The sequence below is a fragment of the Zeus faber genome, assembly GCF_960531495.2.
Source record: "Zeus faber genome assembly, chromosome: 17".
NCBI lineage: Eukaryota > Metazoa > Chordata > Actinopteri > Zeiformes > Zeidae > Zeus > Zeus faber.
This window is the reverse complement of record NC_137204.1, coordinates 9,596,137-9,667,023: the sequence shown is the minus strand read 5'-3', so window position 1 is coordinate 9,667,023 and position 70,887 is coordinate 9,596,137. Positions and strand designations below refer to the sequence as shown.

General features: G+C 41.6%; 5 protein-coding genes across 6 annotated transcripts; 4 read left to right on the top strand and 1 right to left on the bottom strand.

The window, feature by feature from the left end:
• The first annotated feature begins 1,372 nt into the window (after positions 1-1,372).
• On the top strand, positions 1,373-9,402 carry brap (BRCA1 associated protein). The gene is made up of 13 exons (XM_080017824.1): positions 1,373-1,726; positions 2,617-2,778; positions 2,919-3,129; positions 4,368-4,557; positions 4,648-4,761; positions 5,388-5,536; positions 5,822-5,897; positions 5,999-6,137; positions 6,261-6,370; positions 6,462-6,551; positions 6,689-6,792; positions 7,480-7,619; positions 8,394-9,402. The coding sequence occupies exons 1-13, from the start codon at positions 1,648-1,650 to the stop codon at positions 8,621-8,623; spliced, it is 1,794 nt and encodes a 597-aa protein (XP_079873950.1). The 5' UTR covers positions 1,373-1,647; the 3' UTR covers positions 8,624-9,402.
• Positions 9,403-10,823: 1,421 nt separating this feature from the next.
• On the top strand, positions 10,824-15,087 carry tor4aa (torsin family 4, member Aa). The gene is made up of 3 exons (XM_080017825.1): positions 10,824-10,929; positions 13,035-13,445; positions 13,553-15,087. Exons 2-3 carry the CDS (start codon positions 13,035-13,037, stop codon positions 14,408-14,410), a joined length of 1,269 nt encoding a protein of 422 aa, XP_079873951.1. The 5' UTR covers positions 10,824-10,929; the 3' UTR covers positions 14,411-15,087.
• A 44-nt stretch (positions 15,088-15,131) lies between these two features.
• On the bottom strand, positions 15,132-22,011 carry LOC307243164 (non-selective voltage-gated ion channel VDAC2). Its single transcript, XM_080017827.1, has 9 exons — positions 21,883-22,011; positions 20,548-20,618; positions 20,344-20,393; positions 19,219-19,371; positions 19,051-19,103; positions 18,067-18,288; positions 17,511-17,661; positions 17,336-17,393; positions 15,132-16,484 (listed from the first exon to the last, which is right to left on the bottom strand). The coding sequence occupies exons 2-9, from the start codon at positions 20,612-20,614 to the stop codon at positions 16,393-16,395; spliced, it is 846 nt and encodes a 281-aa protein (XP_079873953.1). The 5' UTR covers positions 20,615-20,618; positions 21,883-22,011; the 3' UTR covers positions 15,132-16,392.
• A 3,968-nt stretch (positions 22,012-25,979) lies between these two features.
• Positions 25,980-34,196, top strand: slc25a1b (slc25a1 solute carrier family 25 member 1b). Its single transcript, XM_080017386.1, has 9 exons — positions 25,980-26,141; positions 28,641-28,748; positions 29,679-29,778; positions 29,907-30,045; positions 30,414-30,498; positions 31,723-31,827; positions 31,909-32,024; positions 32,538-32,611; positions 32,714-34,196. The coding sequence occupies exons 1-9, from the start codon at positions 26,048-26,050 to the stop codon at positions 32,826-32,828; spliced, it is 936 nt and encodes a 311-aa protein (XP_079873512.1). The 5' UTR covers positions 25,980-26,047; the 3' UTR covers positions 32,829-34,196.
• Positions 34,197-34,470: 274 nt separating this feature from the next.
• Positions 34,471-68,688, top strand: pi4kaa (phosphatidylinositol 4-kinase, catalytic, alpha a; the record flags this gene model as incomplete). 2 transcript variants are annotated; one of them, XM_080017506.1, is made up of 54 exons in its annotated part: positions 34,471-34,569; positions 37,505-37,621; positions 37,745-37,838; positions 37,978-38,066; positions 38,181-38,253; positions 38,349-38,611; positions 39,365-39,431; positions 39,536-39,684; positions 39,780-39,845; positions 39,939-40,035; positions 41,417-41,608; positions 41,706-41,806; positions 42,925-43,054; positions 43,156-43,285; positions 43,387-43,482; positions 43,592-43,775; positions 43,867-43,967; positions 48,973-49,141; positions 49,239-49,289; positions 49,424-49,532; positions 50,037-50,173; positions 50,272-50,405; positions 50,488-50,570; positions 50,685-50,755; positions 50,840-50,964; positions 51,112-51,193; positions 51,322-51,405; positions 51,518-51,607; positions 51,732-51,851; positions 52,466-52,558; positions 52,641-52,797; positions 52,908-53,035; positions 53,139-53,297; positions 53,398-53,549; positions 53,935-54,042; positions 54,524-54,651; positions 58,068-58,223; positions 58,361-58,440; positions 58,536-58,735; positions 59,642-59,729; positions 59,820-59,987; positions 60,313-60,366; positions 60,468-60,588; positions 61,202-61,331; positions 62,022-62,092; positions 62,259-62,331; positions 62,817-62,997; positions 63,125-63,229; positions 63,317-63,442; positions 64,252-64,372; positions 64,494-64,653; positions 64,755-64,844; positions 65,910-65,993; positions 66,094-68,688. In XM_080017506.1, 54 exons carry the CDS (start codon positions 34,471-34,473, stop codon positions 66,143-66,145), a joined length of 6,288 nt encoding a protein of 2,095 aa, XP_079873632.1. In that variant the 3' UTR covers positions 66,146-68,688. The 2 variants fall into 2 exon arrangements, with proteins under 2 accessions (XP_079873632.1, XP_079873631.1); XM_080017505.1 differs by having other exon boundaries at positions 54,524-54,744.
• Between the last annotated feature and the right edge of the window lie 2,199 nt (positions 68,689-70,887).

Sequence of the window (70,887 nt, the reverse complement as noted above, 5' to 3'; positions counted from 1 at the left end):
GAGAGCAATTCAGGGGATTTCACCAACCCAGTTCCGTTAAAAAAAAAACAAAAAAAAAAACCTAAAAAATAATAATAATAATAATAATAGCAATAAAAAATTCTTCATTTCTACAGAGATGCAGTATAATAGAATAGTTTTTTCCACTTTTTGTGTTGGATCTTTGCTTTGGTCATGAAAGCTCACAGAAGTGTCACGAATATTTCAACATTGGACCTAATTGTAAATAAATGTTGAGCCAGCGTTTGTAAGTCACTGTGCAAGGACATCAGCTGAATATGTTTGACTGCCGCGGTTGATATTTGTGTTTTGTTGCGTGTCTGTTTGTTGCTCATTCCAACTCGTCGCACACCCCTTCCAAAAATATGAAAGGATTTCTTCCCTCTCCCCCATCATCTTATTTAGCATACAAGTAGGGCAGAGCTATCCAATATTTTTGAGAGCGTTCATCAATCGATGAGGTACTATGAGCAAGATACTGATTCAAATGCTGATTTTGTTTACATGGAGATAGTACCATTATTCGCTGATGATGTTCACAAAGCACTGAAAGCAGAACAGATAGTGTACATAGGGGTTTTTTTTTGTCTATTTCCCCAATTCTACTCTGACCTTAAAATGTGTTTGAAGAGTAAATATCTTTGTTTATGCATATAAACAAGCTTCTACAAATAATGCCTTTTTGAGACAGAGGGCCCCACCTTTTCTTGTACACCTTTGGCTGGGATGATTGTGTTCTGCGTGGATGTTTTGTTGAAGTTTAGAATGATGGTTGACAATCCGGGAGTGTCATCTCACTTTTTTTTTTTTCATTTATTTTATTTGTTTTAAAAAAAAAAAAAAAGGAAAACAAAAACAAAAACACTGGAATGTCAAAGCTTTTTTTTTTTTTTTTTTTTTTTAATAAACTTAGTAAATATTACATTTTTTTTCCCCATGTCAGCCGTAAATTGCACGTCTGTGATAATCAATTGGTGACACATGCTTTATTCATCCCCAAAAGGGGAATTAGGTGAATCGGCAGCAGTGGAGAATACTAGTGCAGATTATACAAAATATAATAGATATTAGGGGGGAAAAAAACAAACATATTATCCAGATAAAAAGAATGGCAAGAATGTAAGTGCTGTTGTTGTGACGGGCATCGTCTGCCAGTGAAGAACAGTGTAAACTGTGTGAACGTGTACGGAACATCGGGGGATAAGAGAGGGATTGCATTTATTCTCTGGGTTCAAATGGGGGGGGGGACTAAAAAGTGGAAAGCGCAACGAACGAGTGGGTTGAAACGCAGCCCCGGTGCCACCCTGCAGGGGGCAGCGCCGCGCCCCCGGAGTCACGTGGCCGGCGAAGAAGAAACGCACAGCAACGAACGGCGAAACGTCCGCAGCCGAGTTGAAGCGACGAGGCGAGAGTGGAACTGTCCCCCCGGCGGCGGCGGCGGCGGAATGGCGCTTGGGTCTCCGAAGCACACGTATTAAAGCCGGACCACCGGAGAGCCTGGCGACCGCCGTGACTCGGCCTGACGGACTTTGCTTCCCGCCCTCTAAGCCTTAGCTCGTGTGTTCCCTCCGGCGCGTCGCGAAGTTGAGCGGAGAGCCGGAGCCCGCGGTTCGTTTTCTCTGGAAGGCGCCATTCCTCCCGTAACTCATGAGTTTGTCGCTGGTTGTCATCCGGCTGGAACTAGCGGACCAGTGTCCTTCTCCTCAGGGTTTCCGATATTCTGCCGGTGAGTGGCCGCCTGCGTCACCGTGGGGTCCGGTGGCTGGTGTTAGCATCACTAGCTCACTTAGCGTTACAGGGTAAACAGTTGCTAGTGATGGCCAGGTTAGCACGCCTGCTTATCGCGAACTCAAATAGTAACACGACACTTAATGGATCCCTGGGCAGCAGATGGTGACAAAACATATTTATATATATATATATATATATATATATTTCAGTATATAATGAACAGTAAAATATATTTTTTACCTGTTTTCACAAATAGAATAAAGGTTTCAGAAATCAGATCTTTTTTTTTTTTTTTTGATAACAGATGACAGTGCGATTAAGATTGTATTTGAATTAATAAACTTCACGTTGAACATTGATTATATTTGTGTTGTGTGTGCTTGAAAATGGGGGGGTTGGGAAAAAAAACAAAACTATTCAAGTCCTAAATTTTAATTTTTTTTAATGCCAGAATGAACCCTGTTGTAATAATGATAAAATGACTACTACTGATAATGATGGATCATTTTAACTCCAGAATCCACTGTGCTCTCCGCATTCCCGAAAATCTGCCACCCGTTGTCATGGCAGTCGTTTTATTCTTACCATTTAAATTTAGCTGACGGGGAATCTAAAAAAAACAATTGATAACTGTCAAATTATCGGCATCCTCAGAATCAGAATAAGAAATACTTTAATAATCCCAGGGGGAAATCCTAATGAATTGTTGCCATTCTGAATGAATATCAACCATGCATGTGTTGGGGAACTAAGGCAGACAACGACATCATAATCAATATTGTCTGTTGGCAATGTGGAATATTAGTTCTATCCGAAGGCTGTCTTTAATCATCTTGAATGTAATCTAAGTGTGGCCTGTCTCTCGGTGTCTCTTGCCTCCCACAGTCGAGAGCATGTCAGAGGAGGAATTGCAAGAGAGAGCGCTAGGCTTAGCCAAACTCACTCTCAGTGGAAAGACAGATCTCGAACGGTCCGCCGTTCTGCACCAGCACATTGGGAGCAGAGCCATGGGGGACATGGTCATTGAAACCTTTGAGCCAAACCCAGGTAGGAATTCAGCCATTCTCTACCACATTAAAGCTATATTTGAAATCGGCAGCATCTAACTGGTAACCAATAAATGTTGTTTCAAAGCAATGTTGCTGCCGTATATCGCACCGCCAAGTTCCTTGTGGTCCCTACCCTAGATAGAGGCGGTGAAAACGGTGGCGATTCAGAGAAGAACAGTGAATCTCAAGCTGCAGGGACTGAAACGGACAGGAAGAACGCTACTGAGGCATCGCAGGCTGACATGACACCGGACTCTCCGTCAAAGCAGCTTCCTGACCAGATATCCTTCTTCAGTGGCAACCCCTCGGTGGAGATAGTACATGGAATAATGCACCTATACAAGACCAAGTGAGTGACTTCTAAGATACATACACCGATCAGCCTAGACATTAAAACCACCTGCCTAATATTGTGTAGCCCTCCCTCTTGCCGCCAAAACGGCTCTGAGTGATTGAGGCATGCACTCCACAAGACCTCTGAAGGTGCCCTGCGGTATCTGGCACCAAGACGAAAGCAGCAGATCCTTTAAGTCCTGGAAGGTAGGGTCCTCATGGATCGGGCTTGTTGTTCCAGCACATCCCACAGATGTTTGATCGGACTGAGATCTGGGGAATTTGGAGGCCACGTCAACACCTTGAACTCTTTATGTTCCTCAAACCATTCCTGAACAATTTCTGCAGTGTGGCAGGATGCACTATCCTGCTGAAAGAGGCCACTGTCATCAGGGAATACTGTTGCCATGAAGGGGTGTACTTGATCTGCAACAATGTTTAGGTATGTGGTACTTGTTAAAGTAACAACCACCTGAATGCCAGGACCCAACGTTTCCCAGCAGACCATTGCCCGGAGCATCACGCCGGCTTGCCTTCTTCCCATAATGCATCCTGGTGCCATCTCTGCCATCTACACATGATGTAAAAGAGAACGTGATTCATCAGACCAGGCCACCGTCTTCCATTGCTCCATGGTCCAGTTCTGATGCTCACGTGCCCATTTAGGCACTTTCGGTGGTGGACAGGGGTCAGCATGGACACTCTGGCCAGTCTGCAGCTAGGCAGCCCCATACACAGCAAGTTGTGATGCACTGTGTGTTCTGACACCTTTCTATCACAGCAGCATTATCTTCATCAATTTGTGCTGCAGTAGCTCTTCTGTGGGGTTGAACCAGCCGGGCTGGACTTCGATCCCCCCACGCATCAATGAGCCTTGGGCACCCATGACCCTGTCGCCAATTCACCGGTTGTCTTTCTTCGGACCGCTTTTATTCGGCACTAACCACAGCATACCAGGAACACCCCACAAGACCTGCCGTTTTGTGGATGCTCTGACCCAGTCGTCTAGCCATCACTATTTGGTCCTTGTCAAAGTCGCTGAGATCCTTATGCGTATTTTTCCTGCTTCCAACACATCAACTTCAAGAACTGACTGTTCACTTGCTGCCTAATTCATCGTGTGTGTGTGTGTGTGTGTGTGTGTGTGTGTGTGTGTGTGTGTGTGTGTGTGTGTGTGTGTGTGTGTGTGTGTGTGTGTGTGTGTGTGTGTGTGTGCAGTGAACTTATCTTGTGTTAATTCTTCTAACATGACAGTAAAATGACATCTCTGACCGAAGACGCCAGACGCAGTGCGATGCTGTGCATCCTCACCGTCCCAGCCACCATGACCAGCCATGATCTCATGAAGCTTGTGGCACCGTTTAACGACGTCATGGAGCACATGAAGATCATTCGGGACTCTACCCCTAACCAGTACATGGTACTGATAAAGTTCAGTACGCAGGTATGGTGTCATCATGGTTTAGCATGGATTAAAAAGAAAAGTTGACAGGTTTATTCATTTTCATCACTGTTGTTTTTCCGCTCTTAACAGGCAGATGCAGACAGCTTTTACACCTCATGTAATGGCCGCCAGTTCAACTCGATAGAAGACGCAGTTTGCCAACTGGTTTATGTGGAGCGGGCAGAGGTCATAAAGTCAGAACAGGTATATGGGTAATGGCTAATTAGGTAACTTCTGACCCCAACAGCCCACACAAACCTATGTGTGGCCTTGTTCACAATGACAAAATGTATTTCCTTATTGAGAAGGATATGGGGAAAAATTATGAAATAAAATAAAATAAACAAGAGTTGAGTTATGAACTATCTTTGAAGGCACTAATAATAATGGTAAATTAAAAACCTTTTATTAATGTTTATATCTGTTAACTGTATATATGCCGCTGCTTTATTTTAATTAATTTTGTATTTTGTCTTAATGTTTGATGGAAGTTGTTGTTTTGGAATGTGTTGGAAAGTGTTGTGATCGTTAATTTTTCTATAAATGAAAATCCAATAAATAAAAAAAATGTTGGTCATACAAACATTTTTTATTTGTTTTAACCCCTTTTTATTTTCACATGGCTAGACCAAGATGAATAAAAACAAAACACCAACTCAGCTCAAGGCAATCAATAGATTCCCTTATTGATTCTCCATAGATACAATATTAAGTCTTGATCGCCTTACTGACCACAGTGTTGTACCGACACTTCTCTCGCTGTTTGTTTGTGTGTGTGTGTGTTTTCTCTCTACCTGTTGCCTCCCTTCCTGTTTTCCCCCCTTGGTCAGGGAGCCAGTCTGCCGGTGATGGAGCTGACTGAGCTGCCGAAGTGCACCGTGTGCCTGGAGAGGATGGACGAGTCTGTCAACGGCGTGCTCACCACGCTCTGCAACCACAGCTTCCACAGCCAGTGTCTGCAGCGTTGGGAGGACGCCTCGTGAGTGGCGCGCACCCTACTGAAAGAGTGAACATGGTTCATAATGTAATGTACGGGTGTGGCTGTAAAACCATCGGGTGGGGAAGCGTGTTGTGGATTGATCCGAGCTCTGTTTTCTCCTCGGTGGTTATTTCTCCGTGTTTCTCTCTCCGTGCTATTTTGACATGCATTCTTCGCGGAGACAAAGGGAAGGCCGTCGCGCACAATACACATTAGCGCTTCTAGTCGCTGCCAGCAGGGATGGTGCGCGGTTGCCGTTGAATATCCGCTCTTGTTTTTTTTTAGGTGCCCTGTGTGTCGGTACTGCCAAACTCCAGAACCTGTGGAAGAGAATAAGTGCTTTGAATGCGGCGTGCAGGAGGTAACTCCCGACATCCTCTTGCCTCTTACCCTTCTGCAAACTTATCTTTACTTATCCCACTTTTATTTTTTCATTCTATTTTTTTTTTTATTTTTTGGTAGAATTTATGGATTTGCTTAATCTGCGGGCACATCGGTTGCGGTCGGTACGTCAGTCGCCATGCCTACAAGCATTTTGAGGAAACCCAGCACACGTACGCCATGCAGCTCACAAACCACCGGGTCTGGGACTACGCAGGAGGTACAGGACCGCTGGACGGGTTGTCCTCTCTGGAAATGTAATACTTTCAGGACGTGTTGGGTGCAGGATTTGAAGTATTGGAACGTTACAGTGTGTGTAGAATTAAATATTTTTCTGCCGTAGATAATTACGTCCATCGGCTCGTGGCCAGCAAGACGGATGGGAAGATGGTTCAGTACGAATGTGAAGGAGACACCTGCCAGGCGGAGAAGATAGACGCACTTCAACTAGAGGTACATGTTTTTGTTTCTGATGCCTTTTTATTTATTTTTTACATCGTGCTGTGGTTGTTTCTTAGAATATTTATTATTTTTTTATCCGCAGTACTCCTACTTGCTGACTAGTCAACTGGAGTCTCAACGGATTTACTGGGAGAACAAAATAGTTCACCTGGAGAAAGAAACGGCAGAGGAGGTAACGTGCAGTAAACAGACAATCTTACATTTTAGTCGTCGCCCCCCACCCCAGTAGGTTTAGAAATCTGAGCATTTTCTGGTCCGTTTGTGTGTCTGTATATTTGTTTTGTCCAACTTTTGACATACGTGTTTTAGATCAACAACATGAAGGCCAAGTTTAAGGAGACCCTGGAGCGCTGTGACAACTTGGAGCGGCGGATGGGAGAGCTGTCCAAGGACAAACAGGGCATCGAGAAAAAGTACGGGGACCTAGCCAGTTTAAGATCATGTGTTTTGGCCATGAAGTATATACATTATCTTTTTTACAACATACATTATTACATTTAACATTAAATTCACATACAGTAGCTTTATGCAGCCACTGCAAGTTGTATTTCTAGACAGCTTGACAAATAAATGAGAGAAATGATTTATATTGTATCTGTTGCTTAATTTGTGCTTGTTTCAATGACACTAAGTGAGACTTCATTGTGCATAGTATTTATGTTCTATATGTATATTATATTATGTGATTTGGATTGTAATTAAGCTCAGACCCTTTACTTACATTGCTATTGAGCAGCGACTGGATCAACAACAATAATACAACAACAACCGGACTTCAAATGCCAGCATAAAATTCTGCTAAAATATAATGGTCATTAATGTCACATTTCAATTTGACTTTAATAATTTTGTGTAAATTGTATTGCACATAATTCTTACATTTTATTTTGAAATGTAAATTGAATTATTCTTACGATTAAAGAAACAACTTGGATCAGCTTGATCAGCTTTGACATAGAAATAGCATCCGGGCTGAGCAGAACATTGTTGCCATTTTCAACCCCTGGCAATAGTTCCGACGGAGGTTAAAAACATTTGTTTGTGCTTTGACCTCGAAGTTAAGATTCAAGTCCGCCAGTGTTTTTCTCTCTGCCTTTCAGGTGCACACAGTTGAACAGTCGCGTGGTGAAGCTGAGCCAGGAGCTGAAGGAGGAGCAGGAGATGAACCGCTGTCTGCGAGCCAACCAGGTGACACTCCAGAGCCAGCTGGCAGAGGAGGAACGCAAAGGAAGAGAAAGCGGTGCGAAGAAGTTTCTCAGCACAGTCAATGCAACACTGTTTAACTGAATTTATTAAACCATTCAAAACTGTTTTGAATGTTACTTCAATTCATTTTCAATAGAAATACTCAGCTTCCTTAAATCTGCCCTTTGACAACCCCGTTCAAGAGGTGTTTTTTTGTTTGAATATTATTTCATATTCACCAACCAGTAGGGAAACATCAAGTCAGTGGCTTTTAACACAGTCAAGTCCTTGAGGTGCTTGACGTGCTTGAATTTGTCTGTTTTGAGATCTGCCATTTAAAGATGATTTGAAATTGAAGTCCAAAAAAGCTGTGTTTGGGGCCACAACACATGGATGCATTAATCACACTCCATTACACTCAATTGGCCGTACGTTTAAACCCAGCGATCTATCTTGTCAGAGGCTGCCATAATCTGCTGGTTTAAAATGTTTGTGCCCTTCGGGGGCGTGCATCAGTGCCTCTCTGTGGACTCTGAGTTCTTCTGTGGCTGCGGTGCTTTGGGCTCGGAATGTTCTTGCGGCTGCGTGGCTCGTGGGTGGCTATGAGGCCTCTCCGCCGCTTGGAGGCATTATGATATATTCCTGACCTCATACACCAGAACAAATGTGCACTAATCCTGTGCACTCACTGGTGGACACATCACACACACTGCCAGCATCTGCTTCACATATTCCCCTAATTGTCAACTGCTGTTCCAATTTTCGTCAATTTTATTATCTTTTGTGAAATGGATGTTATTCAACACGTCTTTGTTCGGTGTCCTCCTAGGAGAGCGTAAGGACGGGGCGATGGCGGAGCTGCAGGAGCAGCTGAGGGACGTGATGTTCTACATGGAGACTCAGCAGCAGATCGAGCACCTGCCCCCGGAAGCTCGGAGTGAAATCCAGGAGGGACACATCAACATCGGCGCCAGCCCATTGGACAGCACACTGGGTATGGGGGAGGCTGGGGCCTCCTCCGGCAGAGGGAGGCGAGGCCGCGCTAAGAGGAGGAAGTAGAAGATTAAAAAAAAAAAAAAACGTTTTTCAGAAAGGACAGTGCTTGGCATCCAAATAAGTGTACGCAAAGAGATCAAGGAAGCATCTGTCTAAATCGTTAGCCGCCCCCAAAAATGCATATACAACAGTCACTGACAAGAGGAATTTACTTTAAAATGATCCTCTGTCCTGCTGCCCTTCTGGACTTGGATCCATCTTTTCACACAGAGGTCATACGAACAGGAAGTTGGGGTGGAAGGATTTCTCACCAGTGGCTTTTTTGTTTATAAGGAGTGTTATTTAAGTGATGCTGATGCGGCAGTGTTGAGGAATGTTATACGTTTTAAGAAGTTGTTTTGTATTTTAAAGCATTTCTCGCCATGTATGCTGAGGTCAAGCAGAAGCGAAATGTAAAGGGCAGGTGTCCACGCTAACTAATTTAAGGTGCAAATACCAGACTGGTATAATTTATTAGTAACCGTTTCATGTTGAGCGTCCACTAGTATTTTGATGTATTTCCTTTTTGGAATAAACACAAAATCATCTACTCTAATCTAATCTTTCAGCATAAAACACTGATAAAAATGGAATCATGGCTGAGTTCTTTGTTTTCTAGAACGTTGTCACCTGCTGGTGCCAAGCACTCCTCACAGAAATTCAAGTTCAAGTGATTATGGATCTCATCAAAAGACTGACCAGGCCTGTTCTGTCAAACACCTGTTAATTATTGCCGGAAAGTTACAGAGGAAAAAATGTTTAAGGTATTTTTTTAATTTGAAGGCATTGCCAACACAAGTATTCCGTTGACTACACATTTGACACTTTATTTGTATATGGATTAAAGAACACTTATATAAGCTGGGTGCACTGCGTGAATGATATAAAAGCAAGCTTGTTAAAATAATTTCCCCAGCTACTCCCCTAAGCCGGCTACGTGCCGACTGTGATTACCTGCCTATGCCCTCTAGTGTGCAGGTGAAGTAGCAACAGTCACCTTTACACAACTTATCACACACAACATATCACACATATAGCATTGCACACATAAAATTTGCTACCACAGGTACATCACTTTGTAAAATATATTATAATATACATTTTCAGCGGTTTGTAGTTCAGTTGTGTTAGTTGATAGACTTGCATTGTTGACTTAATCAAGTCATTTAAAAGTTATATTCTAGGGGGGGGGGGGGGGGGTTGGTTTATATTTCACTTAAAATGCTAAGCATTATATGCTTACACAAGAAATTTAGAACAAAGTTGACTATCATATCAAACTCATTGGAATGTAATTTCTAAGCAAACCATTTACTCGTGTGGCATTGTGTACCAAAAATAACAACCTTGTGAATAACAGGAAGTAGGAGAGATGAAAGACTTTTTTTGCCCAGTCACTTTCACACGGTAACATCAAAATGGCTTGACGTTGTGCAATTTCAGCCCTCCCAATATGGCAGATGTACGTCTGTGGGTCAATTTTTTCTTAACACTATGAAATAGTGTAATTACATAATTTAGCAAACGGCACAGCTCAGGATTATTCATACACCGATGGATGCGGCCATCAGGAGGTTTAAGTGTCTTCTTCAGGGACACCTCAGCATCCAAGCAGGAGGAGCCGGGGGTTGATCCAGCGACCTTTTGGATCACTCGGTGTCGGCGATTTGCTCTACCTCCTAAGCTATCCTGTGAACAAAGTGTTCTATTACCTCCGCCACAAGGTTAAAGCAACCCTCAAGCTGCTCAGTTAAACTTCCTGTTTTGCATTGAGAAACACGTCTTTAAACGGCTGATTTGAGGTCGACATGTTTTGTGACTATGCAAGCCAATTTTGGATGTGATCACATCGGATTCGCCTCACTAAACAAAGGGCGTGCAACACAGAGGAATAGCACATCCTACTTTAGAGCTTATATTTTCCAAGGGTGGTAATGTTAGACTCGTATCTGTCCAATGACAGAGACCATATGACACACGATATGCAAACACTTTCACATTTCCGGTGAAACCATTAAAATATTAGTCACCGTTTCCATGCACACGTATATAAACATATACGCAGCTTACTTGTAACAGGGGGGGGAGAATTTGAACAACCCAGGCAGTAAGAGGAAGTGTGAGAGGAGAAGGGGAAAGAGGAGGAGCCTCCGACCACAGAGGAGACTGGGGGCATGATAGAAGATTAGAGAGAGAGAGGTGGACCCTTTCCCTTCCTGAGGAACAGCTGCACTCAAACGTCCGTCTTCCCTCCACTCAAAAACCATGGACTTCATATAGGGAAAGTGTCGCTCTCTACCCAAACACTCGCACCGTTCTTCACACTCAAGGTAGGCACGTCTGCATGTTTTGTTCTCCTTTCCTGATCCACTCCGGCTCTCCCCCTGTTTTGCATGGATACGGTTTACCTGGCTGAAGTATGTGCAGCTGGGTGTTCAGGCTTCTGGCCAGCTCTGCTCACTGCCCTTGTTTAGGGGAGGAATTAGAATGGTACTACTTAGTCACCTTAGCGTTAAGAGTTTACTGTAAGAAAGTGCATGCATCATGCTGTGTGAGGTCATATCTGATCATATCTCTGAATGTACACAGCTTTGAATGCAGCTTAAATCTAGGTTTAAGCTCGGAGATGGTTAAGTTGAGGTATAAGCTTGGAGATGGTTAGGGTGTCGTCCACATTCAATAGGACTTTTTTTTTTTTTTCGGAATATTGGGGTTTCGGTAAAATGGGTCATCAAAACAATGGCATGGCACCAACCAGACATGCTCATGCAGTCATGCAGCCCACCGGGGGTAGGCAGTTTCAGGAGTTGAAATGCTGCAGGTCAGAAATGCTTGGAATGCCTCCCGGGGTTAAAACAACTGAAACTGTAAACGTGGGTAGGAGTTCAAGGAAGTATCGTCTTACTTACGGGCATGTCCTCCCCAGAGGTAACTAAAAGTGCAGACTAACATGCTCATTGTACAACCTTTATGAGCGTGCGCAGCCTTCTATGTTATTTGCCATTTTCGTCGCTATTTAATTTCAACGCAACACCACGTTTATTGATGTGACTCGTCAGACAGGCAAACCCACTTTGGCTTCAGACCAGGGAACAGCTTGGAACTGCAGGTCTGCACATGTGGATAGAAGAAAGTGGCATCTACTGTATGAAGGGGTCTTGTACAGTAATCCACCAGGGAAGGAAGGGGTGCTTGACTGAGGCAGCACAAGTAGGCCCAGTCGGCTGGATGAGGTCCAATGGCAGATTTTACGCTCAAACAACCAAACAGGATATCAAGTACCCCTGTTGCATAACTTACCGTTTCTTGCGCCGTGTAGGTCAGTTCATGGATAAATACTTCATTCATCCCCGGAGGGAAAATGCAGCATCACAGCAGCTCACATCAAAATACAGGTCATAATAATAACAAAAGCAATGGAATAAAAATATAACAAAAAAAAAATGACAATCTGGGAAAATGTTAACTGTGCAAAATACGACAATATACACTAAACCACATAATGGTAAATAAATATAACCTCAAAAAAACAAACAAAAAACAGTTAAAACAGTGAACCAGAAAGATCAACCCAAAGATAAGAAAAAATGAAAACGTACAATAAACCCTTAAGATAAAGATTAAATATCAGCCTAAAATGTTGACAAAAATGAACTTCAACATTGAAACAGTCAACAGAATGTTGGCAATAAACCTCCAAAAAGAACAGTAAACATACACTGTGCATCTACTCTGCATCAACAGATTTGTGGGCTAGAAAACCAAAGGTTAGATGCTCAGGGGCTGCCTGCTGGGGGTAAGGAACGGGAGTTGTTGGTTGTTGGGAGTTACTCCAAGGGGCGGCTTGGCGGAGAGCTGGAGGGGTTTATTTAATAAAGGAGAAAGATGCAGAAGGGATCGGGCAATTTGGAACGACCCATCTTCTTAAAGTAGGAGGGAAGGTCTTCTTGGGTGCGGCGGCACAAAGGTTGGTATCGAAAGCGGACGTAATGGGGAAACAGGTTAATTGACACCATCAGTACAAAAAAAAAACAGGAATTCCAGGGTTTTCTGGGCGTGTGGAGCACAAAGTGTGATTTTCCACCAGTTTCAGGTTTCTTTCAGGTCACTGATAAGTATCTGGAGGCTCATTGGAGCATATTTTGAGGACGTTCTGTGGAGCTGTATATTCACGGCACCGGTGCAGTTAGTCTACAAGTCTATTCACAAATCTAGACTACAAATGATGTTGCTCCATCTGTATGTTTTTAATGAAGGATAATTCACACTGAGCGTTTGATGCAAGGGGGCTGCATTGATATTTATATGGAGTTACCTATGTAGCTACACTCAGCTTTAGCGCCGTGGTTGAATTGGAGGGCTTTGAAATGAGAGGTCAAAACAGGAAGTGGGGCCCATAGACATACATTCCCACCCCCCTCCTCCGTCTTTGCAGATGGGCGACCACAGCCGGGTTGACGCGCTCTCGAGGTCTCACGCGGCGGGAAGCAAAGAACTGCCGGAAGACCACCAGCCCAGCCTCTACTCGTGCTCGTCCTCGCTGCGTGCGGTGATACGCATCAGGGAGAAGTACCTGGCCCTGAAGAGGCGCCGCTCGGACATGTCCGTGGGCTTGGCCGGGGCCAAGCTCCTCGCGGGCGCCCCCGTCCGTACCAGCCCCAAGATCTTCACCTTCGACGGACTGGGCCCTTCAGTCTCCTCGCCCGCGGACCTGCTGAAGAAGAAGAGAAAGAAGAAGCGCCGGGTTATGTTTCCCACCGGGGGAGGCCGCAGAGCCGCGCCCAGACCGGAGCGCAGCCGCGCCAAATACTGCCTCTACCTGCTGTGTGCCATCGTCTTCCTCCAGGTCGGTGGACACGATGAAGATAGCAGATACCAAAGAACTGAACAGCAGATTTGACGCCCTCTTCTGTCCTTATTTAACCCCCTCAAATTCACTTTCTTTGTCGGCAGGTCTACAACGCCATAGAGAACTTGGACGACCACGTCCTCAGATACGACCTGGAGGGATTGGAGAAGACCCTCGGGAGGGAGGTGTTCGGTCAGCAGGGCGCGGTGGAGGGTCTCCTCGCACACCTGAGGGACTACCTGTCCACCTACGTGCACAACAAGCCGCTGGTCGTGTCTCTGCACGGCCCGAGCGGCGTGGGGAAGAGCCATTTGGGTCGCATCCTGGCCAGGCATTTCCGCTCCGTCGTGGGGGAGACCCTGGTGCTGCAGTACTACGTCCTACACCACTGCCCCCTGGAGGAGGGTGCCCCGCAATGCGCCCACGCCCTGTCCACCCTGATCTTGGAGGCGGTCAAGCTGGCCGAGGAGGAGGAGAAGATCCCTCTGTTCATCTTCGACGAAGCCGAGCACATGCACCGCGAACTGCTGGACGCGCTGAGGGAGCTGGTGGCGTCCAGGCGCTCCAAGGAACACCTGAACGCCATTTACCTTTTCCTGAGCAATCTGGGCCAGGCGCACATCACCAAGTACCTTCTACACAACGCCTCGAGTGTTTCTGCAGGGATCACAGCCGCCGGGCGCCACAGCAACCTGGCGCGGGAAGTGACTCCGATACTGCGGAACATCCTGGAGAAGCTTCACCCGCTTTGGACGGAAGCCACCCTGCTGCCTTTGAGCCTTCTGGAGAAAGGACACGTGATGGACTGCGTCCTGGATGAAATGACCCGGGAAGGGTTTTACCCGGACCGTAGCAACATGGAGCGTCTGGCGGGGGAGATGGAGTATTACCCTTCCGTGGGGGGCCGGCAATACGCCAGAACGGGCTGCAAGCAAGTGGTGGCCAAGGTGAACATGCTGTGAAAACTTTCAGAGAGAAGAAAGGTGGATGTAGGACTTGAGCCGCTGGAGGAAGGATACATGTCCAGCAGCGTCACTAGAAGGAACATCTTTATTTAAAGCGGTTTTGACAGTCATACTCTCTATGGAATGCACATTCAAAAGGTTCATTCCGCAAGGCACGCTTAACATTTTAATTTCAGTTTTGGGGTTAAGCCTTTTGTCCCCCCTCCCCCCCTTGTGCAATTCGTGTGATCCGGATTTGTTTCATTTTCTATTTCATAGGGGGATCTCTGAAACCCTGGAAAAAACGACGAGTCAGGCAGATATCACACACCAGATGAAATAGGAAGCCGTGGATGTTTTTCATTTTCACACATCAACTTAGGCAGCTCAACCAGACCTACTGGACATAAAGACATTTATCTGTGGTCATATCAATAAATAAAACTTAAGGCATGAGACCAAAGTTTGCTAAACAAAATTTAGTATGAAGTAAACACACAGTGTTTTTGTTGCAGGTTCTTACTCCTATGAGCCATTCTACTAAGTTCAATAATTGTATCGCATCTACAATTTACTGCCTTGAAAAATTCAACAAAAAGCCAAAATTTCCTTCTATTCCATAATTTAAGAATTTTGGTTGGTGTTGTAGTGGGACAGATTTGTCGACACATCCCATTAAAATAGAAATACCACTGGTCTTTCTTTGAGCGTCGTCATAATCAGGCAAAGGAAACGCGGATACACTGAGACATATTTTATTAGAATTCCCATAATAGACATTGGAAAACAATGACCTGCGTCTAAACGACAAAGAAAACAAAGAAAAGTTCTAAGGATGAACCACAATTTGTGTCAGGACTTTTGGAGCAGAGAATGTATTCCCCACGGGTGGGAATCACGACGACGTCGTGTCATCGTATGTAGGGCTCATCCCGACCGGGAAATGAAGAGGTGAGGTTAGCTTCTAAAAGGTGCCATGACCACAATGAGTAAACGTGTCCGAGCGACTTCAGCAAACGACTCTCCGCATCGTAATCCACGTCACGGAAATGCTCAGGTGACGGACGTGGGGGGGAGGGGAGGGCAAAATACTCTCGGGTCTTGTTTCCTTTGGCGACGGCTTTGCTGATAAATAAATAAAAAACAGATAGATGAAAACAACATCGTAGAGAAGCCGACTAACTACACAACCTACGGGAAGATCCCACTGCATTGATTTCACCTATGAGGCGTCCCAAAAAGGATAGAGAGAGGGGGAGAGTATTTTGGACTCATTTCTCTTTAAAAACATAAACGCATGTTACAGATGCCGCCGGAAGTGCTCCGGCCGAACCGTCCTCGCCTTTTTGCAGAACAAGCCGCCCGGATTCGTAACCCAAACTTGAAGAACGGATTAACTCCGTAACGCTCTCACCCCAGGGTTATCCGCCGGTAAAACCAACCAAAACAGATGTTTCCTACTCAACCAAAAACAGCAAAAACGAGACAGTCGGCACCTTTTTTTTTTTTTTTTTTTTTTTTTTCAGCCAAGGGAACAAAGCAGACACCTTGGGTTTAGGTCGGTGCAGGTTTCATTCGGTCATGCTCGTTTTTCTGAAAGGCGGGAACAACAGAACACAGAAGCCTACGCGGAGTGACAACGTTCACACCGCTTAACTACGGGAAGCCAAGACCTACCGGGAAATAAATACTGCCACTTCACAAGAAAACGGGGATGGGGGGGGGGGGGGGGGTGACCAACTAACGGGATTGCCCGCCGCCCTGACTCTCGTCCGTGTATGGCGCCGAGATTTGACTATTACTGTCAAATGCACGCCCGTTTGAGTGTTAAGGAGGCATAGAGGGCCGGTCATACGGGTGGATGAGGGCCCAGAGAGCAGCTAATCAGTGGGGACAGGGAGGGGGGACGGGGGGGGGGTTATAAAGTGAGTGCGAGTCTGTGGGCTGGTCGACTGTGTAGTGATTTTCGGGTGGGACGGGGCTCTCGTTTAGCCCCCTTTTTACGCCTCCAGCTCAAAGCCCATGCCCACTTTGTGACCGCCGGCGTTGAAGTTCTTCCCGTCGATCAGGGCGGAGAGGGTGACCTTGACACCTGTGAGGGGGGGGGGCATGGAATTTGGAAACCACAAAGGGGAAACACACAGTTCCGTTAGCAAATTGGGCAACAACTATGGGAGATGTATCATTAGGTCTAATCTTAAGACTAAATCACACTTTTAACCTGGATTTACTACATTCACACTGCAGGCAAAAGTGGCCCAAATCGGATTTTTCTGCATATATGTGACTCAGATCAGTTCGTTTTTGTTTTTTTTTGTTTTGTTTTTTAATCAAAATAGCGTGAACAGCACAAATCACGTGGAATCTGATCTTTTCAATTCATTCGTTGATTTGGGCCACTGTCATATGCCTAAATAACATACAGGTCTGATTTTTTGCAATGCGACCAGACTCAGTCAAACAGTCATCGGAAATCATGCGACTTTTACGTCACTCTAGAGCGACATTCGTCACAATCCTGTGCTGGTGCAATAAATCCGAATTGAGGCCTCTCAATCATGGTCTCTAATAGTTCTAAACTTGCTATAGTCTTGGTTTAAAAAAAAAAAAAAGTTTCCAGAATTAAGTGAAGGCTTGAATTAACCCTGACCAGATGCAGGTTTAACTTTGGATTAATGGACGTGGCCTCCAGGTGGACCTTGGAGAACATGGTTTATATGGACTAAGACCAGCACCGAGATCAGACAGAAGGAGCTGACTAGTCCTAAAATCCTTAACTTAGTCTAGGACTTCCTAGTCTAGAACCAATTAATCCTAGATTAAGCAACGTCTCAGAAAGGCTTTATTTTATTTTATTTTATTTTATTCTGGATTCATTTAAGTCGGATTATCTTAGGTTGGGAGAATGGAGCTATGATAATATTAGTAATTATGAACACCCACCTGGCCTGAGGCTCTGGGTGTAGCCCACTCCGATCAGACTGGCGTTGTTCACTTTGGCCTGAGGGAGAACAAACGATGCTTATCAGAACACACAGCTCTTATTATTATTATTATTATTATTATTATTATTATTATTATTAAATAACAAGTCCAAATGGCTGATTTGGGAACTCACAGACAGCGAGGCGTCCTTGTCCAGCTTGTACTTGGCAGCAATACCAAAGCGGGTGTTGTTGCTGCCGGCTGTCCAGGCCAGGGTGACCGCCGTCTCCAGCTCGTCGTTGACCTTCTGGTAGATGGAGCCACCAAACTCGGTGCCGTCGTTCCTGCGGGGGATGGGACGGTCGGGGCAGAGCCAGGTTAGAACGCCAAACCGCTGCGCACGCTCCCTGAAAAAATCCTTCAACAATTGCAAGAGAAGTCTGCATCTCTCAATACACATGGTATTTGTTTACTAGCGGCTCTTGACCGCTCCAATATGGCGAATGAGCAGACGTCTAGCGGCGACATGCAGCAGCTCATTCACCACATGTCGTAAAGTAGCAGCAACACAGCGCGACAAACTGTAAAGCAATCATTGTGCTTCAGAGTAAAACAAAGCACGCATCTGTCTTGTCTGTCTTCTTTTCACCGCAACTCTGCATCCAGATTTAGGGAATTATTACTTTTAAAAAGTAACTGCCACTTCTCAGCAATGGAACCAGGTTTAAATCTTCAGACGAAATACTCACACATTGGTGTGCAGCTGGAAGTCGCCGGCTTTGTACCCGAGGGCAAAATTGTTTTGGGCAAGTTTGGACTTGGCGGTGTCGAAGGCCATCTGGTAGCCAGCCAGCCAGCCCTCGTAGCCCAGCACGGCGGTGGCGTGGATGATGGGACCCTCCAAGTCGAGGTCGCAGCAGACGTTGACATAGTCACGCTTGTAGCCAGCCTTGAGTTTCCCGCTCTTCTTACTGAAAAAGCGTGTTTTGCAATCAAGGGCTCAGATTAGAAACGAGATCAATAGCAAAAATATAAACCAAAATGTTTTTGGCAGCTTCAGAATAAAGGGTATTCGCTGGGTTACAATGGCCCCATAACGGAAACTGGGGGGGGGGGCGTCCTCCAAAAAAAATCTATGAAGATAGACATGGAGAGTCATAAGTCCTTCTATATTGTTTATTTCTGTCATGTAGTCTCATGTTAAACTTAACATCTTCAATGGTCCATATTTGCAGCTGTAAATGGCAGCAGAACATTGGTTGAAACTGTTTTTGAAAGGGTCAAATAATCTAATAACAGATTTACACAGCCTTTATATTAAGTTATTTCTTTATTTACCAGGGACAGTGCACATCAATTTCAGTTTCCACATCAATGTAAATCTACCAGAGTTAGCTAATGAGCTCATTTTCGTCCGTAGTCCCTGACACACATGTCTTTCGGCGGTGGGAGGAAACCCAAGCAACCATGGGGAGAACATGCAAACTACACACAGAAAGGACCAGGCACGGCTGGGATTTGAACCCAGGCAACAGTGAGGCAACAGTACAAACCACCGAACCATTTATGGTGTCCGAATCAATTAGCATTCAAATAAACTACATATGAAGACACACAGATGACACATTTTGGGAGGTCTGTGGCTTAAAAGTCTAAAGATGTCAGGCGGTGCAGCCGTGTTTTAGGCAGTGAAAAGGCCTGAAACTAAGTCTTTCATTTGAATTTGGACTCACCCTGTATTTGGTACAAAAGACGTATCCACGGCAACCTTCAATCCTTGAGCCAGCTACAGAGGGAATACAACACTTTCTGTTGAAGTGGCATTGCCTGACATACTCCCAATGCACTCTTGATGCTTTGAAATGTGTTTGTAAATGAGGTCTAACCACAAACACACAGACCTGGTCCTCCACGGTGACCTCGGTGGCCAGCGTGTTGTCTGTATTCCACTTCTGGTTGAAGCTGAGGCCGAGCTCCTTCATCTTGTATTTGGTCTCCAGGCTCCCCGCGGCCTTCCCCGTGTCTGTGTTACTGGAGCCGGATGTGTTGAACTCCTAACAGAGGACACAAGAAGACCCATGAGTAAGAAAGGCCAGAGTGTTACGAGCATGAACCAGAAGATCGCTTGGAACATAGATCGTGTGAGAAGGAGAATGTTCGGATTTCTGGTTATGAATGACCGAGGAGCTACGTTAGAGGGAACTGTAAGGACGGGTATACATGTCAGAGAGCTGAGAGGGACACCAAGATAAATAAAGTAAAATTAGTTTGAACATCTTCACTAGACAAAAGGTCTGCCTAGTGTCTAGCCCTAAAAAAGGGCCCTGTGAACCAAGCTGAATTAAGGTGAAGAATATGACGGGGGAAACCCTAACCCATTGCTTGCTTTTTGAGATAATCCTCAACAACGTTAATGTGACTTAATACTGCAGATGTCCAAGCTACCATAAAAGCCAACGAGACTAAAAGACAAACAAAAATAGAACCCACGAGAAACAAGATGATAAAATGATATTTTCTACAAAGATATTAGAAGCGTAAGGAAGAGTGAAAGCGGTTTGACAGGATAAACGACAGCGAAATTCACACCATGGAGAAAAACAAAACAACAACAACAACAACAAGACGAAATAAGGAAATGGAGGTTGTGAGAAACAGTGGAAAAGGTTTGAAAACTGAGGCGTTTTCATTTTCCGGACACAGGTCGGGTCTGGGAGCGGGTCTTACCATCTACATGAGCGCGACAGCGGTCCGGGACAGAAGGCAGCGGCATGGAGACAGAGCAGGGGTTAGGAGAGCCAGCTAGAGAGACAGAACTGCCGTGTCTCTCTAGAACAAAGCACAGATCACGCCAAGCAGAGCAGCATCAACACTGCCGTCACCCCCCCCCCCCGAAAAATTTTTTACGCTTTAGCAAGTCGGTCATTAGATGCACAAGAGCACGGATCATTTTGGGGGGGCGGGGGCGAGGAAGCAGACGGAATTTAGGGAGAAGGGGTAAAAAGGCAACAAACAGGTCTTCTTACCACTCCGCTCTGAGATTTGGTCTTAAGGTCCAGCTTCACGACACCAAAGCCTAAAGGAGTTCAAAAGACAGGACGATCCGTTTTCAAAAGAACAGAACAGATTCAGCCCCACACAACAGTGATGAGAAGCTTAACTTAATCTTACACTTGTGGGACTTTCACTTTCACTTTTTACTAACTCTGAAAAGAGGTTTGGATACTCACCATAGCCCTTGCTGAATATGTCCTTGGCGGCCTTGCCCAGGTCTGAGTAGGTAGGAGGCACAGCCATTGTTCTGGGAAAAGACAATCATGGCGTAAGTGACCCGGTTCTGCTCTGTCCGCTTTAATTAGGCCTCCATTTCATCAAAACCAAATATATATCTTTAGACCTATTAAAACGACTACTTTACTGAATGAATTAGCCTATATTTCTTAATTGATGAGGTTAAGTTATACCTATGTAATCTTATATCTTAATATGAGGCTGATCAATTGTGCGATATTAACAATTGGTCGTAGTAGTCTAAATCAATGGTAAGAAAATATAAAAATTCCAAAACCTGAAAAGTTTGTGGGACTTTTCATTCAATTTGATATTGATGGTCCTTTAACATTAGATCTTAAATCTTTAAGCAGATATTTAAGAAAAAAAAAACGTTTTGCAAGTGTTAGAAGTCTAATGATTTGTATCGCAATAAATTACTAAATTAAAATTTAAGCCATCAGCAGGTGACTTCTGGTTTAAAGTGTGCTCCTTTTGAGCCGGGATAAAGCCGGATAACAACTACTTACACATGCACACACGCACACGAAACCTGCAAACACAATTCATTTTATTTACAGAAAATTAATATCGCTTGCATTGTGCCCAGGCCCGAGGTTAGAAACGAGCCGTGTCTTTGCAACCAGAACATCGTGTTCACTGCACCACAGACCGCTTTTCAAGAATAATCTGCGATTTATTAGGAGTTACAAACGATTTATTAGGAGTTACAACGTCCCAACGGGGCTATTGTTGTGGGCGACCCGGCGAGCTTGCGCTGCGGTGCTTGTCCAGAACAAAGGACAGGCCGTGTGGCGGGAGCGGTGTGCCTGCTGGCCGGCTTGCCGGGATGCTGACCCGCTAGACAGCACCGTCACCTTAACGGCCCAAGGACAGCTTCGCTGGCCCGGAGCGGGAGATAACGTAGAAAAGCCCTGACTTCACACGCCCCTCTCAGCACACCGGCTGCAGCGGTCTATACAACCCAGGACCGCCGGTCCACGTTAAGACCGAGTCGCCGTTTTAAAAATGTCATAACTGGTAAAAATCATTCACACAAGGGCAGAACGACACTCACACGCCACAGCAGCCATGGAGGCTCAAACTGGGCATCCAACCGACGGACACCGCGGCAAGAATCACCGCTAACGTTAGCACGCTAGCCAACGCGCTAACCTCGGAGAGGGGACCCGCTGGTTCCATTATCGGAGGACGGAAACGGGAGCACTCTCGTTCAAGGAGCGCTTTCACCACACTCCCACTACAACGTATTACGTGCACAAAAAGCCCCCTACCCGCGCAGAGTAGTTTAGCAGGGATGAAGCCCACGGTGCCCCGGCTCGGTGCTGCTCGGCGCTGCTCGGTGCGTGTGGCAGCTACAAGCTATGGAGCTCAGCAGCGTAGGGCACAGTGAAGGAGACACGTGGCGCATGCGCAGTGTTCCCGACTGCTGCGCAGGATCACCGGCGAAAACGAACTTCAAGCGCCAAAGAAGGAAACCGAACAGGAGATGTAATGTTTCGTTTGTTGTTGTGTTGCTGTTGTTGCAGCAATGTATTTATTTTTTTATTAAGGGCTATGAAATATCTGTATATATTTATTTTTAATGTTTTAATGTTTCAGATTGTTCTATTCATTAAGGTCAGCTTAATGTATCTGTATAGAAACTTTATAAACTTTATAAAACAACTATCAACTTTTTTTTTAATCAATTTTCTTTTAATTTCTTCTCTTTAAATGTTTATTATCTTTACTTATTTTTTCGTATTATATATGGAACACATTAGCAGTTGAAAGCACTGAATTGCATGAAGGCATATTTCAAATTGCACAAATGTGTCCGACAATTAAAGTAGAATTTTGCGTTTGAACATTGATATTTCAATTTATTTTGGAAAGTTGGAAAAGCTCAAATCTGTTGCCTTCTAGCACCAGAGAGACCATAAATGTGCAGGGTGTGTGGTTGGCGGCAAAGTGTATCGCATTCAATAAATTGTTTCCCATGTGAACAAACCCAAACATTTTAGTTTGCGTTGCAGCGAGGTTGCTCCCACCACGAAACACAAACCTACAGTGTTCCATTATAACAGACCAGCTAGGCTAAAACTGGTCCAGTGTCTCATGGGCTAAGTTCAATTTCCTCACCATTCAACTTCAAAATGTGAAATGAAAAAAAAATTGGGCACCCTCAGTCAAAATGCATGCAGATATACAGATAAACATAATGTTCATAAGAACCCACACATCCCAACGCCATAGACACACTACATGACTTTCAAAGTCGTCAGCTCTCTGTACTGTTCACACTACACAACTTTCTGTCTTTTGATCGGGAATCTTGTGGTTTCACACTACATGACTGATCGGCAACAGGGGGTCGCACATTACAAGATCTTTCACCAGGAGGAACCCCGAGGGGTCTCCAAACTACGTTTTGTCACGAATAACACATGCGCGGGGCAGAATTATTTTTTTTTTTTGCAGATTCTTGATCAGTGTACCAAAAAAAAACAAATTAATACAAGCACAATTTAAATAAGAAATATTAAAAACCCAGAGGAGAAAAGTAAAATGGGTTGTGGCAGTCCCTCCTGCGACACACCAAACAAGTGACATTTTCAGGGCCCTCCCGTACAGAGTTACAGAAGACGATGGGTTGTAGACACAAGTTTATTGTAGAGACAAGGCTCGTGGAATTAGCCAGGAGCAGATAGACATGTCGTGACCGGGCTCCTAGCCAGAGTGAGTGTGGGGATGGCAGTTTTACCTGCTGCTTATTAGACCAACCAATGAACAACAGGTATGCAGCCACTCTGACCCAATCACCTAGATCCAGGTCGAGTGTGGCTGCTCAACCGGACCATCCCCACACCAAGTAGGTATTTTGTGTGTTTCTGGCTGCTGCTCCGTGTGCTCCCATCTCTCCGCCTTCTCGAACCCCCGCCCCTCACCTAGTCCGAACTCGGCATAAAGAGTTGCAGAAAACAATAGCGGGCACAGGTGCAGCTGTTCCCGGGGCAACAATACAACACACTTTAACCATTAAAGACACCCATGGCAGAGTTGTCAGTAGAGGACTTTACTATGACCTCATCACAAAATGAAGCACATGAAGTACGCAGAACGGAACCCAAAGCCTTTTGGAACAATGTGCTTACATTTTCCGAGGTTTGGAGAAGAGGGAAGCATTTGTAAAGAACACTTGCCAACACTTGCCAATGGGGGTGGACCCATCATGAATGCACAGGTGGAAGGAAGAATGGATATAATCAAATATCAAGATATCAACATTTTTGCATGCTCAAAATCAACCATTACGTACCTTCAGGAATGACGGGTGAAGGTTTTGGTGAAGCGTTTTGCATAGGAGAATGGGGAAACATCCCAAAATAAATAATTGAAAGACACAGATTGAGATTGATTGATTGATTTGGGGATATACTGTACAGTCCATCCAGACAGTCAAACGTTGACACACTGACAGATGCATATTGTTATTGTCTATGTATTACTATTTCAGTTTTAACAAACGTTCAGGTTTAAAGCTATTGCAAAGTAGCGCTATTCCATAACATACTTTTGCATGTACACAATATTTTCCAAAATTAAATACAAAGCCCTTTTTGATCTGAAAGATACCCTCTTCGGGAGCAAACCATACGTCATGCATTAGCATCTTGCCAAATAATATGTCTTTAAAAATAGGCATGTAGCAATGAAAAAGTTCTTTATAGTATATTTTCCATGATAAATAACTCGGAGAGTAGCTGCATTAAAACAACTAAGATCTGTTTTTGACGAAATTGGTGAAATCAATTAAATTCGTATTGACCTGTTTTTATGAATAGGGGTGTGAATTCCCCAACCAAAATTGTGTTCGCAGAATATCCTTTTATTGTGCACCTAATGATTTGTACAAACACTTTGACTGTGAATGCATTATGTGTCAGAGTCGTGCTGCATTTGGGAAAAGTGGGAAATTGGTAAATGTTCTGTCGAGAACCAGCTTTAACACACTTCTATCTCTGGATTGGGGCCCTGACCTGTTCAAGCTAGTCATCGCTTATCTCACTTATCATTCGAGACAGGCTGCTCTAGTTTTGCTGATGTGAAATGGTGCATACATTTCTTTAACCAATAGGACATTTTAACTCAAGTAAATGAAAGGTAAACATGTTTTTAGACAAGACTAAATTCCAGCAATTTGCTAAATTTTTGCAGGATTTGGATGGAAAATGGAAGCGGAAATGTAGAGCTTCAAATGGAAGAATAAACAATCCACTTCAACTCTGTAGTGAAGCCTTATGTTGTAAAATGTCCAACAAACAGGAACTCAGAATCAGAATCAGAAATACTTTAATAATCCCAGGGGAAATTACTTTTGTTACAGCTCCAAAGTTCAAAGTTCAAAGTTCAAGTTCAAATCTACATACAACATATTTACATACAACATATAATAATTATTGAGAAACATATTTATATATAAATATATATATAAACATATCTATATACACATGGTAAAGTGTAAAATGTGCAGTTAAAATGTGCAAAAACAAGAAGGTGCAGTGCAATTCTTCAGATGGAGGTGCAAATGGAAGTGTGCCCATGAAAGCTATCGTCAGTTGCCCATATAATTCATACAAATATTTAAATGATTTTTAATAACATTTCAACATTTCAATTTAATTATTGGTATATCACGACAAGCCCAACAGAATCAAACATTTACATTTTACATGACATAAATAGCAGGCGTCCAAGGCCACTTAGACAAGTGCATATATAAGTACATACTGGAATGTCAAACCACTGTGTTTGGTTTATTCCTTTCATTTGTTTTTGTTAGATGCCTGAGGCCTTAACTGTCACTGAACTCAGACCCCGCCCTCTGTGCCACAAGATAAGAGCATGTTAAAGGTCTGGCTTTTACACCATATCACACTAAAATAAAGACGAATGAGCGGCAAACGTGTTTTTTTTTGTGTCAAGTCATCCTGGAATGTGATGTTAGTGCCGTGTTGCTGATTTCACGAAGATCCTCCCTAAAAGTTTTAGGGGAAAGGCGCCGGCGGCGGTTTGGCGTTGACACGTGGAAGCGGCGGAAAGTTGATCGCTCCGCCCCTCGGCGCAGTCCCTGCTCTCAGTTATCCGACAACATCTGGGCGGCGGGCGGGGAGGGGAGGGAGTGAGTTCACCGTCAGAGAGCAGCACAACCCGGGAACGACCAACCTCTGATCGGTGCTAAAGTCCAACGATCCACTTCGCTCAGCCGTCGAACTTCAACCCCTCCGCGGGGCGGAGGCGGAGGCGGAGGCGGGGGCGGGGGCAGCGGCAGCGGCAGCGGCAGGTTTCTCCTCCGTTACAATGCATCGCAGTGCCTTGTGATCGCAGAGCGAGCTCTGTGGGGTTTTCGACCCGGTCCCGAAAGTGTGACAGTGCGGCTAGGCTAACGGCGCTAGGATGTTCAACCCCTTCCACAGACCGCACTGCCTGGCCGCGGCGGCTCCGGCGGGGAAAGCCAAACTCACGCACCCCGGCAAGGCGATCCTGGCAGGTAAGGGTCGAAACCTTAAAAACCCAGAATCAGACCGCGCGGAGCGCCGAAGCGTTTCGCCAATGACGAGCGGAGATGGTGGCGAGCGAAGAGATCCCCAGCGAGTGTGATCGAACCAACACAATCGCTTCGATAATCGCACGAAGCCCCCCAAAAGTGTCCCCGCTGACGGCAACCGCACGATCGCGCCGCGGTCGGTTGTAGGTCCTGCGAAGTGCAACGTTTGTCAAGGGAAGGCACCGAGTAGCCTCCCGTCTGCATAAACTTTGCCCTATTTATATGGCATTGTCTGCGATGAGAATGGGGGCGGAAGACCCCCACGAACCTCGAGGCTCCTTGTCGGGCTTTTGAACGCCCGCCACCGACACTCGGTGCAGGATGCCTACGACGAAACCGAGCCTCTTATTGTCAGTTTTTGCAACAGGTGCTTCTTGCTCCAGTGCAGGGCTGTCCGACAGAAAAAAGAAAATGCAAAACTTCGTCAATGCACCAACACAATAAGCATAAATATGAGCAAATCCGAACACACTGGTTCTGCATAGTAGCCCGATATGGCTGTTGGTTGTTGGTAGTTCAACCGCTACAGGTATTTCCCCCATCGACACAACTACAGTTCATTTTTGTCCTTCACATTTTATCCAAAGGACCGGTCTGCGTTAATACAGGGGCCACACGTTGGACCCCGGGGCTATCAGTTGGATCGGATTTTCTTAGATTCTCTCAAAACCCACTTTCATTTCAGCCATTTTGTGACAAATGATGCATCTTAAATATATATATATATATATATATAGAGAGAGAGAGAGAGAGAGAGAGAGAGAGAGAGAGAGAGAGATGTCACTAGATGTGATCGGTTAGTTAAGGCAGTTAGTATAAACGACGTAAAGTATTAGGTGTAGTATATATATAACGCAATGTGTTAGTGTTTGACTCGGCGGAGCAATTCACACAGCACACGGTCATGAAAAAAGAAGAAAAAAAGAATCGCGTTCACGTCGGCAGATCCTCTTTGACCACAGAGAGAATGTGCACGACGCTCCTGTGCGAGATGACGCCAAGGCCTGGACGTGATCCCTCGCCGGGATCAAGTCGGGGGTGCAGGCGGGGCCCAGTAAACGCTTGATTGTTGTTCGTACTTTGTTCAACTCGACAATAGAATGCGCAATGCATTGATAGCGAATACGACTGTTGCCCCACGCTGTGCCTTTGTTACCACGATCTGTCCGAATTGCGTTGTTAGTCCTGGTAAACACGATGTATTTATCATTTCCAGTTCGGGGAAAAAAAAAACCAAAAACAGGATATAAACGGCGGAAATGTTTTTAGTGATGATCTGCTCTTGTTTTGTTTTTGTTGTTTTGTTTTTTTTTTATAATGGGGGGCTTTTTGTGTGACCTGACAAAGTGAGGCTTGACTCGACTGAGATGGGATTGCACAAGCCTGACCTCGCATCCTTCAGTGCGGTCGGATCGTGCGCTGTGTGCAACACTCTGCACGGACGGTGTGTGGTGCGAGGCAGGGGCGCGGGGGGGGTTCAAGGCGGCACCAGGGGGGAGAGAGGGTCCTTGAGATGCAACCCCCCCCCCCCCCCAAAAAAAAAAAAAAAAGCCGGGGAAGACAAAACATGGCTCTCTGTTCACAAAATAACATGGTCATGTTGAATTGGAATGTTTTGTTTTTTTTTGAATGCACACAAGCCTGTTGAATCAGGCGGATGAGGCAGCGGTGCAGGACTATTGCAAAACACTCTTTAAACTTTACACGCCCCCCTGCGTTGGACCAGTGCCAGGGGGAGTACACCGTGGGCAGAATCACGCTGAGCTGATCTCAGCCAATCCGCTGCCTCCTTTCTATTTTTTGGGAAAACAGCAGACGCGTGACACGGGTGCTTTTAAGGTGGAACCCGGCTAATGTGTGCGATGACTCCCAAGTTCCACAATGCAACGTTAAAATCATACATAAATAAAAAATATTACACATTTTCGCTGACAGAAAACACTCAAAATCACTTCATAGCATAAAATTGTATTTAAAAAATAAATCAATAAATAAATAAAAATGATAATAATAATATATATATATATACACACACACACACACACACACATACACACACACACACACACACACACACACACTAAAGATTTAAATTTTAAACTCAACTATATTTTCCAACATTCCCGAACAGGTATTTTCAAAATAAGACGTTTCCTTTGAGGAGCATACAGTAGTAAATGGAGGGAGAAGTGAAAATAACAGTATGAGATAAGATGATTTGTTATCATATCAGGAAAAACAAAGCCAAAAAATACATAGCTTATTCCCCATCAACTTGAGTTAAAGTCATCGGCGACCCGCCTGCAAGGGCTTTGTATGTGGATGTCGGTCTGGAAAGTTCTGTTTGAGTTTTGGGAATGTGTTGCGTCGACAAATAACAAATAAATGATCTTTGTTTGAATTGGCTTTGTGATTGACAACTCTCTCTGTCTACAATTCCAGGTGGGATTGCAGGGGGCATAGAGATCTGCATTACATTCCCCACAGAGTATGTGAAAACCCAACTGCAGCTGGATGAGAAGGCCAACCCCCCCAAGTACAAAGGAATTGGTGAGTCACTTGATGAATATTATCTGTATTGACATTGACCTGCAATAGGTATTGTTGCTTGGAGTGAGCCGGTTCACGTGTTATCTGCATGAGGAGAGCCTTTGGACTTTGCCATGGAACATAGTGTATTTATCTTCTACCACTCGGTTAAAAAACGGAGCTGGCATACATCCCATTTCGTCACATACCACATTTACATTGCAACATCATGTATTCTTACAGGTGGAGGTATATTTCTCTTAAAATATAGTCCTTCAGAATGTTCTTAACTCATTGTGTAATAATCATGTTTATATTAGGACTATTAAGAAAGATAGATAGATAGATAGATAGATGGATACTGAAGATAGATACTTTATTCATCCCCAGAGAGAAATTGCAGTGTCTCTATAGCTCACATAAAAAATTGGCAATAATAATAATAATAATAATAGAAAAAAATTAAATTGAAATAAAAATAAGAATTAACTGGAAAAATATATAATATAATTTAAGCAATATAAATGAAACCCAAAATTTTACTAAAAGATGGAGAAATTGGAGAATACAATAAACATAAAGATAACCATTGAAAAGGGAAAAAATGGTCATATACAATGACCTAATGTTAAATAATAAAATTAACCTAAAGATTCACAAAAAGCAATAAAATAAACCCTAACAAATAAACAAGCAATATGAAATAAACCTAAAAATTAACGAGAAGATAAAAAATATACAGTAAACCTAACAATTGACAATAAGAAAAGTAAAATATAAAAAAGCACTTTGTAATAAAAAAATGGCAAATATACAGTGAACCCAACGATAACCAATAAATATAAACCTAAAGCAAACAATAAAGATGCTAGGTTGCCATTTCTCTCCTTCTCACCCTCTTTTCCTGATTTGACATATTTATTTGTCATCTACACTTTTTCCGTTTCAAAGGCGACTGTGTGAAGCAGACCGTGCAGGGTCATGGGGTGAGGGGTCTCTACCGAGGCCTGAGCTCCCTCGTCTATGGCTCCATCCCCAAAGCGGCCGTCAGGTACACACACACACACACGCACGCACACACGCACACACACATACACAGACACACACACACACACACACACACCTACAACCACACTGACTGTCAGTACAATTTTATTTCAATCTCACCCTATTTTTCAGGTTTGGAGTGTTTGAGTTCCTCAGCAATAAGATGCGTGATGAGACCGGTAAGCTTGACAGCACTCGGGGGCTGCTCTGTGGTCTGGGGGCCGGAGTGGCGGAGGCCGTTTTGGTCGTCTGCCCCATGGAGACCATCAAGGTCAGTGAATGGCTGTTCTCTTTTTTTTCCTTTTTTTTTTTTCTTACCCGGGACAAAAAAGTAAGACGGAGGAATTGAGAGTTGATTTCCATGTTAATTTGGCATCCAACCCTGAAAAATAAGATAGATAGATAGATAGATAGAATGATACTTTTTGAAGTGGATGAGCTGATGAGCTAAAAGAGCGGCATAGAAATAATTTAATTTTAATCTTTAAATGCAGGTTAAGGACAGGTTTTATTTATTTGTTTTTATTTTTTTAAGTAGCAAGCTCGATAACACTAAGTTTTTATTAGTTCATAGTTTCATAGAGCATCGTTTATGATACAATTTTAAGTTCATCTTGTGATGTAATGATATCGTTCCAGGTGAAATTCATCCACGACCAGACGTCGGCGAACCCCAAGTACAAAGGATTTTTCCACGGGGTGAGGGAGATAATCAGAACTCAAGGTAACTACCTCCAAACATAAGGAAGCATTTACTGTATGTCACTTTGTTTAAAAGTCATCTCAAATGAGGATATGAAAATGCAATTCCCCCATTTAAGCTGACACCGAGTTGTTGTTTTATTTTGTTATTTTACATTGGCGGTGACATTTGAGGGGAACAAAAATGGCATTGGAATTCTGAACCTTCTTTGATTTCCAATTTTTTTCTTGGGACATTTTAATATTTTACACAGGAAATGAGAAATGATGTAATGATGGTGTAAAAAGCATAACTATAAAGCATAGGTGGAAATATACTTTTATTTTCCAAATTGATGTTTTTAATAAAGCAACATGATTTCATTAAAAGGACTCTTTATTCATTTCCCTACAGAGATTTCCTATATAGTTTCAAGTCGGCATCATCTCCAACCCATCACTCCCGTATAACTAATAATCAAATATTATTGTTAGTTATTGTCAATTATTATTTTTGGAAGTTGATGCATTCCAGAATGAACATGCATGTATGTAGGTAGTTAACAAAACCACTTTTTTCTCTCACAATGTGTTGATTTCAGTAACAAATGTATATATGTATGTGTATAAGTGTTCAAGAAAGAAGTAAGAGCATGGAAGGAAGTGGTCACCAAAATTCCCAGTATTTCACCATTTTTAGCATATTTTTCTGTCAACGTGTCACTTAAATTGTCCTGTGGTGTGGCGACACATTTAATTGAGAAGTATTAAAAATGATCTCTCAGGCCTTGTAGTAAGTTAACTATATAGCTGTTTTCTATATGATTAAATAACAATTTTCACTGAAATTATTTTACATTTATAATGCAGAAGCATCACAAAATGTAATGTACTGTGATGAATTTATTATAATTTCACTGATATTAAAGACTATAATCCAGTAAAAATAGGCCCCTTTGACAAAACACCGCAAGGCCTTTTAATCCATTTTCAGAGATAATTTTTAATATTTATGTTTCCTACTGTTTCATGCCTATTACAGGCACACCACACAACATTTTGCAAGTTTAAGTCTAAAATACTTCAATTAAACAAGGCAACATAATAATGAAAACAGGCCATCCGCTAGAATCGATTGAACATTTGTGGAACTGAAAATACATTTTAGGGTGTTTTTTCGTTTCATGACGGTAAAATGAATTGTCATGTCAACTACGTGTACTGTATAGTTTGTTTACTAATAGTTAATGAACTACTTTATCTCCAGGACTGAAGGGGACCTACCAAGGCCTGACCGCCACCGTACTGAAGCAAGGCTCCAACCAGGCCATCCGCTTCTACGTCATGACGTCCCTGAGGAACTGGTACAGAGGTGGGTATTTGTTTTGTCTGATGTGAATGTTTAATTGTTTTTGTATCCATGTCATAAAATGTTTTTGTTTGTATTATTAAGGTGATAACCCTAACAAGGCTATTAACCCCTTGATGACCGGACTGTTTGGGGCCATCGCTGGAGCCGCGAGTGTGTTTGGAAACACTCCGCTGGACGTTATCAAGACTAGAATGCAGGTAATCTCTTTCGTTCATTCATTCATCCATTCATCCATCCATCCATCCATCCATTCATTCATTCACCTTTTTATGATATAATTATAATTCATTTAAAATGACATAAAATACATTTCTAAGTTAATCTTTGAATTATTACTACAACAAAAGAATACCTACGCATGCAATAAGTTCTCATCTGCAGATGGAGAAAGGAAGGTGTGGCACATCAATGCTATCAATGCTATGCTATAGAATTCGTTCGTCTTTTTTATTCATTCCAAGTCCCATTTCAGTCCAGCCTTGTAGCACTTAATTGTTAAAATCTCTGGAAACATAAACTTGAATGAGCAGAAAAAACATTCATGGAACCAACTGATAAAATGTTGTGTTTATTGAAGTTCTCGCATGTCTTACGGCAATGTTCCGAATTTTTGTTTCCATGAACATTACATTAAGTTGTCACCCACATATAACTAGAAGCAATCCACATCGGGGGATTATGGAAGACAAACCATCTCTATTTTTCAACAGGGACTCGAAGCTCACAAGTACAAAAGCACGGTGGACTGCGCCATGAAGATCATGAAGCATGAGGGGCCTGTGGCGTAAGTTCTCCATCTCTCTCTTTATATGGGGAAGAGAAGAATAAACTCTAACACTAAAATCTCATGCCTAGTACCCTGACGTTCCCCTTTTGTTCCACACAGGTTCTACAAAGGTACGGTGCCTCGGCTGGGCCGTGTGTGCATGGACGTGGCCATAGTCTTCATCATCTACGAAGAAGTCGTGAAGGTTCTCAACAGGGTCTGGAAGACCGACTGAAACTGGCAACCCAGAGATAACCGCCCCCAGACAGGCCACGTCTCCTTTGCTTTGTTTTAAGGTTTTGATATCTACCTCCTGTAAGATCTGTCAAGAGAAAGGTCGCTTTGTTATAGATTTTATTTATAACCCAGCTGTTGCAAATGTGCAATATATTTGTAAAGGAAAAAAAAAAGAGAATACATTTAATTTAGGGAGGAGGGTGTGCATTAAGAGCTCAGGGAATACCACAAAGTAATAATTCAAGACATTCTTGATCTGAAAATTACATTTCAGTCACCACGGAAGTGACCTTTACTCACAGAGCTCTGAGATCCCGTCTTCTTAGGCTATATACTAATGTACTGCAAGAACAACCAAAGCCCAACGTGACACGATATGTTGCCAAATACCTTACAAATGTGTATTTCTTCCAACAGTCGTTGAAAACAATTTATGCGGTTATACATTGTTGCTCTGAAAGAAAACAAACTGAGATGTCAAACCCTTTCATGGCAACAGATATATTACCTTAATTTACATAAGGGAGGGAATTAAAATGGAAAAGCCTTATATTTACTAATCCAACGATTGTAGTTTACATAGAACTAATTGCTTTTATGGCTTGTCCTAAACTAGTAAGACTAGTTCCACATTACTCATGACTAAGCTTCTATATATTTTTTGTGTCTAAGAATTGTTTTCAATGAATGCCACAGAAAAGTTCTATGTAAATTGTGATTTTATTGAGGAATATTTTATGATGAGATCTTTTTTATGTTTCTTTGCTAGAGGTAAATCAAATTATTTAGGTCATTACAATTTCACAGATGTTACTAATTAAAAGTGTTGCACACAATGCAATGACCACATGTTAATGCCATGCATCAACTTCAATATCTCTGCGATCTTTCGATAATTTTCATGTTTGTCTGTTGTTTGTCTCTGATCTGCTTCCAAATTAATATTTGAGTGAAATTTCTGATAATCCTTTTTGCATTTCCAACCCGTGTGGCTGATACCATTAATAGTGCCTTCCTTTAACTTTATGGTATTTTTTTAATGATCACTTTCGTTCAGATATTTTTTTTATTTTCTACTTTTTACATGTTGAAATAATCTGGTAGGTGACCAATTAATTAACCAATTAATAGTATTTCATGGATTAGTCATATTTAATGTTTAATTTAATACCTAGTCAACTCTCAAAACCTGTAATTGTCATCTACATGCTATGGCATAACCATCCTATGTTGTGTGCATAGTATACACTATATGACAGGATTATATTTTTAGAATATAAACACATGCTCTTTGGTGATGCCATAATTGATCATAAGTCAGCATTTCGTATTTGTGGCTGTAGAACCCCGCAAATAAATTTCCTAAAACCCCATGACCTTTGTATATGTGCATCTTGCGATCAACATTTTTATTTTTTATTTTTTATTTTTTTTTAATGCCGTGGCGGTGACGTAGCAGCCGTGACGTGGCAGCGGTGGTCCCGTTTGGACGCGCGCTCGCTGGACCTCTCCGCTCGCCGTAGTCGTTAGCCTGCCGTCTGTCCTCTCGAGGGCAAAGTGACCAAGATGACGTCTGTCTAGCGCTGCGCGGTTTTTTCCTCCCTCCCCCTGTTCGTCCCCCCCCCCCCGCGTTTAAAACCATGACATCTAATGGAGGCGGATCGAGAGGATTTTATTTCAACACCGTCCTGTCACTGGCGCGCTCTTTGGCGGCCCATCGGCAAGCACCGATAGAAAAGGTAACGGGAGCTAAAGGCGAGAGGCTCTTACCGGCTAGCGGCTCGTTCGGCTGCGAGGCCTGACGTCAAGGCTGCCGTCTCCGCAGTCTGCTTCTGTTTAGGCTGCCGTGTCAGAAGGCACAGCTCATAATCACTACAAATTTAATCTGGGGTGTAAGATTTGACTGCCGACTGGAAAGTAAGTGTAAGCTACCGCCTGGAAGGGGCGCGATCAGCTTATAAACATGCCAGTAGTAACTTGTCAACCAAGGTAATGCGCACCCGAGTATGTTACATTTTAATAGTAATATAATTGTAATCCCTGTTTCGCAAGTTTTTCAAATTAAAATGTTCGGACCAAAACTGACGAGAGCTGAGACAACAAGCATTTTGACGTTGGGTTTGGTGTGATGTTTGTCTCAAAATGTTAAACCCACAGCAAGTATGCAGCAAAATACTAATGGGGAATGTGTGTGCAGTTGTTGACATTTGCATTGTACCAGTTCTCATTATGTTTGATCAATTGTATGAATGAATTAAAGACTCTCCAAATTGCAATTTATTACTCACAAATAAATAAATAATAATAATCCATTGCCTGGTCAATTCATTTTAAGCCCTCAGCCCAGAGTCCTCAATACTGTCATCAACTTGATCATCCTCATGTTTAAATAAAACACAACAGGTAGACACAGTCCATGTTACTATTTCCAAATTGTGCCTCATTCATTACACAAATGTGTTTTTAAAAAGGATACATTTTATATAAATTTGAATTGCATTTGTGAAATTATTCTTTTTTATAGAGGTGACTAGGTAGGGGGTACTCTGGGCCGTAGGGGAAAAAGCAGATAGCTTAAAAGATTAACTTGCGAGTAACTACTGCCGATATTACCAATATGAGTGATTACAGTCGTCACATTTTGTTGATCAATTTTTGAGAAATAGACAGCATCAAATAGAACAAAAACAATCAGGACAGCCACTATTGAATTAATATGCATCAGAAAGTTAGTTTGAATGAAATATATTTCTTAGTTGAATTAGTTTAAAAACAAAGTTTAATATTCTACACTGATTTTGGCATCTTGTTAATCTAAATAAGTCAAACAAGCAGGAATAAAAGTTTGTTGTCATACAAATTCAAACAGCAAGATGAATGAAAAAGATCTTTGAATGTTCTCATAAACAGTTTCCTTGTTCCCTAGTTGCAATTAGTGTGATGAAACACTTCAGTGTGAAACAGTAATGATCAGTAAATGTGTTTGCATAATTAAATGTGTCCATCAGGATATGTTTGTGTGCATGGCATGGATCAGTGGATCAGTGGAGGACAAGTGACCTGTTTGTGAACCCACTGATGGAGTCGGGCACATTGAGTCCCATGGGGAAGGCCTCACACTTTCTCATTGGATTTGAAAGGTCACCCAACATCTTCATTAAGAATAATGCAAAAGGTATTTTATGCAATGGCAATACTAATAGGCTGTATATGGGCAAGTGTGACCTTGCACAATGATGTAACACATGGGTAGTGTTCCCTATTAGCTTCTGGGCCACCCACCAACCATGAACCATCTGTCCACTGTTCCTTCTATCCAGAAATGAAATAAACAAATGATAAAAAGGGCTTTTGCATTGAGACTAATCTGGGGCTCCCTGATCATTTATTATTATGCAGACAAAATGCAACTTTGAATTATAGCGTATGCATACAGGAAATTTGCAGTGCTGTTGACGATAGATAAACACAGCAACAGGGATCTTAAACCACTCTGTAACTTCACCAGGTTAACATCTTAAAAGGCTCTTATTAGCATCAATGACTTCCATGTTTTCCCTCCACTTATTTGGAGAATATGACTGGTGAATGGTGATGGTATGAATGGTAATGCAGCTGAGCAATGTAATGTAGCCTACAAGTCTGCAAAGCTGCAGCAGTGCCTTGTTCTACTTGTCCACATGATGATGATAGTCCCCACTACTTGCTTTATGCATTAAATGTTATGCATTGTTCATAATTAGGAGTCCCTCGTGGCTCAATCCTGGGCCCAATGCAATTTACATGACTCCCCTTGTCCACATCACCCACCGGTTCAGCATGGTGTCATATGATTGCTATACTGATGTTCTGCAGCTGGATACATCCATCTACCTGTGCGATTCCCATTAGATTTAGGATGCAGTTCAAGATACAACTCCTTGCCTTTAAAACTCTGCGTGTTTTGGTCCTGCTTATGTGTATGAGTGTTTGTGTCTGAGGGTTTAAAATCTTACCCTGCTCGGCCTTTAAGGTCTACTGAACAGGTTACCTGCATCTCAAGGTTACTAGTTGTTTCAAACTTACTTAAAGTAGAATTTTCCTCAATCGAAGTTTCATTATCTTGCGATTTCTGTTTAAACTTATTGTTGTGGGTCGTAATATTTCATCACTTATCTTTTTTCGTTTGTTTGTATTTATTTAATGACCCTTTAATGACCCTTTAATGACCTGTAACAGTCTTTTTTGAAGCCTGTTAAATTAAGTTGAATGGAAATAAAGTTAATACAGTTTAAGTCACCTTTTTACTCTGTATCACACTTGATTCTCGCTCTCTGCTGAACAGTGTTTTAAATTGGCTTAAATCCTTCTTAGGGCCTCGTCAAGATAAATCCTTGTTAGGTAATGCAAATAGCCGGTTACGTTGGGCATGTTGCCTGAAACCAAATTTAGTTAAAATCTGAATCTAATGAAGCCACGATAAACTGTGGGATTAGGGGTTTGTTTTCTTTATTATACTTACACTATAATTATTAAGTTAATGCTTTCAGCCCTGATTACCAAGAGCAAACAACACCTACGCAGCACTCTCACTGTGTACAGTTGGCTAAACTATTCCTGAAATGAAACCAGCACTGTTTATTGATATTATCATACATTATATAATATTATCTAACACAGCTATTGTCTCCTTAGGTCCAGAAGTTACAATGCATGTGTCCTGTGGACTTCAGAGGTGTTTTCCAGCTCGATGAGAGGAGGAGAGATGCTGTCATTGCACTGGGCATCTTTCTCGTCGAGTCCAATCTGCAGGTAGCTGAAATGTTATCTGTGTGCTTTCTGGTGGAATAGAATCCACAGTAAAGTGGAATTCACCCACGTGTAACATTGTTTGGATTTCGCTAACTAACATGCTGCGTAATATTTGTGCTGCAGCACAAAGACACGATTGTCCCCTATCTTCTTGGATTGCTCAAGGGTATCACCAGAGTTCAGTGGATTGAAGAAAGCTCAGAACGCAAAGGCAAAGGTAAAGATTTACCCTGCAAAACAACTTAACAACATGATTATTAACATTATTATTATTGCAAATTAATTTCACCTGACCCCCATACTACGGTGTATCGATTTATGTGAACTGTTTCCTTTTTTTAATTGATGTCCTTCAGAGACTCTCCCTGTGGCGGAGAACTTCAGCTTTAGTCTTGTAACATTGCTGTCAGATGTTGCCCGACATGATGAGACCTTACGGGGACAGGTGTGTGTGTCTGTGTGTGTGTGTGTGTGTGTTAGTTTTCATCATCTATGCAATGAATGTAACACAAAAATTGTCAAACTACTCTAAGTAATGAGTTTATTATCCTTCTGATAGATCCTGGACACAATCATGGACATCATGCAGGTGCTGCAAGAGATCTGCAAAAATCCAGAGGATCATGACAAAGGTACTAACTTGGGTACACCCCAATGCGTCCTGCATATAGGGATCTGTTCAAATGAATATTTATGTATCGTTCTGATTTTGGTCTCTTCTCTCTAGAATACCTCTGCAGATACACGGTGCCCTGCCTGCTCGGTGTGGCCAGGGCATGTGGGCGCTACAGCAACACGGAGGAGTCGCTGCTATCCAAGCTCTTCCCCAGGCCGGTCGCTCCTCTTCTGTCCACCGGCGACGACACCGATTCCGTGCGCAGGCGCTCGTTCAACGACTTCCGCTCCATCCTGCCCAGCTCCTTGCTCACTGTGTATCAGGGGGACACAGTGAAGCGTAAAGGCTCCTCGGTGTCCACCATATCCCAACAGGTACACTGTTACTTCATACCCCATCACCATACACCAATCACTTTCAGGGTGGTGGGGGTTTTTAGACTTACAAGAGCTTTTTTAACCTTAGAATGCATAGGCAACTTGACCCACCTAGAATGTATATATAGGGTCAAAAGTGACTTCAAGTACTTCAATTAAGTTTTGTTTTTAATTATAAATTTGTACTTATTATTTTATCGATATTTAATTAAACAAATTGAGAAGCAATGACTTCACACAACAATCTGAATCAGAATGATTTTATTTTGCCACGTGCATTTACATGTGTGAGAATATGTCATGGTGATTATTAGCGCTTATCTCCAGACGATTAGCATTTAAAAAAGCTTGACAGTCTGAGAAAAATATAAAATAATATAAAATATAATAGAATAAAAATGTAAAGTTAAAATAAAGTAAAATTGCCACATATACACAAGTAGCCAAAAAATACCAAACCGAAGTAGTCAAATACGTAAAAAAAATACACAGAATATATAAATGCAACTTTAAGCACAGGATAAGTTACTGCTAAATTATTCCATGTATTTACTTAATTACATCTTAATAACCTTTAGCAGAACTGGCTGTCGGAATTTTAAAAGATGATTATAATGCCATTTGTGACCCATCTAATGCATATTAAATTAATTCCTCCTACATAAAGTATGCTGCAGTCTATAGACAGGTTTTTGAGGGTGAATGAGTATATTATAAATAATGATATTAACATTTTATTTTTTTCCCCAGGCCAGTCCAGAGAGAGCAGGTCTGATGCCCAGCTCACCAGCTGACCCCACCACCCAGTACTTTGAAGGTTTGAGTTTGGCCAAATTCAGTAACATTTTTACATTATGGCTCGATTGAGACGCTGAGGATTTGTTTTGGTCTACGTCTCCGTCACCTTTCATCCATCTCCAGGCTCTTATCTTCCCGACGGCAGCTCGGTGGACCCGGACTACTACTTCTCCACCATCAGCTCCAGTTTCTCTGTGTCGCCACTCTTCACCGGGTGCAGCACTGGAGACTTCGACGTCCCTCTGGACATGCTCCGACAGCTCCTGCACATGGCCAGTCATCCGATGAACAGACATGATGGAAAAAGTGACCTTCACCCACATTTGGTCCAATCAATTGTAATTAAGCATCTGTTTGTTTTGCACAGGTTGAACAGGTTGTCTCCGAGTCATTTCTGAAGACACTGGATGATACTTTGGCTGAAGTCGTAGAGGTACATGTGATGGAATTTCTTTACATTTCAAAAGGTATTCATCTGAGCCTGTGTTCAGTGTTCCGTGTTTAATGTCATTTTCTTTCATCGCAGTTGAACCCTGGTATTCACCTGTATTACAAAACCTTCAGTGATCCTCTGTATGTCGCCATCTTTAAAATGCTGAGGGATACCTTGTACAATCTGAAAGGTATGAAAAGCCTCTTAGACTATATGAATTGATTCATAAATGTGATTGTTGTTACAGCAGATAATGAACTTGTGTATCAGCTCCCAAGCTTTGGCTTTTGCCATACTCGGCTCCAATCTGATGGATGATTATGTAATAGATCGATAGATAGATAGATAGATAGATAGATGGATAGATAGATAGATAATTTTTTAAGTGGATGAGCCGACGAGCTCAAAGAGCAACATAGATAGAATTGAATTAAAAATGCGGGTTGCAGAAAGGTTTTGTTTTTTTTAAGTACCAAGTTCGATAACACTAGGTTTTTATTAGTTCTTAGTTTCCCAGAGCAGCATTTATATGATATGATAGATCGTTACGTACATACAGTACATACTTTCTTTCTTTCTTTCTTTCTTTCTTTCTTTCTTTCTTTCTTTCTTTCTTTCCCTGGTGGGAAATTGCAGTTCACAGCGGGTCACATCAAAATAGGACAACTAAAGTAAAGAGTAAAATAAAAATAAGAATTAGCTGAAGAATTTGAAACATAAAATGGACCTAAATATTTACTAGAAGATGGAAAAAAAATGGAAATATACAATGAAATAGATCTTAGCAATAAAACAAAAAAATTAACAATGAAGAATGGCAACATGCTATAACCCAATGACAAACAATGAACATAAACCTAAAAATGAACAAAAAAGCAATACAAATAAACATACCAAAAAAAAAACATGAATTGGCAATATCCAAATATGGTGTGCGGATGGTGTCTTTGAGCAGACCAGCTAATTGGGCTCAGCATCCGTGTGGCTGTACGCCTGTTGCTCATCATAGTTATCAATGGGCTATAGGTAAAACACCCATCCCCACACACACAGGAGAGGAGCCCTTGTCATGACATGTTGTCGATCTGCTCCTGGCTTGTTCCACCTGGCCCACTCTTTACAATTAGGGTTTTCAACTCCATCGCCTGTGTCTCTGTGTCGGAGGGCCCTAAAAATGGCACTCGGGTTGCCTGTGGCAGGCGAAACTGCCACAACAACAAACCCAAATAATGTGCTAGAAGAATGTATTTTTCAATATGCAAATAACTACAACAATATACAACAAAAATTAATCTAACAATAAACAATGCACCTCTCTATCAACAATTCACATTCGTACAGTCAATTATGCTTCAGTGATAATAAGTCTCATAAAAATCCTGTCATCTACCAGCTTTCTATTCAGTTAATTTATTCATGATATACAGTAAGGATTATTTCTGGATATAAGGAGAATAAAAATCAATCGGCTGGAGAATAAGAGAACAGAAGGAGTCACTAATCATTACTAACAAAATCCAATCCTAAATCAGTGAACTAATCTAACTTCTGCCTCTTCATGTGTTCCTCAGACCTTCAGACAGGCTTCGTGAAGGAGGTGCATGACTTTGTCCTGGAGCAGTTTAGCAGCAGCCAGTCAGAGCTGCAGCGCATCCTTCATGACGTGGAGTATCTCCAGAGCGAGCTGAGTCCGCTCAAGCTGCGCTGTCAGGCCAACGCCGCCTGCGTGGACCTCATGGTGTGGGCCGTCACCGAAGAGCAGGGTCAGGACCTTTTTTTTACGTGTTCGCCTCCAAGTAATGTAGCTTATTATAACGACTCCTTTTTTTAAAAATCAGGCTTCCTCTTTCCCTTCACTAGGTGCCGAGAACTTGTGCACCAAACTGTCGGAGAAGCTGCAGTCGAAAACCTCCAGTAAAGTCATAATCGCTCACATGCCCCTCCTCATCTGCTGCCTCCAGGTAACTTAGTCACGGTTCTTACCGGTTCCTTGAAGAATTTCGTCCTCAGAAATTGAAGTACTGGAATACCTAGAAAATAGCCCCTTTTTTGCTGAAGTCCTTAAAAAAACACCATCATTGAAATTGTTATATTCCCCCTCATTATTCATATTGTAAAGTAATAAAAAAAAAATCCAGAATCGCTGCCATTTTTTTTTTATAATAGTAGGACTGCCTCCTGAAAGTGGACAAGTCTAATCATCATTTTTTCAGTCAATGTGCATAACAATACCAGGATAAAACAAGCGAACAAAAATGCACAGGGATAACATTTCAATGAGGAATTATATATAAGGGGAAACTTAATATATTTTTATATATGTGAATCGTCTATGTCTGTGTGCATCGGAAGCTGCATTAAAAAAACGAATTAAGAGCAGAATTAACACTGCTTTCTTTTCTGCGCATTATGCATTGGAGAGTGGCGCAGTCTACGTTCGCGTTGATGTTTAATTAAACAACATTTAATGTAATGTTATGGGATTATTATTGCAGTCGAAAACGGTGCATTTCTCCGTGTGTATGCGACGTACTTTTACTAAATGTTTCAAAAGATTGCTCGTGTTTCCTCCCTTACATGGAAAAGACTGGTTGCACTTGTGGCAACGAGCATGGTCGGCATCGCCTCTAGTGAAATATAACCAGACTTTTGAGCGCTTATTTCTCTGGGCCATTGTCACTCACTCAGAGCAGGGACCTCCTCATGCGTGTGTGAGAGCCAGGCAGAGGGAGCTGGCCCCGCCCCCCTCACGCATATCTCCATATCTCTGGCAATGGAGCGGGAGAGAGAAAGAGGAGAAATGTCCCTTCTGATAATACCGAAAATGCGTCTCAGACAAATATCTTAATCTTATTGCAAGTTAGAAACAGGTTATATAGCCTAAATAAATAGAATAAACATTTTCTTCATTTCTTTAATACGGTTAATTGCTACTGGTACTTCCGGGGCCCGTTTAATACCGGGTCTAGGTACCCAACCCTAGGCATGAGCGATCGTTACTTCGTGCACTAATGCAATGCAATTAATTGATTTGCTTACATTTCAGTATGGTTATATTTGAAAATCTGTTCTTTTTCAGGGCCTCGGCCGTCTTTGCGAGCGGTTTCCTGTGGTGGCTCACTCTGTAACCATGTCCCTGAGAGATTTCTTAGTGGTGCCCTCTCCGGTGTTGGTCAAACTCTACAAATACCACAGCCAGTACACTACAGGTTACATTACACCCATCAATTGAGGCCAAAATACTGTATTTACAATTCTTCATTAATGAAAAAAAAAAAAAAGCTTAAATCATCTACTCTGTTTTTTTAAGGAGGGGGTGAGATTAAGATCCATGTGACCAATGAGTACTCCCAGTCGACACTCAGCTCCCATTCCATCAAGATGAGTCAGCCCTCTATGTACGAACAGCTGCGGGACATCTCCATAGATAACATCTGCAGGTGTGATGACCGATATTCCACATGTTGATTTTGAAACGCATTTTGCACAGAAGAAAGCGTTGTAGCATGAATATTATCTCCACCCCTATTTCCTCTCTTAGGTGTTTGAAAGCAGGGTTAACCATGGATAACGTCATAGTTGAAGCTTTTCTTGCAAGTCTATCTAACCGCCTCTACATCTACCAGGAAAACGATAAGTATGCATATTTATACTGAAAATATCAATCATATGCACTCCTAATCTAACTGTGTTGCGTCTGACATCACCAGGCCGCTAAAAAAGAAAGTCCATATTCTGTTCTCCAGGGATGCCCACCTGATCCCAGACCACACCATCAGAGCACTGGGTCACATCGCTGTGGCCTTGAGAGACACTCCCCGAGTCATGGAGCCCATCCTGCAGATCCTCCAGCAGAAGTTCTGCCAGCCTCCCTCGCAGCTCGACGTCCTCATCGTCGACCAGCTGGGCTGCATGGTCATCACAGGAAACGTCAGTAGAGCCATACGTCATCCGTCCCAAACACTACCTTTTATGGGAATCAGACTATTTTACCTTCGTAATCATTTGTGTCTCCCTCTAGCAATACATCTACCAAGAAGTGTGGAACCTGTTCCAGCAGATCAGTGTGAAGGCCAGTTCAATGGTCTATTCCACCAAAGACTACAAGGACCATGGATACAGGTATGGCTGCCCCGACTAAAGATTTTCCTAGTCAACTAGTCGTGATTTCAAGCCATTATTTGACTAATCGTTGCACGTTTATGATATTGATTTAATTATTTAAATATGTATTTGGGGCATCAGAAAATGGTTTGAGTTCCAGGGCTGAGAATTAATTTTTATTTAACTAATACAGTTTTTACACCAAAATTAGCGGGTTTACCCGCTCAAAACAGACAATTGACACCTCCGCGTTGCCAGGAGAAATTTATTTATTTTTTGCCACTGTGACTGGCAAATTTGCTGGTCGACCCGGGTGTCCTGTTTCCATCAGAGCTAACAGTGTCAACACTGTGCTATGTTACAGATAAATTCAAAACCGAATAACCAGCCAGCCTTTTTTAAATTTAATTTAATTTACAAGCGCTGCGTCCACGAAGCTGTTATGCTCACTGACTCAGAATGGATGTGAACCTACACTATAAGCACGACACAAAAACAATCAGATAAGAAGTCAAAGTCCACAAGGTTTATTCCAAATAACAAGCCGTGGTCAAAACCAAGAGATCAGTTAGAGAAGGCAAAAGTATCTGGCAGGGAACAGGCAGAGAATCAGGGTTCGGACGGAAGGTACAGGAAACAGGCTGTTGTGCGGGAAAATCTGAAATGACATGGAGGAAATATAAATACTGAGAGATCAGGGAGGATTCATGACAGAAGCGAGCCACCTGTTAATTACACTGGTTAAACATTACATTACACTTATTAGGCCCTATGATTATTTTATTAATGTACACATTTAAATGACATATTGACATAATTTGCACTGAAATGTGGAGTAAGGAAGATCGTTTTCCCAGTGTTAGTATCCCCTCGTTAGGGACCTCTCATCGGGAGCATTTCCCGGGGCCACCATGTACATGTTGTCCATGATTCGCCTTTACAGCACCCCTCCACCCAAACCTCGCCACTTCGTGGACGCTATTCGCTAAGCCTTCCCCGTCCCTGGCCCCCTGGGGCTCGGGGCTCAGGCGGACAACCGGCCCACCTCCGTCCCACCTCCGCCCGGTCCGTCGGGGCATTTAAGATACGATTTGGTTATTGAAGAATGTGATTAACGGTTTCAAATGGCTCTTATAATGTACGCAATATTTTTTTATAATATACACAATATTTTTCCAGACCTTTAGACTAGTTGGATTGTCTAAGTTTAAACTTGTGTTTAAATGTCAGGGAAGTTAGTCATGAGGAATCGGAACAATCAGCAAGGGAACTGAACATTTTGTTATTTTTTTACCCAAACACCAGCACAATAACTTCGAACCAGCCTTTAAAATATAAATTTAATTTATAAGCGCTGCGCGGTGCGCATGCATGAAGCGAGCCGCCTGGTAATTACCGGCAAAAGCCGTAATTATTCTTCTGAATGTGTCGGAACAACCAGCAAAGAGACTGAACATTTAGTTCTGTGAAAATTTGTTTCAAATTAAGAGCCCTCTAGCATTTTATATACTGGTTCCAGCCATATAGGTTTTAAGGTTAATATTTTGACAAGGCGCAGCTCCCGAATGGGCTTTTTTTTTTCCTGTGACCAACCGACCAAATGAAAAACTTGGTCGACTAAGACGCTTCTCGTCAACAAACGTTTTGTTGAATATTTGGGGGCAACCCTAGATACAGGTGACAACCAATATGCTTTGTCTGCCTGACTGCATTATTCTGGTACAATAATAATAATAATAATAAATATAGCTGCAGGCAGCAATAGACGGGGTCCAGTGTATTTGTTTTAGGTAAGTATAAGAGTTTTCGTGATAATTTTGTGCAATGTATCACAAGTTGTTTTTTTTTTATTTTGTAACTGACCTTCAGACTGACCTGGACATGATGATGACATGATTCATGAATCTAACATTTATAGCGATATGTATGAAACACTTCCAGTTCAACGAGACGTCAATTTTTATTTTATTTTATTTTTTTTATTTTGATATAGGTATATGAGAAAGGTCAGTTATAAATAATTTAAACAACAAATGACAAAACAAGTCAGATGATTGTTTTGATAGTTGTTGCCAAAAACAGCTGAACAAAATAAGTAAACAAATATCACACATTTATAAAGATCACATGTCAAATTATCAATAAATCTAATAAAAATGGCAATCATGAGAAAATAAAATCAATGAGAAATAGACAAATTGTATAAAATTGCTAACAGTGTTTATCAACGTTGTTTTGTGTTTCTTTTTTTAACTAAAGAAAACAATGTTTAGAAAGTGAATTCTAATAGCTTGATTTTTTCATGTATTTAATGTATTCTCTAACTTGGTAATATCAGTCACCATATTTTTGTTGGTGTTTCCGACACAGAAGTTGACACCCGTGAAACTATGGTTGGATGGCGAAAATGTTTGTCGTCAAGTTGGTCATTTTGTATTTGACCAGGTAACGTTGCATGACAGACATTGTAATAGTTACCGTGACATCCACGTTAAGTTTCATTGCACCATTGGTGCTAATATTGTGACTGATCTTGACGACTGGATTTTTGAACAATGGCTTCTTTATTGTCTTTGATTTTCGGCTATTTTTTGGCATCTGTAAGAATAACAAAAATAGCATTTTAAATTACTTTTCATAACAATAACAATAACTACATTTAATTAAAAAAAATGTATAAATACATGTTATTTGTTATTACTATTTTATTGTACTTTGTATTACTTTATTGTAAAGTTAGTAATATACAATTGTAAAATTCAGTTTAATAGATTATTTGTCTATATTGTAATGCAGATAACATGTATGTAACTTTAACATTAATTTGCAATTAGAATTATTATGGAATAATTAGCCAAGATCAGAAACAATTTCTGCCTTTTCATTATAGTTGTTTCAATTAAGTGTAGTTATAGGCCAATGTTTATACATGACGTTTATTACCCCAAAAAAATATTATATTTTTTATTTTAAACTATATGTTATTGTTATAACTTACCTTGCTGCATTGAAGTACATCTGGAGTTTCTGTGACAGTAGATGTTCTGTGTCTTATACATCAATTATGACATTTACATTGATTTATGATAGTGTAATTTACGTATTTCTTTTGTAAAGTTTAGTTCAGTTCTTTAGTTGGATAACATTTTCAGTAAGTTCAGTTTCCATCAAATACGATAAAACGTTGTCATAGTTCTGTGGGTAATTACCACAGCTCTATTTTTCCGACGCCACCTTGGATTTTGAACTCATCACTGAATCGGTCACTTCAGTGTTTTCGAGGGACGAAAGACAACATTTTAAGGATTATTTTCTATTAATATTTTCAGTAATCCGGCAAAGTAATGTAGACCACAGATGTAAAATCTCAATCGAAGAGATCTACTGACATCGAGCAGGTAAGAAGCTATATAAATAGACAAATAAGTCGATAGTTTGGTAACTTCTAACGGCCACAAAGTGACCGAGTCCACGGCGCCCGCTGTACACAGTCCAACTGGACATTCTCAATCAGAATCTGTACATTTATAGTACAGATATACAGATATATTTTCGAACGAGACGTCTGACGTGTGATGTCTCAGTTAACCAAGACCAACAAAGACCAACCAACCAACCAAGACCAAACCAAGACGCAGGGCAGTATTTTGCACAATGCAACACTGAATATAGATATGGCCACATGTCCCACCAACTGTAATCATCAGGACATATTGGCCGGTAATTCAAAATCCTTAAGCAAACATCCATTTCAATTGAAGGTGCTTCCAAGTGGGCAGGGTGGTCGGGATTGCGTGTCCTTCTGCTGGGGGGGGGACGGGCAGTGGCCCGTCGTGCCGGGGTGGGTTAGACGTTCTGTCTGGTCCTGTGACCCGGGCGGCGACCTGAGCCTGGCCGGGTCTGCTTGGCGCAGGCTCTCCATGTGGTCTCCTTCGCTGGGGGGGGACTCCTATTGTCGCACCGGGCTGCCTGGGTACCTGCTCTCGGTGCGCAGGGCACCCGTTGCTGGTGGTCTAGGCTGTGGGTGGGAGGGCCGTCTGCCACCCTCTGTTCTGTTGTCCGCATACGCGACGACCAGGGCCTGGTCATGGGCCTGAAGGGGGAGTGGCGTGGCGGAGGTGCATGGCGGGCTCCTCTGGGCGGGGCGTGGGTGTTGCTCTGCGGGCTTGCCAGCTTTTCTGGGAGCTGGGGGGGTCTTCTGTGGCTGCAGGGCGGGGTGCTTGGGGCTTTCCTGTGGTCATGTGGTGTCTTTACGGCCGCGGGCCTCAGCAGTGGCTTGGGGGCCTTTTCCGCTGCTTGGAGGTGCTACGATATAATACCAACCTTATACACCGGAACCAATTGGGACAAGTCCCGTACACTCACCAGTGGACACTTCATACACACACACACACACACACACACACACACACAAACACATACAGGCAGTCTCATTACAGGCACACACACACACACACACCCCCAACATCCTTCTGGTTACATCTCTCTCCTTTTCTCCCTCATTTACTGCCATAACTATGACATGAAGATGCCATGTGCTGAATTTTCGATACATCGTCTGATGTTTCTATGTTTACGTTTTTCCATGTACATGTTGTTGTTTGGTTCTACGTTTATTTGGTGGTGATTCTCCCACTCTTGGAGTAGTGATTAGTTGTTTATAGACCAAAACATGGTAATATCGTTCTCCAAGGAGGGGGATAGGTGATGGCTCTGTGTATCAAAAAACATTGCTCAAGTCATCCTATAGGTTACGACAGGACAGAGTTATTGCAGCAGTTCTTGATGATTAAAGAATGAATAAAAAGTGGCATTGCAGGTTGAGAACTTAAACTCCACTTGAAGACTAACTCTGTCCTAGATGTAATGGCATACAAGTACTCTGTGTTGTGTGCCCAGCATGCTGACAGCACAGGTTAAAAAAAAAAAAAAGGGGGCTCCCAAAAGTACAAGTCATAATGCCGTTTGAGTTTCTATGTGATCTCATGCTAATTATCCTATGTGTCCCATCTTGTTTGTGCAGACACTGTTCCCTGGCAGTGATAAATGCACTAGCCAATATTGCAGCAAATCTTCAGGCTGAGCAGATGGTGGATGAATTGTTGGTCAACTTGCTTGAGCTTTTTGTTCAACTGGGTTTGGAGGGCAAGAGGGCAAGCGAGAGAGCTTCTGACAAAGGACCAGCACTGAAGGTATGGTATGGGGCATGGGGTAGAGAGGAGCCCAGGAACACAAGGTATCTGAGAAAATCATGTTTACGTGCACTTTTATCTCTTTTTTGTACCCCAGGCCTCAAGCAGTGCTGGGAACCTTGGTGTATTAATTCCAGTGATTGCTGTGGTGAGTGACTACATATTTGTATATTTCTATATTCATAAAGGTAAATTATGTCCTTGTGCTAAACTATGGGCACAATTCTCTCTGAATCTTAATGTTGGATGTTCTCTTCTTCTGTCGACTGTGTCTTGTGGTAGTTAACAAAGAGGTTGCCGCCTATTAAGGAAGCAAAGCCACGGCTGCAGAAGCTGTTCAGAGACTTTTGGCTCTACTCTGTGGTCATGGGGTTCGCTGTGGAGGGATCAGGTGGAGATTTGATTATCTGCGTAAACATTATCTTTATCCTCAGAAGCATTATCTTGATCTTCATAAACATTAGATTTATCTTCAGAAACAATATCTTTATGTTAGGAAATACTATCTTTATTGTCATGAACATTGTTTCAATTTTATATTCATTATCTTTATCGTCATAAACATTGTTTCTATCTTCATAAACATTGCCTTTATGTTTATAAACTTTATCTTCACAATCATTACCTTTATCTCCAGGAGTATTATCTTTATCCTCATAAACATTATCTATTTTTTCATAAACATTATCTTTAATTTCAAAAACATATTTATCTTTAGAAACATTATCTTTATCTTTGTAAACCGTAACATGTACTACGCTTAGGATACGTTACATTTTCACACATTTTTATATGCATTTATTTGCTATTGCAAAAATGTACATCAATTATCTGGAAAATGTGTAAATTTCAATAAGTGATGCCGGTCATATTATGTTTCCATTGTATTCTTCAGGTCTGTGGCCAGAAGAATGGTACGAGGGAGTGTGTGAGATTGCGACCAAATCACCACTGCTCACATTTCCCAGTGGAGAACCTTTACGCTCAGAGCTGCAGTACAACTCTGCCTTGAAGAATGACACTGTCACGCCGGTAACCTCCACCCCACAAAAAAACACAAAAAAAAACATGCACATGCAACACACTTAGAAATCTCTCCACTTATTGATGGATCCCCTGCTGTGTTCCAGGCCGAGCTGAATGATCTGCGAAGTACCATCATCAATCTGCTGGACCCTCCGCCCGAGGTGGCTGCACTCATTAACAAACTGGACTTTGCTATGTCCACCTATTTGCTGTCAGTTTACAGGCTGGAATACATGAGGTGAGAAATATCAGGAAATACCAATTTCTTTAAGTTGTGAAGTTGTTATTTTTTTCTAATTTCTCACAATTCACATTGTTAGGATGCTACGTTCCCTGGACTCGGATCGTTTCCAGGTCATGTTCCGATACTTTGAGGACAGAGCCATACAGAAGGACAAGTCTGGTAGGCAGTTCATATGCAACATAAATAAATAATGAATACAAATAATAAATAAATGAAAAGATACCTTTTTTTCTTAATTATTTCATTCATCAATATGTGCTTCTTTCCTCACAGGCATGATGCAGTGTGTGATTGCAGTTGGTGACAAAGTTTTCGAGGTCTTCCTGCACATGATGGCTGAGAAGGTATTGGGAGGAAGATCAGCCTTTTCACCTTGTGTTCCAATTTTCTGACCTGATTGGCCTCATTGCGATCTTTTACCTATTCAGCCAAAAACCAAAGCCCATGAGGAGGAACTAGAACGCCACGCTCAGTTCCTACTAGTCAACTTCAACCACATCCACAAGAGGATCCGCAGAGTGGCAGACAAATATTTATCTGGTCTTGCTGAAACGTCAGTACATTGACACACGCACACGCACACACACACACACACACACACACACACACACACACACTTATTTCACTTATTCAAACTTACTCCAACGATCACAAACTTTATGCTGATCCAAATTGTCCGCAATATGATCCATCTCCTCAGTTTCCCTCACTTGTTATGGAGTGGCCGAGTGCTGAGGACCATGTTGGACATCCTGCAGACATTGTCCCTGTCCCTCAGTGCGGTAAGTTCAGAACAGAGGCACAGAACTCAATGATGAGATGTGTGATGGGTCAGATCATTTGAAAATGTCCTGTTACAGAGGAGGATTATAACCAGACATTAAAGTGTATTATATCTTTGTTGTTTCAGGACATTCATAAAGATCAACCTTATTATGACATCCCTGACACGCCCTACAGAATCACCGTACCTGATACATATGAAGCCAGAGAGGTACAGATTATGGAAAAATTACAAATATTGCTACTCTTTCACTTCAATGTGTAATATAAGGTGTGTGAATGTAAACATTGGATATATACTGCATATATAACTATGATTTTAGAGCATTGTGAAGGATTTTGCTGCTCGCTGTGGGGAGATCTTGAAGGAAGCAATGAAATGGGCACCGTCTGTAACAAAATCCCACCTACAGGTAATTTTTGGAACTCTTACCGACAATTTTTGACATTCTTTGCTGTCTTCAAACTACAGGGGGTCTTATAGCTTGAAAACATTGGTTATTGTTGTTCCTAACCTCTGTTTGTGCCCTCTGTTAGGAGTACCTGAACAAGCATCAAAACTGGGTGTCGGGCCTCTCCCAGCACACAGGCCTTGCTATGGCCACAGAGAGTATACTACACTTCGCTGGCTACAACAGGCAGAGTACTACACTGGGGGTGTGTCATTCAATTTACTCATAAATATGAAGAGCATTTACCCTGCTCATTTAATTATTTTATTGTTTATTTTGTCAGCCATTCAGTCAGGCTGTCAGCCATGTTATTTCATCAACAGTAAAAGAACACAGCATGTCAGGAACTACAGGAGCTCAAGTATGTAGCATGATGAGGACCTATAATTAATAGCTATAGTTAAGTTGAGCGCCACCAATTAAAAAAAAAAAAAATCTGTTCATGGCCGCACAGGCAGCAATAGAGGTACGTACTTTTCAGGGTCCCATGCTCTCGGTTCAGTAATTCTCACGCGGAATATCAGATAAATACCCAACTACTTCTTAATCAAACACTGAATGCTTATTTAGAGTGAAGAATCAGTGTGCATTCATTCGCAGCCAAAAACTGTTGCCAAAGGCCTGGAATACAATATCAGACCTACAATTGTGTTTTTCAATTAAGACTAAATAGATGATTTCCCTTAAAAATTGTAAAAACAATAATAATATTAACCTTGCTCGCTATTACCCAGTTCTTTCTTTCTACTGCCTTGTCTTATTCACATCACTCATTCTGTTTATTTACTTTTGTTCATTTTTCCCCCCTTGTACATGTAGTCAACACAACTAACTGAAAGGCCAGCCTGTGTGAAGAAGGATTACTCAAACTTCATGGCCTCTCTCAACCTCAGGAACAGATATGCTGGAGAAGTAAGGCTCCACATATGAGTCCAAGGATGTCCAAACCTCTTTTTTCCTTTGTATATACTTATATGTCTTCTTTTATCCTCAGGTTTCAGGCATGATCCATTTCTCGCAGGCGGTGCGCGGCCAATCGGATCTAAGTCGTCTGATGGTCAAACAAATGGGGGAAGCCTTGGATAGCCGACATCCCGAGGAATTTACAGAGGCTATGTTCAAACTGGCTGCTTTGCTGATCAGCACCAAAGGTTTTTGTTTAGTGCTTACCAAACAGACATACATATTCAACATAGAAATAAAAAATGTTCGGATTTCTGCAATCACCCCATGTGTGTTTTGTCCATCTGCTGGCCTCTAGACTGTGACCCCCAGCTCTTGCACCACCTTTGCTGGTCACCTCTCAAAATGTTCACAGAACATGGTATGGAGACTGCCATTGCCTGCTGGGAGTGGCTGCTGGCAGCACGCGCTGGGATAGAAGTACCTGTACGTTTTATGATTTTTGTGTGTCACTGTGCTTCCCTGCGTTTGGACACTTCTGTACAAAAAGCGCCACCTATGCCTATCAATCTCCTCTTTTGTTGCCCAGTTTATGCGTGAGATGGCAGGAGCCTGGCAAATGACTGTGGAGCTGAAGATGGGCTTGTTCTCAGATGCTCAGGTGGAAGCAGATCCACTGGCCGCCTCAGAGGAAAGTCAGCCTGTCCCCTGCCCTCCAGATGTCACCCCTCACTATATTTGGATTGAAGTAAGCTACACATGTGGATCAATGAGTATTCATTATGTATAGGATAGAGATGATCTTTTAATGTGTTTTTTCCACCCTAATCCATCCATATTTCTGATAGTTTCTAGTCCAGCGGTTTGAAATAGCAAAGTACTCTAGCGCCGATCAGGTGGAGATCTTCTGCAGTCTTCTACAGCGCTCAATCTCTCTTAACGTCGGCGGAACCACCAGCAGTCTCAACCGCCACGTAGCTGCAATCGGACCCCGCTTTAGGTAGAGTCACAAGATACATTCACACAAAGCTGATGGAACTACTGTACAGGCTGTGTTGAGTGAGGCTGTCACGCGCTTTGTGTTCTCCACAATAAGATCAATATTTAAACAAAATGAAATTATAGTAACTGAACAAGCCTTGCAATGAGATTAAGTTGATATCATTAAAATAACACAAAAAGGTGATTGCAAATACAGCAGCTTTTCTGGTTTAGGAACTACAGGAGCACAAGTATGGTGCCATGTCGGACACCACATTGTCCCATTCACTGTGCCTTCGTTCACAACCATAAATTGTGGCCTTGACAAAACAGATGATCTCCCTTAAGAAAAACGTGCATTAATATGTGTATAGAACAAGCCTAAGTATTATTTTGTTTTGCAGACTGCTGACTCTAGGTTTAGCTCTGCTCCACTCGGACGTTGTGACCAATGCAACCATAAGGAATGTGCTCAGAGAGAAAATCTATTCTACGGCCTTTGACTACTTCAGGTAATAACATATTCATAGACAGACACTTCTAACCCTCGTACACACTGGAGACCTTCTTTTGCTTTTTCTCTCCCTCCCTTCATCCTTCCCTCTAACCTTAACTGCCACAGATCATAAAGATTGCAATGTCAGACATTCTCTCTCTGTCTCTGTCTCCCTCTCTCTATCTCTCTTTACATCTCTTCTCTCGCTATCTATCATTCCCCGCTCGAGAGATTCTCTCTTTATTCCCCCCTCTCTCGATGCATTCAATTCAAATAAGCTTAGACAAGAATTCTGGCCAAAGCATAACAAGACATGTACTATATAACAATTATAATATTACACTTAACATATCATGAGATTAAGACAATAATGAAATGAATACATGAAAAACAAAAATAACAACAATAATGATAACAATGATAATAAAAATCATGCTAAAATAGAAAATTATAATAAAAAAATAGATAAATCTCTTTCGCTCTCTCTTTCCCACCAGTGTGTCTCCAAAGTTCCCCACACAGGGTGACAAGCGGCTCCGCGAAGACATCAGCATCATGATCCGCTTCTACGCCAATATCCTGTCTGACAAGAAGTACTTGGCTGCGTGCCAGCTGGTCCCCCCCGGTGAGCTTGGCACTACCCCAGCCCCGAGCACCCTCTCGGCCGGGATTTTCGGATCGCTTATCGTGTCCAGCACTTCTCCAATATCTATCTTAAGTAAGCCTAAAGCAGTGGAGCCAGAACTGCGCTGCAGCAGGGGCATGCTCTTACGCAATTCAAATTTGACGCCACCATCCTCACTGCTGATCGGTCTATCTATCTATCTATCTATGTACGTATCTATCTATCTATCTATCTATCTATCTATCTGTCTATCTGTCTCTCTCGTGCGCTCTCTCTCTCTCGCTCTCTTTCTCTCTTATCTATCTCTCCTTCTTGTTTACTTATTCCGTCCTTCTTTCCTGTGGTACTTCGTATCTTTTTTTGATTGACCTTTTTGGACCAATCTCATCGTACCCAAAATGCGTTCTTGCAGTGAGGATATGCGTAAATTTGTCGCCTGCGTTCCATGCATGACCGATCGCAATCATCATTTCTGCCCCACCCCACCCGCCACCCTCCTCAAAATGAGATGTTCACAGCTTTCTCCACCATCGCAGACAATCCCAACCCCTTTTTGCTCTGCGGTGGTCCAGAGCAAACCACGCAGACTCATTCATATCGACATTCAACTGCTCCAGGTAGACAAGTCTCCAACCACAGATACCGGATCGGTATCGGTATCGGTAGTCCTTTTTACTATAATTCTATTATCAGTGGGCAAATAACATCAGTCCTGGTATCAGTGGTTCAGGACTTCTTCTACAAGCATATAATTACATTGTTTTTTGCCTTTGTTTGAATTGCATGACCATCACAGTAGCACCGATCAATGCATATGACCCATTTTGTTCTGCTTAGTCTTCCCGGTCAACAAACATCCTTCAAAATGCTTCATTTTATCAACAGGCTTTTCATAACCATGGATACTTTTTCATATAGATCTTTAATTAGATACAAGCTCATATGAAAAGATGAAGTTAGGCTGCAACCTATCAATGCTTCCCATAGGGCTGCACGATTATGGCAAAAATTATAATCACGATTATTTTGCTCAATATTGTGATCACGATTAAATATCACGACTATTCATCCATTTTGGGAACACAATTATTTTTTTGCACTTTGTAAATCAACAGAAAACTGACTTCACAATAATAATGTATTTTATAAACCTATGAATAAATAAACTCAAATGTATAAATCTTTGCATCAAAATAGGACTTTCTTCAGATTAATTCAGTCTTCTTAAGACTGTATATAATTACATTCTACCAAAAAAAAGAGCGCAGCACTCCCAAGGATTTCCTTACAATTTCATATTTTCGTGAAACACTTAAATGAAAATAACCACTGTGCGACAATTATTTTAAGTTTTTATCTTTATTTGATACTGATAATTTGTAAAACAGGCAAGTGTAGAGCAGTGGCGCATGGATGCACAGATTATACTATTATACTATTATTACTTTTATACTTTTCCAAATGTCGAATTGCGATCAGATGAAAAACAAGAGCAAACTTTATGGGCGGGTTTGCGATGTCATATCATTAGTGAAATAGCTTTTGTGAATCGGACAAATTGAAAAAAATTTAATCGTCCAATGAACAAAACAAACAATGACCGGTGCCGGTCCAAGTTACATGACGACACAGTGCTCATGTGCTCGTACTGGTAAAAATGCTCCAATACTCACACCCAATACAATGTACTGTAATGTAGTTGCGTAGTTGAGGCTCAAAAAAGAGAGTGAAAGAAAGAAAATGTCGGCTGTTTGGAAGTACTTCAAGGTAAACAAAGATTAGATCAATAATTTATCACCTGACAATATTCCAAAATTGTGCTGCCTGCGATTCCACCGTTGTCACAGCGGAGCTCTGCTTGTGATGAAAGGTTTGACGACTTCTGAGACACTTGACGACGCACTCTGTAAAACGAGTCGTTCGATTTGATTCAGTTGGTGTAAAGCGCTGTGAGTGAAGGAGGACTTCCAGTGAACGAGAGTGAGAAGGGACAGACATTTATTATTATTACTTTTTTTTGCAATGATTGCAATGTATTTTGGAATGGCAAGTACCATATAAATATAATATAAACATATTTTAGCACTTAAAGTGAAAGAGACTTTCATTTGAAGTTTGAACTGGACATTTCCATGTTAGTTATATGTTGTGTCCTACTAAATCTCCGTAAGAGTTACAGGTTGAATTATACTGAAACTTGGTGACAGTCCCATATTCTATTTTATTGGAACTCAGTGACCGTTCCATGTTATATTTTATTTTATTGGAACTCAGGGACAGTTCCATGTTTTATTTCCATGTCATTATTGTTCCATAGTGAACAATGAACAATAGTAATGACACATTGTCAAAATCAGCAATCTCACTATTGTGGTAACTGAAAATTGCAGCAGTAGTCCATGTGTGCAGCCGTCCTATCACGTGAGTGTGATCAGATCACATGATGTATTAGTCATTGAGGTACAGCAGATATACCCAATGAGACCAAATGGTAAGAAAATTAGATTCCTCCGATCGCTGATATAAACTCAAAATGATCGGACGACAATGTAAAATATATTTAATAAGTCAGTGTTTTAGTATGAGCATACGATTTAATGAAAATCTGAATCGACCAAAATCAGAATCGGCAGGTCAGACTTGTAATAAACCAGAAACAGGATTCGGTTAAGAAAATTGCAATCAGTGCATCTCTAGTTGATAAACATGTTGGGTAACTTTATGAGTTGATGCATTTCAAGGGGTATATATCCTAATGAGATTAATTAGTATACTGTATGTAGTTAGCCGTAGTAGCTAACATACGATGTGATTAGCCTCGTTATGAGACGGCTACGGTGTGAATAACTGACGGAGTCATTTAGCTGCAAACTCCATGGAGACACTGTTACACTGTCGCGGTACTCAAAATATCAAAATATTTTATCTAGGTCGGCAGGTTGGTGATTATGGAGGCCAACATCGACATTGCGATTAATATACGATTAATTGTGCAGCCCTAGTTTCCCCATATGGCTTTTGTGAGGACAGGACTCCAGACATTCTTAAACTCTGTAACACATATTACATATTACATGGGTATGGAGGTGAACAGCTGATACAAAGCCTTACCAGCGTTAACTAGTGTGACATCTTTATGTCTAAAAGAACACCTGAGTTTAACACTGATATAAATAGAGCCAGGAGTGATTCAGATGAAGCCACAGGATTAATGGAAAAGTCCAGATTTTATGGAGTGAAAGAATATCAATTTAGCACAGATTCATTGGGGAGGGAAAAAAGTTGTAGATGCTTGGACAAGGGAGTAGCATAGAGATGAAGAGTGAGGATTACATTTAAGAAAGGGATAGCGAGAGAACTAGCTTGTGTTTGAGGCAGGTTGGCGCTGTACTGACGGTGTTTTCCGACGCGTGTAGACAACCAAGACCCCTCGATGAACAGCCTGTCGGTGATTAATGCGGCCGACATGAGGTCCAACATGGACTCGAGCGCTCGCTCCCAGCAGAGTGGCCAAGGGTGGATTAACACCTACCCGCTGTCCAGCGGCATGTCCACCACATCCAAGAAATCAGGTAAGACAGATACACACACACACACACACACACACGCACACACACACACCGTTTTTGATGTTTTACAACATTCTGAAAGGTTGCAAAGATCCAGATACAAGAAGTGTGATGATCCCGTCTTCTTTTTCATCCAAAAGGCATGTCTAAGAAGAGCAACAGGGGCACTCAGCTCCACAAGTACTACATGAAACGCAGGACGTTGTTGCTGGCGTTGCTGGTGAGACGCTGATGGTTTGTGAAACGTTTAACAAACACGTGAGCTGATCAAAGCTCCACCCCCACCTTTTTTTTTTTTGTTTGACCCCTCACCAGGCCAGTGAAATAGAGCGACTCACCACGTGGTACAACCCCTTGTCCACTCAAGAGCTGGCCATCGCCACCGAGCAGTCGGTGGAAACCAGCATCGCCAACTGGAGGTCCAAATACATCAGTCTGACGGAGAAACAGTGGAAGGATAACGTCAACCTGGCCTGGGGTATCGCCCCGTACCTGGCCATGCAGCTTCCCACCAGGTTCTCTCTCTCTCTGTGAACCACACACTCTTTGCTTTCTCATATGCATGTACACATTTTGCATTATGCACACACATTCTTATATGTCTTGTATCTTATATGTTGTTCCATCTACAGTATATGTTGTTCTATCTGTCTGTCCATATGTTCTGTCTATCTAGCTGTATGTCTAGCTGTCTGTCGTTCTATCGATGTGCTATCTTTCTTTATGAAGAGAAATTGCGGCATCACGGCAGCTCACCTCAAAATAGGCAGTAATAAAAAAGCAGTGGGAATACAAATACATGGAGGATGAGGATTAATTCAACTTTGGAAAAATAGGGAATGTAGAATAAACGATAAAAACAAAGCGAACAATAAACCTAAGATAAACAATGAACAAAAAAGATCGAATGATTATTTTGTTATTATTTTTAATAATAATAATATGATTATTATTATTATTGTTATTATTATTATTATTATTATTACAATAACCTTAGTGAGGAACAATAAATAATACATGTAAATCGAACAATTAACAAGAAGATTTAAGATAAGATAGACCTAAAGAAATCAATAAATTGGCAATATACAACAAACCAAGAAATTAACAAGAAAATAGGAGAGATGTGGCTGTAGCTACTGGTCGATGGTATTTTTTCCTCCTGTTCTTTCCTCTATAATATTAGATATTTTATTTTAAAGAAAGATATTATGTGTTACAGAATCACAGGAGTCTCCTGGATGATAAAACTATCGTCCAGTCTGATGCAAATGGCCCTCACTTGTGATTTATGTTGACCGGAGGGTTCTCAATAGAATGTACTCTGGGTTTGACTCCGGGAACCAGACCACCACACAGTTAACTTCCTTCGACAAACTGTTTCGTTTGTTCCGCTTTTTTCACTTCAATCCTTCGCCCAGATTTAAAAACGAGGCGATAGTGGCGGAAGTGACCCGGCTCGTTAGACTGGATCCCGGCGCGGTGAGCGATGTCCCCGAGGCGGTCAAGGTAAGGTGACCCCGAATCAAGATACATGCTCTCCTGGCGGATTCGTGTTTTTTTTCCGGAACTTATTCGCGGTCCCCATTCCCTTCCCAGTTTCTGGTGACATGGCACACCATCGATGCAGACTCTCCCGAGTTGAGCCACATCTTGTGCTGGGCCCCGGCCGACCCCCCAACCGGCCTGTCATACTTCAGCAGCATGTACCCCCCACATCCTCTCACCGCTCAGTACGGGGTGAAGGTGCTCCGCTCCTTTCCACCGGTAAGTCATGTTGTAGTACATATCATCATAAATACTGTACATGTATACCGCACATCCCAACAGGTGAACCCAAGTCTTATATATTTATTGTGTTTATTGTGACATTAAAAAAGCCAACACTTCAACAGCTAAGCTACCTTTGTCAGGGTTAATCTACACAGACATAAGTTTTATTTAAAAAGAATAAATAAAAGTTATATTTAAAATAGTCCAAACGGCTTTGAAACAGTGGCATATAACTATAGCAGAATAAGCATGGACCGATCAGTAATCCAATCAAAACCATAATATTCCCTGATTTATTAACACATTTTATCCTCGCCAGGACGCCATCCTGTTTTACATTCCGCAGATCGTGCAGGCCCTCCGTTACGACAAGGTGAACTTTTTAGCCACATTTCCGTTTTGCGTTTTTTCGAACGGCTTCGACTTCCACAACGGCAGAACCAAATCAATGAGTGGGTTGCGCTCACTCCTCAGATGGGTTATGTGAGGGAGTACATCCTGTGGGCCGCCCAGAAGTCCCAGCTCCTGGCGCACCAGTTCATCTGGAACATGAAGACCAACATCTACTTGGACGAAGAGGCACACCACAAAGACCGTGAGGGTCTCCCATTGGTCGCTTTTCACACTGTCATAGTAATTCATTCATTTCATTGAGCTTATATTGTTGTTTCACACGCCAGTCTCTTCTAATCCTCCTCTAATGTTCAACAGTTATCGGACAAGCAAATTTCCAATTTCATATTTTTATTCAATTTTATATTGCATTTTTATATGTAAGTTTCCGATTTTTTTACTTGTATTTTTTTAACATTATTTATTTTTAATATTTTGCTTGATATATATGCTATGTTTTATTATCTTTTAACGTTTAACCTCGTGCACTTTTTTGATCTTTTATTTTTTCGTTTTAATTTAACCTTCTGTGAATTGTGCTTTGCAAATAAAGTTTACGCTTATTATTATTATTTATTTTTTGCCAATTACAAGCTTGATTCTTAATGAGATCAAATTTCATGCCACTTTATGTGCATGCTTTAGCATTATTTTTTTTTACCATATATTTGACATTAATCATATCAATGATTAATGATGGAGATCACTAGAGTTGACGGGGAAAAGCATGCACAGTGTAGTATAGTGTAGCACAGTGTATTATCTCACCGCACACGTCGTTCACCTCCTGGGCATCCTTTAATCCGTCCCTGCAGCCGACATCGGGGATCTGTTGGAGCAGATGGTGGAGGAGATCACGGGGTCGTTATCCGGACCCGCCAAGGACTTCTACCAGCGAGAGTTTGATTTCTTCAACAAGATCACCAACGTCTCTGCCATCATCAAGTACACTCATATGATTACTTAAGTCTTAGTCGTACTTAAATAATGTATTTATTGACTCATCTCTTCTATCTGTTTATTGACATTATGGGAGTGTTTTAATCACAGAACTATATTATCTCACATGTACTAGGTAAGGGGATAAATATAATGAAATTAACTTAATATTTTTACTTTTAATTTTACTACTTAATTATGTAGGAAATAGTGTTTAGAAGTAAGCTTATATTATTTTAATGTTATTAAACAATATAGTGATTATCTACCGTGTTGTATGTATAATTAGTTGTTTGATAAACAACAAAAAATAAGACTTATTTCGACAAATAAGACAAAGTGCCGCACCCCCTAATTAAAGTATTTTTATATTGCCATCCCTCTGGGGTAATCACATATTTAATTTATTGCGGCCATCCTTAGTACACACATTTAGCATTTTTAAGGTATAATAATTTCCAATTATTTCTTAATACATCACCTCATAAACACTGTGTGAACCATCGTGGCCCGATAATGTTGTCCATAGGTGCAGTATTACTATGCTGTTTCCTTAAGTCTGCGAGTACGTGTCTTTTGGTACAAACTGGTGCCACATCCTTGTATATTGAAGATCATTTCCATACAATAGACGGCTTTCTACTGTCAGTGATCTTCATATGATCAGTGCCACTAACGTTCCTTCATGTCGTTCAGGCCAGTTCCTAAGGGTGACGAGAGGAAGCGGGCCTGTCTGAAAGCCCTATCAGACATTAAAGTTCAGCCAGGTAACAGTGCTGTCCTTGGTGGAAGTAGCTTTTGGCCTTTTAAACATGCACGCTATGCATGTATGATCGGCTATAATTCCCATATGAAATATGGTTTAAATAAATACTGAAAATCTTTAACGGGCCGAAACAATGTCCAACGGCTATTTATTGTTGTCGTCTCTAGGCTGCTACCTGCCCAGTAACCCTGAAGCCATTGTTCTGGACATTGACTACAAGTCTGGAACGCCCATGCAGAGGTGAAATAGCATGCTATCTTCTAAGCTGTCGAACGTCTTTGATATTAGGAGAAAAAAAAAAGAAAAAACTTCCCTGTATGTTTGTATAATGCAGTGTTTCCTAAACGTATTTCTTGCAAGGCACACTTTTTACAATGATATAATCCCACAGCACGCCACTATCCTTTTAACCACTAAAAATGTCACAAACATGCAGAACTGGTCTTTTTATTTGGGCCCACTAATAGCGATGCTCGACTGCGAACAAAACTTTTAAATGACTCGGGTGTCACTCTGACTCTTTATCGAGTGACTCGTCAAGAACCGAATCTCCAAAAAAATAGTTGAACCTTTTCGTCACTACAAATAGTCGTCACTTACAGAGTGGTACTTGTTGTGACGGAGCTGCTATTCTGTCTAGGGCTGATGAGTTACATGAAGTAGTGCTGTCATGCACGTTTGATCTTGCAACACCAAAGCTGACTCGATTGTCTGTGTCCACCCAGTGCTGCCAAAGCGCCCTATCTGGCCAAGTTCAAGGTGAAGCGCTGCGGGGTGAGCGAGCTGGAGAAGGAGGGCCTGCGCTGCCCTTCCGACTCTCTGGAAGACGGAGAAGAGAGCTCGGACGGAGCCCGCAGGGTTTGCTGGCAGGCCGCCATCTTTAAAGTGGGAGACGACTGCAGACAGGTACCTCGCCTCCCTTCACCTGCATATTCATGGAGACATTTTAAACGGAAGACGAAGGAAACTCAACAGGCGAATTAGATATTCTGGCTATTCTACCTTAATTTTGTTCACCTTCTTGCTTCTTCAGGACATGCTGGCGCTGCAGATCATCGGCTTGTTCAAGAATATTTTCCAGCTGGTCGGCTTGGACCTCTTTGTTTTCCCCTACAGAGTTGTGGCCACCGCACCAGGGGTAACGTGATGCTGTCCGGTGAAAATTCGCCGTCTTTGGCCGAGCTTAATAGCTGCCATTGAAACGCTGCTTCTCTCTCTTTGACAGTGCGGTGTGATCGAGTGCATCCCAGACTGTAAATCCCGAGACCAACTTGGGAGACAAACAGATTTTGGGATGTATGATTACTTCAGAAACCAGTACGGAGATGAGTCCACCTTGGCCTTCCAGAAGGTGCGAACATAACATAACTCCTGGGACCTTACATTAAAAAAATAACTTGAAAGGAGTATTTCTTATAACCTGATAACCCAAATGTCAATATTATGGGTGTCAATTCCGATTCGACATCGAAAATCGATCTAAATGAGCGTTGGATTTCGAACTTCCAAATCACAAGCAGGTTTGCGATTCTCCCCATATTTTTGTGCGTAATATTGTCTGACACGGTCGCCATATCGGGGTGTTCAACATCCGGCGATAAACAAATGCAGCGCGCGCTGGGCGGTGTCGACTGCGGCTCGCCCGGCTCCAAACCGACTTTCATGAAATTTGGTGGAGTTGGGCGAGCGGTAGTCAGATCCGCTGCGCCGCATCCCTCAGCGCACACTGCACCTGCCCACCTTGCACTAGGGATGCAGGAACGAAATTCGAAAAAAATAACAATAAAGTTCAATATATGTTAGAGAGAAATATTCCCGGTAACGGTGCGGAGTCCACGACGGTGGAGACGCAGGACGCATTGGCGCGTTTCCCTCTCCTCCGGCGTGTCGCTGTATAATAATTCCACAGATGTGGTGATGAAAGTGGGAAACAAACTCAACCATCACCGACGAATGTCCTCTAGTGCAGAGCTTGTGAATGGAATTCTTCATGAAGAATAATTTAATTCTGACAATATTATTTATTTTGGGGGAATGCAAACTGTAAATCAGTCACATTCAATATAAATTATGCCAATTTCCGTTTACTATTTTGCTTTGGACTTTTAGCCCTTAGTAATTATTTTCAGTTTGTGAGTGGAACATTCATTCTCTTTTCAGGCACGGTATAACTTCATCCGCAGTATGGCAGCCTACAGCCTGCTGCTGTTCCTGCTGCAGATCAAAGACCGGCACAATGGGAACATCATGCTGGACAGCAAGGGCCATCTCATCCACATAGGTGCTTTAGACCACCACCACCCAACACCTACCTACATCTGGTCATAAAAGCCTCATTATGAGAACCAGGGCTGTACAAAATAGTGATTATATTTGAAAATGATTGAATTTGTATCCTGCAGACTTTGGCTTCATGTTTGAAAGCTCCCCTGGAGGTAATTTGGGCTGGGAGCCGGACATTAAGCTGACAGACGAGATGGTGATGATCATGGGAGGAAAGATGGAGGCCACGCCCTTTAAATGGTTCATGGAGATGTGCGTGCGAGGATATCTGGCCGTACGGTGAGGAGAACTTGCATTCCAGTTACCCACGGATATGGGGTTTTAACGGTGGGTTGCTTGTTGTGATTTATTTTTAATTTTCCTTATCGGCTGGCATATAGACCCTACATGGATGCCGTGGTTTCCCTAGTGACTCTCATGTTGGACACCGGACTACCGTGTTTCAGAGGACAAACAATTAAACTCCTCAAGTAAGTCATATATCATATCTGTGCCTGTGTGAGGGTAAAATATACAATTACTCAATTGGCTTCCACATGGATGGATGGATAGATAGATAGATAGATAGATAGATAGATAGATAGATAGATAGATAGATAGATAGATAGATAGATAGTATTTTATTTTTCTCCAGAGGGCAATTGCAGTTTTACAGAAGCTCACATCAAAAATAGGCAATAATGTAAAGCAGGTAACAAATGTAAAAAAAAACCCGTTATAACAATAAAATAGAACAAACTAAATGGAAATATGCCATAGAACTAAAAGTTAACTACAAGATAGAACAATTAGAAATACAAACAATAAATAGCCATTAGCAATAACAATTCGGCAAGATACAATGCCCTAATGATGAAAAATAAATATAAACCTAATAATTCAAAAAAAGCAATTAAACAAACCTAAATGTAGATAGATATTGAACAAGAAAAAAGGCAATATACAACAAACCAAAAATTTACTTAATTTACTAGAAATGAAAACTTTATTTTTCAATATACAATAAACCTAACAATTAACAGTAAACAATATACAATTTACAATAGACCATAAAAATAAACCTAAAAATAACAACAAATGGCGTGGCTTGTCTAGCTATTTCTGTCAGACAACTTGACAGCACCACATGCTTCCACGCCCATAATGGGCCGGCCTATTTAAGCAGCCCATCCCTCCTGCTCTACCTGATTTGCTGCGTTGCTACACTCCCTCCACCTCCCCTGCATCAAGCTCATCACTCCTATAGTTCCAGCTCACTATGTACGCCTATGTTTGCTGTAAACGTCGCGGGGAGTAATAAGCAGTAGAGCCCAGACGCTAAACTCAATGTCATAAATTAAGATAATTTTAAAGTCTAAGACTTGTCTGTCAGAAATAATATACATTTGGCAAACATAATAAGAAATGAACAAACGATGGTAAACATTCTCTCATGATACAGAACTGAGAAGTGGTAAGTAGTGGAGTGGAGCCAGTTGCATTTTTACTTTTTTAATTTACTAACTGATCACTTTTTCAACGTGTTTTGTCATCAGAGGACGGTTTAACCCTCAAATGAGTGAGAAAGAAGCGGCAGCTTACATCATCAAAATAATCCAAAATTGCTTCCTCAGCAGCAGGTAAGATTTGGCATTTTAAGTGTGAGAATTGTTTACTGTGTTTGGAGTCAAAGGAGGGATAAACTTTACCGGTGATATATTTTGATCTCATTTCCAACAGGAGCAAAACGTATGACTGGCTTCAGTATTACCAAAACCAGATTCCGTACTGAGGACACGGCGTCTGGATCTACAGTCCTGCCTTATGTATGTCCAGTCCAACACACTGAATAAACCACGTCGGGATGCTGATTTTTCATCCAGTTATCTTAAATTATGTATCAACTAATAACCTTATCTCGGCCAATTATTTCGACCAGGTTTTACAGTGAAACACCATCGACGAGTTCCCACGACAAATGGGATTCTCATTCTGATCTTCCACATGTTGTCAAACTGCAATATGCTGTCAATCTGAGTGTCGTAGAATAATTTGAATTAGTCACACTTTCAACCCTTTACCAATACGTCACCGTAGGTGACACAATACAAGCCCGACCGCAATGTCACACTAGCGGGAAGCTCGCCATAAGAGGAGCCATATCGGTGGCGTTTGTTTAAATAGTTGGTAACATAGGTCTTTTCTTTCACACTGCTGTCATCTACTTTTATGCACTTTATAGCAAACAGTATTTGAATCGGTCTGAGCTGCAAAATAATTCACAAACGATAGCAATCGAAGAGACTAAACGGCGATTTCATCGTTTTTTTTTATCCGCTGAGATTCATCATGTTTTTATACAATCAAAAATAATTATTATCAAATGACGTGCACTTTTTCAAAAGCCTTTTATTCTCTTGGGTTGGTTTTTGATTTGACACCATTATGACAGTCAGTGTTCTGTGTTTAATTGAAAATTATATAGAAAATGATGCTATTTTGATTTGTGTAAATCCAGATAGTTAGTTACAGGTTATACTTAGGTTAGTTCACTCTGCTTATCTGGGAAAGTGGTGGCAAAAGCACACAGTAGCAGCCCTCCATTCATTTAGCTGCTATACAGAATCTTACACACTGCGTGTTTTCAGATGATACATTTCACTGTTTTTAACCCCACTTCGTGTCCGTAAACCAGAGGTGGGAAAATTCAGGTTCAGAAAGTGAAACTCTACTCCAGGATTTTGAGTCAACCGTGTGGACCAGAGGTCCTAAGATGGGACAGGGTTCTTATCAGGTCCCTGAGGTGCTTGAAGTGCTTGAATTTCGTCCTCATAAATTTAAGTACCAGAATACCTTGAAAATAGCTCCCTTTTTGTGCCGAAGTGCTTGAAAGGTCCCTGAAATAAGCGCCATAATTGAAAACCTGTGACATTCCCCCTGATTTTGCTATTCAAATTGTAACTGAATGAAACATTCCAGAATGACTTTTACGACATAGATGATGTCAAGGAAATGTACATTTAATCCAGCATGGTCAGAATGACACACTTAAAATAGTAGATGACAATGAGATTAAGAATGGATATATTAATATACTAATATACATAAAAGACAATGACACTAAGATTATATTATATTTTAATTAATAAAGATCACATTAAAGAATGATTATATTTGTTTTGTTTACAGTCCTTCAAAATAAAAAAGAAATAGTGCTTGAAAGTCCTTGAATTTAATTTTGTAATGCCAGAATGAACCCTGGATGGATCAGTCCCTGGCTGGAGCAAAAACATGGCAGGGCTCTTACTTTCGGAACCTGGGATTTTCCACCTCTGCCGTAAACCAGTGTTACTTGGCTTTGAATTTCCATGAGTGTATGTACAAACTAGTTTTTGAAACATTCCTCCTGCCGCTCAGTTTAGGTTTCTGGTTTCGATTTGTCGCTTTTTGCTGTTGTTGACCTATCATGACGATTATCACCCAGAAAGCCATTTCTCTTTCTACGGATATGAATAGCACTGTAGTAATACCTGAGTGGGAAGTAAAAATCCTTATGCAATCTCTCCATGAATGTGTGTTAAGGGTACTGTATAAATCTCTGTGGTCAAGCAGCATGGCTCCCTTTCCCTCCCAAGCCCCTGCCTGCAGGTCGGGGTTTAGAGAGGGAGACGGGGTTTTTCCGGCCGTGGTGCGCCAACATGGCAAGAGTTTTTATTATACAGGTGAACAAAAAGGCTCACTGGCCAGAAGCATAAATAATAATAATAATAATATGATTATGATGATGATGAAATCTCCCTGCCCTGATTCGAGGCAGCTGGGCGGCCGCGGGAAAGGGAGCCATGTTGCCATCTGCAGCCTCGGCTTGACCACGCCCCTTGGTCCGCCACAATCACGTCTAAAAAAATATATATATGTTTTTGTGTTTCATGTATAAATTCTTATATATGTTATAATACACTATGGGATATACATCAGAATTGCTGCAAAAAACAAGTTTCTCAGTCACTAAGACAATTTGAGAGAGGGGTAAAAGGTCATTTAAGAAATTGTTATTGCTGAACTGATGACTGGCATCTTGTTTAAAAGAGTTTTTAAAATACCATAATTATCTTAAATGTCTACCAATGTATTATTCTGTTGTGTTACAATTAAGATTGACAAATTGTTCTGTTGTAGTTGGTACGTACATCTGTATACTGTATGTATTTTAATGCGTGTGTGTGTGTGTGTGTATGTGTGTGTGTGTGTGTGTGTGTGTGTGTGTGTATGCTTTATGTGTATCCAAGCAAATAGAATTACCCCTTTATCTCTGTTGACATGGAGAGCACATGTCTAATCACTCTGATTATGTGTTAAATCATTAAAAATTGTCTAAAATTAAATGTCAGTATTGCCCTGGTTTATTTTGATTCATGCCCTTAATACAGAGTAGTAGAGTATGAAGGTTAATGGTAACACTGTACTTGAGGAATTAAGAGTTGTGAATTCATGTATGAATATGACCATAATAATAATAATAATAATGATAAATATAGCTGCAGGCAGCATTACTTTGGGTCTAGGGTAGTCTGCCTTTCATTAAAGTTCAATGCACAATGGTTTTGTAACTGCAGAAGTGAATTCGTTCCGGCCTGGTTACAGTGTAATTCTATGATCGGGTGGTGTTTGCGGTTGTGTGCGGGTTTCCTACACTGTAACTAACGGTGGTTATCATTCTGAAGTAGGGCTGCGTGATTATGGCTAAAATGATAATGACGATTATTTTAGTCAATATTGTAATATTAATTCATTTTGGGGAACAGAATTATTTTAAGACACTTTGTAAATCAACGGAAAACTGCCTAACAAACTACCACCAACAATAATATATGTATTTTATAAACCTATAAATAAATAAACATGGGTAAGTGGTTCAACTGACTTAAATTGTAGAGGATATATAATTAAATAAACTGTGTGTAGTGGGCTACACATTTTTGTTTGTAATTGTAACACATCTTTGAGGCATCTGAAAGGGAACCAAAAAACAACAAGAATGTAAATATTTCAAAACACATACACAAAAAATGTTCCCTCTTACTTTTTATTGTTATTTTGTAGAACTTACTCTGGTCAGTTGTCCTCAGAAGCATGTATATTTATGATGCTTTAATTAATCCAATTGTCTTCTGGTAATACTTTTAACTTGGTTTTTTTCAAACAAAATAGAGTTTAACAGTGATAAAATAATACGTGTCACTTTGTAACTTCTTATGGTTAAGAGTTTGTATCTTATATTCCTCTAGTTAAAGTCCAATCACAACGACATCTCTGTCACCCACTGCAGCGCTATCATGGGATCTGTGTACTCCGTCAACTTGTGCTATGCGTGGCGGCAATGAGCAATTCAATTTTCAGTGAGGTTGCAATTGTTGGTCACAAACCTCTTCCACAATACTGAACCCGTGCAAGCCGTCATTTGCGCATGCACCTGCATTGCGACAATTATTAAAAAAATAGTTGACTAAATTATTCCATAATAATGGACCGATTTGGATCAAACTTGGACGACTGCATGTCAGAACTGCCCTGAATACACATTTTATTCATCTTATCTGTGAGTGCGGCGAATCCATGACATCCATAGACTACTGATGTCAGTTTTTCATTGACAAAATAGGACCTTTATGACTAATCAATAAGTATAAATCAATAGAAAATATGTAACTGTGCCCATTCTTTTATATTGTTTATTTTAATCTGGCATCTCAGAATAACAACCCCAAATCTGTTCTAATATTTTTGCTAATGAAATGAGCAGATCAGATGTTGTTACGGGTGTGACATGGATTCTGGATTAAATAATACAAATGAATAAAAATGAATAAAAAAACATTACATTTTAGAAACAAAGCGGTAACTGTGTAGACGTAGTCATTCAGTTGATTAACCATGGGTTTTGCGATATTCCCCCTAAAAATAAAACATTTAGGCCTAAAGTTATATTACAATCAAAATCTAAATTTAAACAAAAAAATAATAATCCAACTGAGAATAAAGTAGCAGCAGCGATGACATTTTAAAGGAATAAACCAGCTCCAGGAGACCCTGAAGGACCCACCCGAGTTCCTGGATCATAGCGCCATCGAGTGTGCTGTGATAGGATTCTTTTTTACTTTCATTTTGAATTTACCCTATTTTGTTTACATAGATTAATAGGATATATAACAGAATGACATGATGAATTTTATAGCTTATTTTTTAATCCATAAAGATACTGTATTTATAGTCATGGAAACCTTTACTTTTCATGTCACTGACAGTCAAATGGCCCCTTCACATACATACTTTGTGTAGAATTAAGTGACATCTAGGGGAACAGAATATAATATTCAGAAGTATGTTTTAATTTGTGTATAATCCCATAAAAATAAGAATTGTTGTGTTGGCGTTACCTTAGAACGAGCCGTTTATGTCTACATAGGGAGCGGGTCCCCTTCCACGGAGGCCACCATGTTGCGCCGCTACAGTAGCCCAGAACGGACAAAGCAA

Coding starts and splice junctions, on each gene's coding strand:
- brap (XM_080017824.1), top strand. CDS start 1,648: ATGAGTTTGTCGCTGGTTGTCATCCGGCTGGAACTAGCGGACCAGTGT. Junction 4,558..4,647: donor TGATAAAGTTCAGTACGCAG/GTATGGTGTCAT, acceptor CGCTCTTAACAG/GCAGATGCAGACAGCTTTTA. Junction 6,371..6,461: donor TAGACGCACTTCAACTAGAG/GTACATGTTTTT, acceptor TTTTATCCGCAG/TACTCCTACTTGCTGACTAG.
- tor4aa (XM_080017825.1), top strand. CDS start 13,035: ATGGGCGACCACAGCCGGGTTGACGCGCTCTCGAGGTCTCACGCGGCG. Junction 13,446..13,552: donor GTGCCATCGTCTTCCTCCAG/GTCGGTGGACAC, acceptor CTTTGTCGGCAG/GTCTACAACGCCATAGAGAA.
- LOC307243164 (XM_080017827.1), bottom strand. CDS start 20,614: ATGGCTGTGCCTCCTACCTACTCAGACCTGGGCAAGGCCGCCAAGGAC. Junction 19,372..20,343: donor CCAAATCTCAGAGCGGAGTG/GTAAGAAGACCT, acceptor GTCCTCTGTTAG/GAGTTCAACACATCCGGCTC. Junction 18,289..19,050: donor TCTTTTGTACCAAATACAGG/GTGAGTCCAAAT, acceptor ACGCTTTTTCAG/TAAGAAGAGCGGGAAACTCA.
- slc25a1b (XM_080017386.1), top strand. CDS start 26,048: ATGTTCAACCCCTTCCACAGACCGCACTGCCTGGCCGCGGCGGCTCCG. Junction 26,142..28,640: donor CGGCAAGGCGATCCTGGCAG/GTAAGGGTCGAA, acceptor CTACAATTCCAG/GTGGGATTGCAGGGGGCATA. Junction 31,828..31,908: donor CCTGAGGAACTGGTACAGAG/GTGGGTATTTGT, acceptor TGTATTATTAAG/GTGATAACCCTAACAAGGCT.